This window comes from Symphalangus syndactylus, chromosome 3, assembly GCF_028878055.3.
Source record: "Symphalangus syndactylus isolate Jambi chromosome 3, NHGRI_mSymSyn1-v2.1_pri, whole genome shotgun sequence".
Taxonomy (NCBI): domain Eukaryota; kingdom Metazoa; phylum Chordata; class Mammalia; order Primates; family Hylobatidae; genus Symphalangus; species Symphalangus syndactylus.
The window spans coordinates 151,992,971-152,065,059 of NC_072425.2; the positions used below are offsets into that span (position 1 = coordinate 151,992,971).

General features: G+C 36.7%; 1 long non-coding RNA gene across 1 annotated transcript; it reads right to left on the minus strand.

Annotated features, from left to right (window-relative positions):
- Positions 1-21,312: 21,312 nt before the first annotated feature.
- LOC129479894 (uncharacterized) lies at positions 21,313-51,399 on the minus strand. The gene is made up of 3 exons (XR_008656825.2): positions 51,322-51,399; positions 42,164-42,292; positions 21,313-21,466 (listed from the first exon to the last, which is right to left on the minus strand). It is a non-coding gene; the product is annotated as an uncharacterized lncRNA (long non-coding RNA).
- Positions 51,400-72,089: the final 20,690 nt, after the last annotated feature.

Genomic DNA, 72,089 nt, shown 5'->3' on the forward strand with positions numbered 1-72,089 from the left:
CACAACTAAATAATAAAACACTACACAGGATCTAAGAAGATACTTTGACTTATGCATATTGTTACTTTTTTATTACTGCTAGTGGAAGATGTAATCTATAAGGAAGGCAAGGGCTGAATTTGTTTTATGTAAAAAGACAAATTTCTTTGGGTTGTAGCTTTCAAACATCAAGATAGTAGGTCAATGTCTAAATGAGTGTATCAAAGTTCTCACACTAGCACATGTAAATCCACCTCTTATCTACCCAAAATTCTAACCAAGCAAAGGCAAGGTGAAAGAACCAGACAAATGTAAGTGCCTAGGATACATAAATGCCACTGGATTTTATGTTTTTAATGTTCAACCTCCCAAGTTTCAATAAGAGACATGTTATTTGGAGAGGTTGCTAAATTGTAATTGCATGATGTCTCTGTGTACGGTTGGCCTGGACCTCTCTCTGTCCCGTGGTTGCCCTCAAATGGTTAGAGCCACTTCTCTAAAGATCATGCTTATGTCCCTGGAGCAGTCCACAGCACTATCAATGTCTGACCTCCACCTTGTTCCAATTAAGATTTCTGTACTTACTGAATTGGAAAACATACAGGTGTTTTCTGCCTGGTCACTTGTGGTTTTACAACACTCTCCCCCTCCCCACCACTGCCCCAGGTGATTTTGATGCCAGCCAAAGTGTGAGAACTACTGGCAGCTGCTGGCAGAGAGCAACAAAGGCCCAAACCCTCTGCGCGATTTCAAGACCCGTATCTGCTTTTCAGCTGTATGTCCTTCTCCTTCTCACAGCTGAGCCCACGCCTCCTCCCTCAGCACTTGCAGGCTATGCTGTCCAGCCTGTGTCCAGGATCAGTCCTGACGTAAGGCACATGGGGTTTAAGGAGTTCTCTCTTCAGTCTTGTTTCTGCACCATCTCTGACAGTTATATTCTAGTTGTAATCATGGGGCTTCCTCCTTTTGTTTCCAGTCCCATGCTCGTTTTCTCTATCACATTCTACCTTGTAATAACCTAAATCTTCTGGTGGGCAAGCTTCTTCCTCAATCCAATTCGTGTTTATGAGTTCCTGCTTTGGGGATTGGCTTCGTAATCCAGGTATTGCTACTGCCTTGAATGCGGAGACTGCGTCCTTCTGTCTGGATTTCTTGAGTTTCTGGATCGTAAACCTTATTAGGGCCCCTTTTTCCTAGAATTGGAGCCTCTACTTTGTTCTTGCTACTTTAGTTCACCCAGAAAGCGTGATCTCTGCCTAAATTTCAAAGTGTTGGCTAGTTTAAATATCCTTTTGTGAGACTTTTGTCTTCCTGAGGGGTGATTTTTTCATCTTACATACAATTGCTAAACCTTTTATCTTGAATGTAATTGAAATAGTTTAATCTGTGTTACCAGCAACAAGAACCCCTTTTATGAGATGGAGAAGGCAGGTCAGTCTCATAACATGTGTCCCCCTCTGTGTGTTGAATTTATGTCAGAGCCAGGCTCTTTCCTACCTGATGTCTCTCACCAAATTCCAGTGTTTATGTCCTAGGAGGTGCCCAATAAATTCTAGAGTTGATACAAGCTGTAATTTTAGAGAAATTCAATTAAGTTGCTTAAATTAAGCAACTTAATTGAATCTCTCTAAAATTAAGCCCAAAGGAAGTAGAATTAGATTATATACAACCTAATCAACTTTTTTTTTTTTTTTTTTTTTCTGAGGATGACCAAGATTTGGGCTTCAGTGACAACAGTTGTCCCCTAAATATTTATAATCAAAATCTGGAATCACCAGTACAATGTTGAATAGAGGTGACGAACACACACATCCTTTTCTTGTCCTATTCTATGTGGTTTAAACATTTACGCTTTCACCATTAAATATAATATTGTTTATAAGTTTTATTGTGGATGCTTTCCATCACTTCGAGAAAATTTCTTTTTCTAGCTTGCTGAGAGTTTTTTCTTTTTTAAATCAGCAATAGATATTTCTCCAAATGAAATATACAAATGACCAACAGGTACATGAGAAAAATGCTCAGCATCACTAATCATCAGGGAAATGCAAATCAAAACCACAGAGATATTGCCTCAAGCCTGTTAGAATGGTCTTATTAAAAGAAAAACATAATGAGTGTTAACAATGGGGAGAAATTGGAACACTTGTACAGTGTTTCTGGGAATGTAAAACTGTGCAGCCTCTATGAAAAGCAGTACGGTGGCTCCTCAAAAAAATTAAGAAAGTAGAACTACTATATGATCTGGCAATCTCACTTCAGTTTATTTATCTGAAAGGATTGAAATTGGGATGATTCTCTGATTCTCAGGCTCATTGCAGCATTATTTACACTAATCAAAATGTGGAAATAAGGTTAATATCTATTGGCAGATGAATAGATAAAGAAAATGTGGTATATTCATGCAACGGAGTATTATTCAGCTTTAAAAATAGAAAGCCCTGCAATATGCAACATGGATGAACCTAGAGGACATTAATGCTAAGTAAAAGAAATCAGTCACAGAAGGACAAACTGTGTGATTCCACTTGTATAAAGTATCTAAGATAGCCAAATTCATTAGAATCACAGATTGGAATGGTGATAGCTCTTTAAGCTGAAATCAGTTTTGCATTCCTGGGTTTTGTAGTTTTGGTATCATAATTCTGACTCATAAAACAATTTTGGAATTTCCCCCTTCTTTATTTCTGAAATAATTTAAACATTTTATTGTTTTTAAATGTTTGAAAGAATTCACCAGCAAAACTCTTTGGATCTGGAGTTTGCTTATTTTTTTATTTTCTTTAGTTTTTTCTTTTTATGTGCAAGTATTTGACAATTAATTACTTTAATAAACGTCAATTCTTATGTTCCATTTAATCTTGTGAATTTTTTTATAAGTTTTTTTCAAGGAATTCACCCTTTCATCCAAGTAATGAAAATTGGTATAAAATGTTTCACAATATTCCATTATCTTGTTAACGTCTCTTGTGTGTACAACTGTACAATCTCATTATTCCCTGATATTTATAATTTGCGTTTTCTTTCTTTCTCACAGAACTAACTTTTGGCCATGTTAATTTTCTCCTGTGTCTGTTTTCTGTCTCATTGATTTCTAATTTCTGTTCTATTTCCTTTCTTCTACTTGTTTTGGACTTAATTTGCTCTCTTGTTTTAGATTTTCTTTTTAAGGTAGAAAATTAGTTCACTTGTTTTGAACTTCTCTTTTTTAGAATAAGCATTTATACAAAAACTTTACTCTGGGTCTGCTTAACTTTATCCCACACATTTTGATATAGTATATTTTTATTTGTATTCAGTTCAATGTATTTTAAGGTGTGTCTCATGATTTCTTCCTTGAGCTAAAGGGCATTTTAAGGTGTATTTAAATCTTCCAGTAGTGTAGACTTTCCTGGGTAGCTTGTTTTAACCCATTTCAACTCATTTTCATTATGGTCAGAAAGCATACTTTCTATGATTACAGTGTTTTGAAACTTCTTGAGGGATATTTTGTGGTCTATAGTCTATTGAGAAATGTTTCACGTGTAGCATAATAGAACATATATTCTATCGTCTTGGTCAATATTGATTAGGTCAAGCTGTTGTCAAAATTATTTTATCTTAACTTTCTTTTGTTATTCTATCAGTTAGCAATATAGCACTATGTCTTCATAAGTACTTGATATTTTATCATTATGAAATAACTTTCTGTTGTAATATTGCTTGTTTGGAGGTCTACTTTTTCTTCTATTAATATAGCCACATAAGATTTCTTGTGCTTGTTGTTTCCATGGTATACTTGGAAATTATTTTACTCTCAGCTTATCTATATCGTAATATTTGGCATGCATCTCTTATAGGTACTTTTATTAATGTCTATTGGCAGATGAATAAAGATAATGTGGTATATTCATACAACAGAATATACTGGTGGACAATCTGTGTTTTATTTGGAGAATTTAAATTACATTTGAAATAATTATTGATAAGGTTGGATTTAAGCCTGCTATTTTGCTTTTTTTTTCTTTTTTCCTTTTTTGTTTTTTTTTAGACGGAGTCTCGCTCTGTCGCCCAGGCTGGAGTGCAGGGTCGCGATCTCAGCTAACTGCAAGCTCCGCCTCCCAGGTTCACGCCATTCTCCTGCCTCAGCCTCCCGAGTAGCTGCGACTACAGGTGCCGCCACCACGTCCGGCTAATTTTTTTATATTTTTAGTAGAGACAGCGTTTCACCATGTTAGCCAGGATGGTCTCGATCTCCTGACCTCGTGATCCGCCTGCCTCGGCCTCCCAAAGTGCTGGGATTACAGGCGTGAGCCACCGTGCCCGGCCTATTTTGCTCTTATGTTCTATTTGTTCCATCATTTTTTGCTCCTCTGTTCTTTCTTTCATGCCTTTTTATATTAACTGAACAATATTCGCCGTTCCATTTTAATTCCTTTATTGGCATTTTAGAAGAATGTCTTCATATGATGTGGTGCTTCTCTAGGGATTATAATCAGCATCCTGGGCTTATCGCAGTCCACTTACTGTTAACAGTCAACGTTTTCATGTAACATAAAGAAATGTTGCAGCAAAATTTTTGCGTTTAGTCTCCTGTCAGAGCTATTAATTTAGAATAGTTTACATACATTATCAACAGTACACTTAATTTTTTATTTAAACCATCAGTTGTTTGTTATAAAACTAAAAGAAAAAAGCCTTAGTTTTTCATGTTGATGCACTTGCCATTCCTAGAGCTTCTTCTTGCTTCCTGTAGTTCAGAATTTCCATCTATTGTTATCTTTCTTTAGCCTGAAAAATTTCCGTTTGCATTTCTTGTATTTAGGTCTGCTAATGACAGATGTTCGAAGCTTTCTTTTATCTGAATAAATCTTTATTTTCTCAAGAATTACTTTTTCTAGTTATAGAATTTGGAGTTGACAGGTTTTTTTTTTTATTTTGAAGATGTGGTTTCATTGCTTTTTAAACTGTCATTTCTGATGACAGGTCATCTGTCTATTTGTTTCCATGTATGTACATTATTTTTCTCCCTCCTTTTAGCTACTTTCAAGATTTACTCTTTTTTTGCCCAGTGGTTTGACTATGGTATGTCTGCATTTGATTCTTATTTTTATTCTGTTCTTTGAGTTTCTTAAACCTGTAAGTTGATATATGTTGACAATTAGGAAAACTTTTGGTCTTTACTTTTTCAAATAGCTTTTTCTGTCTCATTTTCTCCTTCTCTACTCTTTCTAGGACTCCAATTTTTTCTGCCATCTTTAATTTACTGGTATGTGCATACGATGTCATTTTTATATAAGATATTCTGTCCCTCAGTTCTAAAATTTGTCCCATGATTTCTTTATCGTTTTTACTTCTCTGTTGAGATTCTCCATATATTCACTCTTCTGACCATCTATTCCTTAAATCCTTGAATATGCTTACAATAGCTTATTTTAAATTTCTTATCTTCTAATCCCAGGGTGTGGGCCATTTCAATGTCTTAATCCATTGTTTACTTTTTTTCTTATGCGTCATATTTTCCTGGTTCTATGTCTAGACAGGTTAAGTTATATGTTAGATTATGTGGATGATATTTTGTAGAGATAGGTTCTTTTATTTTCCTTTGAAGAGCGACTCTTTTCTAATATTAGTCTTCTTTGTGTAGTCAAACACCAAACTTTTACTCCTGAGCTATATGCAATGGTTGAAATATCTGCTCTGTACTAGCAATTTAGCTGTTGTTTTCTGCTGGATTCTGTGGAGTCTCTTTTTATCAATGTGAAATGTAGCAGCCGTCATATATCTGAATGAAGTTTAAGTGCTGATTTTAGATTTTTACTCTGTGACATTCTCCTCTGTGACTTTCACTTGTGTGAGATTTCCTCCCATGTCACTCAAATTTCCCAGTTCTTCTTTTCTGTCAGCCTGGAACTCTGTGCTCTTATTCCTCAAGCTAGTAAAACTCACTGCTTTACTCGTAGACATGCAATTTTGCACAGACCAGGGAGTGTCATCAGGTGTGAAGCTGCATTGATGCAAATTTAAATCATTGCAATTTTTCTTTATTCAATGGTTAAAAACTTCATCAGTGGTCAAATATTCTACTATTTCTGCCTACTTTCTGTTTCTTATTACCATCAAATGTGTATTTTTTTTTTTAGATTTTATAGTTTTTTTCCCTGCATTTGAGTTAGACATGAGCTACTACCACATTTTGTAATTCAAACTTTTTGTCTAACAGTGTTTTAAAAAACTCTTTCTTTGGAGGGAATTCTCAAATTTATAAATCCTCTACAAACATTAGGATTGGGGCTCAAATTCCCAGTTTCCCTTGTAGCCAGATGTGCGTATGAAACATGGCCTCAGCTAATTAAGCATGCGCACATATTTGAAAGTAAGAAAAGTGTTAAGAGGAACTATAGATATCATTTTAGTTGATGCAAGGATGGAAAAAAAAAACAACCAACTTTCACTGGTGAACTTTGTCTTCAATTCTTGTTTTCCTGTGGGAAGTGGCTAATTTTCTGGCCTAGAGGTGGAATTGATGTGTTGGTAACAATTGATTTGATGATAACCTGCGTTCACCTTTTTTAAAATTGCTAATCCACCATTGTTTCTGGTCCTGTTTTATACTTATGCAGTGTATAATCTCTCATGCAAAATTTAGTTCTTTGTTTCTCAGCTTAAACTGGATTTTGATGAGCAGTTTTCACCTTCAAATGAAAGAAACGGCTTTGGTTGATATTAGACAAAAATAACAACAAGAGGGAATTAAAGAAATACGTTTGTCACCTTGTGACATTACATAGATGAAACTTTGAAAATTCAACAATTCTGGTTTATAAGAAAATAGAAAGTTTCTACTGTTTTTCTTTATTTTCAAAGCTATATCATTAAATGAAATTTCTGCCTCATGGAAGATTTTTAGAACTATGTAACAATAACATACAGACCATCAGGAGAGAAATGAATAAAGACGGAAAGAAGTGGGCACTGTGTGGTAACGTAGATGGCGCACAGTTGTGTGCCTGGAGCCCTAACACATTTTACCATGGAATTTATACAATACATGTTAGTTTCCTGTGAACCTGCTAATCAATATAACTTCTGCAGACATTTCATTAACCTGAGCAGTTGAGGTTTCCTGTAGACAGACTGCACGTATTCTCACCTTTAACCTTTCCATAATGTTCTGTAATTAGAGATGTCACTGGTTCTCAAGAGCAAAAGAACAGCAGTAGCTTATAAAGTTACATTGTTTGTTTTTTACTAATATGTGAAGTGATTTTGTCTTTCATTTCACATCTAGAGCTAATTATGTATTCTAGGTTAACAAAAATTCCAGATCATACCATCATGATTTTAAACTTTACAATGAACTCGTTATTTCCATTTATTACTAGCCTGCATTATAGCAATATTTAGCTAATGAATTCTCAAAATAGTTCTTGAAAGGTGAAAGAGTGCCTCAAGTAAATGGTGTAATTATTTATTTCTCAGAATTTTAAATTAAGTGTTCTGTTTAATCTCAAAGGGATACCAAAGAAGTTAGGGCGTAAGGACTCTGTGGTTAATAAAATGGCAAGAATTAAAAAGGATTATTACATTTTTTCCTCATACTATGATGGCTATAATTTTTTAAAACAGTAGAAATGTTTAATTTTTGAAGGCCGCTAGTGTCTATTTTATGCAAAGATGTGAGCTCCCCAGTTCAACTTGTTGTTTGAAATTTGACCAGCTTTTTCTTGCTCTTGTTCAGGACAGTTATTAAACAGTCCAGGCAGGCCTCCGGAGTTACATATATGTATGTGGCTCTGTGTATATATATACACAGAAGTACAAGTAGCATATAATCAATTTACATAAGACTTTTGCTTTTGATGAAAATTCTTCTAAAAGTGAATATAAATTAATAGCATATGGAGCCTACAAAAATTGTCTAACAGGCAAGTAGTCAAAGATAATCTGTGAACAAAGAGTTTGCTAAAACATACTTTTTTTTTTACATGTAATAACTTTGTATCGAAGGGTTTCCAGAAATACATAATGTTATAGGGCACTTATCCTGAGACACACAAAGGAGACAAGGGGTAGAGCTAGAATGGAAGGGAAAATAAAGGACAAATAGGGATAGATACTTAAGTGGAAATGTTTTTATAAGAAAATCATCAAACAGGTGGTAATTTTAAAACATGGCTTTTCCAGGCACCAAATTTTCTGAATTTATTGCAAAAGAAGATAAATCACGTGTCTACGTAGATCATGCCAATGAAATAAACAATAAAGGTTACTTATTAGAATATTGAAAGTGGTTGATAATAAATTATTTATATTTATGGTAAGAGCAATAAACTTGATTTTTAGGGGGTTCAATGACTTCCTGAAAATATCCTTTCACAGATTTTCTCAGAGTGTCTAGTTGGCAAAAGCACAGCTCCAAATAGCTATTTCTGTCAACGTCTACAGAACATTTACAGTTTGATTTCTGAAAGTTTCCATTTCTACTGATCTTACAAATTTGAAAAATGAATGCCCACCAGGACAAAATATTAAGTGATAAAATTAGTTGGATCCTACAAGTGAAAATCTAGGCAAGGAAAGTCTTCTTCCTTCTTAATGAATGATTTTTATGTCTCTTTATTCATGTCCTTCTAGGTAGAGCAACACTCTGCAGACCTTCTTTTGAGGCATTTCACCACCAGAGTAAGTGTGATGTATGACTAATTAGTCCACCCACAGGGGGCTGGTGAAATTAAATTGGAAGTCATTTCCTAACTGGCATATCTTGGAGTAAAATTAATCTAATAACAGCTCTCATAAGAGAGCATAAGCTTAAAAGACCATTTTTCATTCAACTTTACCAAACAAAGTGCAAATTTAGGACTCCAATTGTGAAGTTGGGTTGTGTGTGGATTGTACAGTGAAGGTACCAGTGGACAACAGTTGCTCATGAAGCAAGTTTATACAAAAGCTTTGGGACAAGTCCAACTCTAGATAAAATTCTAAAGGATTTCGTGCCTGTGTTCAGAGTTCCTTTTTCTCTCTCCAAGGTAACCCACATATCAAAAGACATATGGGTTGTGGGTAGAACTTCCTAAAATTGCTGGTGAGAAGTGTGCCATGCATGAACCTACTTCACTAGCTTGAATTTTCTATTAGTCTCACAGGCAACAATTACAATCCTGTATGTTGTTCTATCTCCACACACTCCTGTACATAGAAAGATCAAGTAACATCCCTGGTTAAGATGTGTACAGGTTACAAGACATGTCTCAATATATTCACCAAGAAGTTTATTATTTTCACAGTGGCATTCACTAAATCAGTTGTCAGTGCAGCAATACTCAAGGAATAAGCAGAGTCTTTACTTTATCAAAGTATGGAGTCAACCCCAAGTTAGATCACTGAAGCACATAACTATAGATAAGGTCACTCAAAAGCACAAATCTAGGTTATAAATATTCAGTTGTCATTTATATGCATTTAGCAATTTGAATGCTGGGAAGTGTAGCCCAGAAAATCAATTGACATGGAAGTATTGAAGAGGCATGCATGGCACCTGCACTTTGAATCTCTTCAGACTCAGGTTAAACAGGAGACACCGTAGCTCATGTATCCTGCAATAACCCTTCCTCATCGCCTTTTTATCTACGAACCTGCCCTTTTCAATGTTATCTATATGCCTGAAGGTATGAATACCCTTGATCTTGGTAAAAAATGGTACCACCCGTCAGCAAAATCTCACTGATCAGTGTCTATGTTACCTCACCGAGTTAGCCTTTTGTGTTGTTGTGGCCCAGGATGACAATGTTGACACAATCCAAACCAGTAATTGGAAAGTTAATGTTGGATGCGTCTTTGACAATTGATGGAATGACCTGAAATCAAATGTGAGGCAGTGGAGATTCAAGAATGCTATTCAGGCAGTTAGTGATCTGTGGAGATACTAAATGAAATATCTGGAAGGAATTGTAATCTTGCAACTATGCTGTTATGTGTTTTTTGACATAAACGGTTTCTATTTATGATGGAGCTGCAGAGTGCATTTCCCATGAAGTTCCCACAGTGTTAACTAACATAGTAATGTGTCACTTAATGACAGGGGTATGTCTGAGAAATGCATTGCTGGACAATTTTATTATTGTATGAACATCACAGAGTTTACTTACACAAACCTAGATGCTATAGCTGATTACATACCTAGGCTATATGGTATAGCCTATTCCTCCTAAGCTACAAACCTGTGCAGCATGTTACTGCACTGAATACTGTAGGCAATTGTAACACAACAGTTAAGTATATCTATATGCTTACTTATATCTATACAGTAAGTGTGTCTATACATGTCTAAACATAGAAGAGGTACAGTAAAAACACAGTGTTATGATTTTATTGCACCACTGTCATGTGTGTGCACCATCCGTGACCAAAATGTTGTTATGTGATGCATGATTGTAACAAAAGAATTAATTAAAGATAATATTGAAGGGCCTATTGAAATTTCAATGAAGGAAGGAATATTTGTAAATTCTGATTGCCTTAAATGGGAGTTGACTTTCTTCCTGTTTCCATGGCTGTTCTTGTGAAAGGGCATAGCTTTCCAAAGACCTGAAATCTCCGACAAATCTTGCAATTCTCTATTGCCTGCATTATGAAGGTCACCTGGTATCAAATGAGGCAAAATGGTAGATTATAAAGACCTGTACTTTCTTGTCAGTTCCTAAACATAGCAAGCATTGGTCTGTCTTGAACATTTCTGCGGTTATAAATTAGCCTTGGGTCATGATTTTCTACCTTTTTATCATAGGCAATATTTAATTTAGGAGATGTCCTTTTAATGTGTTATGTGAATAGTAAGTGCCACTTATGAAGCCCTATTTTCTTCCAGTCATTTTAATTTTCGAATCTATCCAGTCAAGATGCATTGTTAGAGGCTTCACTGACGACACCGTCTCTCTCTCTGTGTGTGTGTGTGTGTGTCTGTGTACATACATATGATTGAGCAGGATTTAATGTAAGTCAAAACAGCCTCAAATTTTTTCGGCCAATACAGCTTCCTTGGCCATTCCCTTGGAGCTTTGGATTGAGGAGCTGTTGATGTGTATTTCTTTTGTGTGTTCTACACGTTATCCCTATGCAGGCCTTCCTTGGGCTTGGTTTTGGAACCAGTGATGAGGAATATCATTAGAATTGTTGTGCTCAAAAAGATTCCTCCATTCTTCTGTATAAGCAATGGCAATTTCCCCAGACCAATATTTCTTCTTTTGAAATGGTAAATTTTGAATATTAACTGGTTAGTATAATCCCATAAAATAACAAAGTTTGAGTCCTATGAACTGTGTTTTATGCTAAATCATCATTTACTCCTTGTATGATCTTTTTTTTTTTTTTTGAGATGGAGTCTCACACTGTCGCCCAGGCTGGAGTGCAGTGGCATGATTTTGCTCACTGTAAGCTCCACCTCCTGGATTCACACCATTCTCCTGCCTCAGCCTCTTGAGTAGCTGGGACTACAGGTGCTGCCACCATGCCTGGCTAATTGTTTTTTAAGATTAAGGGCAAAATCAAAGCTGCTCCCCTATATTATATTCATAAACTGGAATGATTAAAACAAGCTATTTATTTATTAGAAGCACATACTCCAAATTTAGCATCTAAGACATGACAGCCCTTCAAGAGACATCAATTTACTTTTTAGTGTCTATAGCTATGTTTGTATTCATGTTATTGGTGTCCATAATATTTCATTAGATGTTCTGGGCAAATCGAGGCCTCCTGGAGGCCCCTTACAACTCAGCTGGTGAAGCAGGAATGCCTGGGTGTAATAGTGAGCAACAACCTTTCAAACGTGTTGGGCAGTTTCGAGGCAGCGGAATATGTATGCCAATCCAGGCAGCAAGATAAGTGGAGGCCAGTTAAAAGATCAGGTTGTGATTACATGTTTTTTTTTTTGTTTGTTTCTACTGAGGAAATATAACACTTAGTCATTGTTTTCTCCATCTATCCCGCTATTTTGTCAAAACCTTTCATGTAAGTTACTACCAAACACTGGGTTATCCAAGATCTGTGGGTCATATTCAATATTTGCTTTTCCCTCAACTACTAACACATTTGATTCCCTTTGTAACTTTCTCCCGTTTCTCCTTTCAGCCTGTTTTCTCCAACCACACTGAGGTTAGGAGCCTCTCTATGTACTCTCACACCCTGTTTCATCTCTAAGCTCCCTTGATCTAAAGAGATTTCCTTTTTCTACTATTGTACTCATCTCATTCCCTAATTTATTTCTTCTTATTTCTCTCTATATTTTTTATTCTTTTAGGCACAGCTCATGTCTCATGACTTTCAAAAAGTTTTTCTTCTGATATTCCCAGCTTGAATTAAGTACATCCTAATCAGTTTCCTTAGACTCACCACTCTGCATATTTGTTGCTTGCAGCCTGTCTTCGGCTGGGAATTAGCTGCTTGTAGGCAGGGGCTAGAATTTATTTACTCTTATGTCCATAATGCCTGACACAGGAACTGTTCCCACATACAAATTGTAGGGCCATAATTCCTGAGAACATATGTATATTGTAGTGACTCATAAAGGCTTGAAATAAATTTTTAAAATGATGAATTGGGAAGTCCATGAACTTGATATCTTGATGTAGAAGAAAAGCAAGGGCAGATGAAGAAGTTATACAGGACACTTGAAATACCAGAAGAATATAGTCAGAGAGCAATAATTCAATCCTAGATTTTTAGATGTGAAGAAGTTCTGAGAAATATTTGAAGACATGGCTCTAGGAATGAGTACATAACAGAGACCAGTAGCCAGAGTCAGAGCTTTTCAGAGTGAAGAAATTGCATTGCAGGGAGAAGGGCTGTTGTATACTAAACAGAAATTGTCATTAAATGGAAGACTAAGCAAGAGACTGATGATCTGTGGCTGAGAGATGCAAAAAGGTGTGGAGATAGAGGTAAATGCCATAATCTACAAAGAAGATATTTTTTGCCAGGAAGAAAGAATAGGTCTAGAATGTAATAAAAGATAAATAGGTAACTACATTGTAATGTGGTCTGAGAACTCACTGAAGGCATAGCCATTGATGTTAACTTCCACTTTGCTTCCAGACAAAAGATTTTAAATATCTTAAAAATTGCATTTGATATTGTATGATTCATCAAGACAGAAAGTAAAGCTGTAGTTGCCCTGGGAGAGTGGGGAATAGGGAGTCACTGTTTAATGGGTACAGGATTTCAATTTTACAAGACAAAAAGAATTATGGAGATGGGTGGTGGTGATGCTTGCACAACATTGTGAATACATTTAATAACACTGAATTGTATACTTAACAGTGGTTAAGACGCAAATTGTTGAGTGTATTTTGCCACAACTAAAAAATGGAAAACAATAGTATTTGAAGATATAGCCCATTTCATCTGGTAGCTAGCTGTATGTGTCTGCTCAGCTGTGGATAGATATTTATGCTGTCTCTGAACTGGAGGTTACTGGTATTCTCTAAGGTATAGGAAAATTGATCTTACGTGGCTAACTGAAGTGGGAATAGTTGTATCCGTCAGACAGTAGTGATATAATCATGATAGTTTACATTTAACACAATTTACATGTGTCATACTTTCGAAAGCACTTCATAGATATTATTACTTAATACCATTTTCCCGTTACCATATTTGTCTGTCCTTTCTCTGCTGACTTCAGAAAATGTCTCTTCCATACTACTCAATTCATCTCCTTATCTTTATCACAATTTTAAGCCTCAGAGTCTCCAGAAAATTCCAGACAAGTCTCATCAGCTTCCGGTCATTAATTAATCGATGCCCTTAGAGGCTTTCCCTTCCCCTTCTCAATTGAACATGGCTTCCAAATATACTTGCCAGGAAAACAAAGTTGTTTATAAGGTTTTGTATTTCTTCCTGTTGAATCATGAACATTTTTTCATATTGACATTGATTTCCATCTGGCCATGAAATACTCAAGGTGAAGAAAATGATACAAAATGGTTAAAATGTATCAAGAGCCAGGTAGTTTTAAGTGTCCTAGAAGCATAAACTAGTGTGATGCTCACCAGCTCATATGAGAGGCAAAAATGGATGAAACGATAAAACCAAGACACAGAGAGTTAAGGGAAATTTCCCAAGATCACACAGCCACTAAGGATATGAACTAGATTTTGACTTCAGGCTACTTACCCCAGAGCCTGTGCTTTCAACCATCATTTGTACTGCTTCCCTAAATTACACTCAACTAGACTGTGACATCAAATTTCACCTATGACACTGATTATCTGGGGAACTTTGCAACTTATTCTGAATATGACTCAGTTTTCTTTTCTGTGCAGAGATAAAGTCAGTATATACCTCTTAGATTCGTTATAAGGATTATATGAAATGACACATGAGAAGGCTTTAAAAGGAATAGGAAAGCAATAAGCTTTTTTGTTTTCAATCATTTTTCAATAGGTTATCAGTGTTGTGAATGGTTCATGAAAAATGACTTTGGGCTCAGTGAGAAACTGAAATGTTGATGCTTAATAGTGTGTTTATATTAGTATAATAGTAATAAATGTTGTTATTGTTGAGTAATAGTTATTTTGCTTTTCACTGCTTTTCTTTTCCAGTGCTTTGGTCAGAGACTTCTTAAGCCTCCTCGAGAGTGTACACATTTCTTAAATTTGTTGGAAAGTACCAAATTTGAGATATCTTGCATTTTTTTCTTCCTTAGTAAACACTAAATTCTATCACGCAGCAGAAAAAGGGCTCTGTGATTGTCGGTGCAATGGTTTCATATTCACTTTTATTCCCTGTATGGTAGTTCTGATTTAATTGCTATTTAGAATAAAACTTGTTCCTTATATGCTTCCATAATTATAAAATGTATGTTTTAATGCCTTCTACACATATACTGTGCTTTTCTTTATTTCTTTATATCTCTCACTGTTTCATAATCCTGGTATTTGAAATCTCATTAAGTGTTATTTGGGGATTTTCTGAGAATGTCATCTAAATAGTCATGTCTCAAGTTTGTGGCATCTTTAAAACGTAAGAGGAGATGGAATTCACAGCTGAGTAACGAGCCTCCCGCTTTAGGCAATGTATTTGTGATTGGTATGACTTCGTTCCCAGAGGGCAGTCAGCAACACAGTATTATGGCTATGTGTACAAGGAAAACAAACAAATTTTTAAAAATCTCCTTTAAAAAAAACAGTGCCCGAGCCTAACCAGTGTCATGCACAGAATCCGTTTCCACCTCTTCATATGGAAGTAGCTCTGGGTGGACGTCTAGAAAGTTGGATAACTATTTATCACATATGATCTGCAAAGGAAGAGATTTATAAGAAAGTGTTAAATTTAATCCATAGGAAAGCAAAACCAAAAATCAATGAATTTTCCATTTGTACTTTTCTCTGGGGCTCTACCCTCAAGATGGCTTAAATGCATTAGAATTCAATGTCTAGGCCCAAGTGTTTGTTAGTGACACCAAAGCAAGGTAAACATTCCTGCTGTGTGAGTCCAAGCACAGGGACACTTGGTTTCCTTTGGAAGGATATCATAAAGGCAATGGTTATGAGTAATCATTGTCTTTTCTTCTGTAGCATTCAATGGTATGTACTATAATTTAGAAACGAAAACTACTTAAAGACCACTTGCTAAGTTTCATGTATTTCAAACTCTCAGATCCTGAGTGTTTAAATATGCCTGTATTTCTTCATGAAAAAAACATAATCTTTGCCAAGTTAGAAAAAGTCATATTCCCATTTTTAACTAAATGTAGTCAGAAATTTGGACAGTTTTTAGCCTTCAATACATTATGTAATTTGGGTAATAGGCTGAAGAAAAGTAAGGAACTTCAGTTAAATTCAGAAAGAAGCTAGTAATTGTTTCTAAGACTCAAAGGTATAGAACAGATCTCTGATATTAAGGATAAGACCCTCAAACGCGACCCAAATTGGGTCATTGTGGGATTATTTTGGGAGGAATCATCATAGATTCTTACTGTTATAAATACAGTCAAATGTCAGATGAATATACTCCACTGAAATGTCCTCTAGGAATGATGTTGGAACCAATGTTGGTAATTTTGAAAGTCATGGAGAGGATTTCAGGTGATTGAAGTCGGGCAACTATCCTAGGTTTAATAAATAAGCAAATGGTGAATTCCAAAAATGCCGTATCAATGAGCCTCATATTGATCCAGAGCACAGTTTCAGGAAGGTCCATTAAATGGGTCTTTTGAGAACATTAGGATAAAAGGCTGGCAGCAGAGATTCACTAAGAGCAATGGTGCCAAGCTTGCCTCTTGGACATTGTTATCTGACTGATAAAGGTAGGCCATAGCGGCGCACAATACGGATATTTCCAGGGTAACGCTGTCGAGCTGCTATAACTTTCCTTGCCTCTTTGCTATCTTCTCCTATAGTCGACTCCCAAGAAAAAGATAGTTGACTTTTAATCCAGAAATGTATGTTAATTGGCAAAAACAAACAAATGAAGCCATAACCTATCCTTTAGGCTTCTCTCTGCTCAGTTATGAGATCATATGAATGTGCCCTTAGGAAACACAGAAGGTCCACATTATTATAGAGACAAATTTCTTACATTCTCTGCTGTTTAATGCTCTTCAAAAGACTTACCATACTTCACCAATTTGATTGCCAACTACTTGAACACAGGGACTTATTAAAAATTTTGCATATTATGAGGGCATTAACTTTTAAGTATTCGATTGTTAAGACAATGCATATTATTATAAACCATAGAAGGCACACTTATTACCTCCTTAAGAACCAGTCTTTATTTCTCTGGTTCATAGAACTCCCAGGTCATAGAGGGATTGGATATTTGTGTCTTCAATTGGCCCTCTTCAGCCCTAGGATAAATAGTGATTAATCTAAGCCAATGGTTTTCAGCTCTGTCTGACCCAATGCCTCTACTTCATAAGAAATTCTTCAAAGACCCCTTCACTATTCTAAACTATTACTGACAACATAATGTATGCATTCAAGTTGTTGAAAATATTAATGTTATACTGCAGCTAACAAAGGAGAAATAATTTACTGTCAATATATAATCCAAAATGTATATAATTGTGCCAGAACATTTACATATCAAATGCAATAGAACATAATGAAATTTTCATATCTTCACCCATACCTTGAAACATTGTAAATAAAAAGCTACAAATATAGTTTCATTGAATAACCAAATGCCAAAACTGCCGTTTCTATTGTTGACATGATTGATCTGCACTGGTAAATGTGATAGATACTTTCTGCTTGATCCTTATCCCCTGTTATACTCCCCTATTTACCAGCTTTTGTCCAAGTGGAATGGTCCATATTGAATATCTCAATAGGTTCCCTTGCTCATTGCCTTCTATGCATGTTCATGAGATTAAAGGGAAGGAGGAAATGGGATTGGGGATTATTGCCTAAACTCCCTCTCTGCTGGGTCTCTTTGACTTCTCTTTTTCATAAGAATATCAGTGTTTCCTTGTGTGATCAGGGCAGTTTACTCCCCGGAAATCTGCCGCTGCTACTAACCCAGAGTTATCGTGGGGTGTGATCTCTGTGATTCCTTCACCCTTCTCCCCTGACGTTTTCATAAGTAGTCTCTTTGGAAATAAACCCATGTTAAATTATCTTAGTTTGAGTGTGTTCTCTTTTTCCTATTGAGACTCTGAAATGAGTATCTAAACGAGAAATTCTACCATCTATTCTCATGTACATAGTAGTCTCATTCCTGCAAAATTCATGGCACATTAAAACCATGCAAAAGTACTTGGCGCTTAGGCAGTTACATTTCGGTTTGTATAATTAAACGAAGCAGGTTATTCACCTTCATTACGTTAGAAAGTCATTCAGGACATATAGCAATCCTTGATTAGGAGCGGTTATCCCATGTTACTGGACATTTGGCATCCCTGTTTTCCAATCCTTAAAGTTCCAAAATGCCCTCACTTATTCTTTCCTGCCATTGGATTTTGTCCCATTAAGCTGTAAGGCTGGGAATGTCATAGCCATCTTGAAAACAGGTAGAAAGATAAGAGAATCACAAAGACGTGGATCATGTTGAATTAACTAACCATTGATACCATCTACTTGTGCGATTTCATAAAAATTGCTCCTTGTTTTTTCTACAATTAGTTGACTATTCTGTTACTCGAAGCTAAAAACTTTTTTTTTTTTCTTTCTTTCTTTTTTTTTTTTTTGACAGAATCTTACTCTGTTGCCCAGGCTGGAGTGCAATGGCATGATCTTGGCTCACTGTAACCTCTGCTTGCCTGATTCAAGCAATTCTCCCACCTCAGCCTCCCAAGTAGCTGGGATTACAGATGCAAGCCACCACACTTGGATAATTTTTGTATTTTTAGTAGAGATGGAGTTCCACCATGTTTGCGAGGCTGGTCTCAAACTCTTGACCTCAAGTGATGCACCCGCCTTGGCATCCCAAAGTGCTGGATTACAGGCGTGAGCCACTGCCCCTGGCCAAAAGCATTTTAACCAATAGCAAAGCACATTACTTCATTTTTTCAAAAGTTGTTAGTAATTTCCATAAAAAATATTATATAACATGCTTAATGCAATACAAATGCTTTTCAATGTACAATGGGGTTGTCTTGATAAGATGATCATAAATTGAAATTACTGTAAGTTAAAATGTATTTAATATGCCTAACATACTGAACATCACAACTTAGCCTGGAATACCTTTAATGTGCTCAGAACACTTACATCAGCTGACAGTTGGGCAAAATCATTGAATACAAAACCCACTTTATAATAAAGTATTGGATATTTTATGTAATTTATTGAATATTGTACTGAAAGTGAAAAGCAGAATAGTTATATTCTATTCAAAGCTATCACTTTTGCTTCATCATAAAGTTAAAAACATCATAAATTGAACCATTATAAGTTGGTGACCATCTGTGTATATGTATGTGTGTGTGTATCTATGTAAATATGTATGTTTATATATATATTTGTGTGTGTATATATCCTCTGTGTGTGCGTGTGTGTGTGAGAGAGAGTGTCTGTGTATGTATGAAATTGTAGGAAAGTAAAATTTCGTATCTTATAGATACAGCATGTTAACATGTTGGTACCTATCCTCCTGAGATGTAAAACTTTACATGGATAGATGTGTGCATTTACAGTTGTACACAGAGAGAAACATATTCGCTAGGCTCTTTAGTTTTCTGTAGTTTCATTCAACACTATCTGGTTTATGTGGATGATTACAAATACAATGCTAGGGTGAAGGTTCTTCTCTATAACTTTGACACTTCCTTGATTATCAACCCTTGGCATATTCTTAGAATAGGATTTTATTTTAGAATTAAGATCCTTGTTTTAGGACTCTAGCCTGTTAACACACAGAGCCAATAATTATTCAGAATGGTTGGGTTAATTCACATTCCCACAGATGGGACATCAAATGTCCAGGCTGCACAGCCTCATTAACACTAGATTTTCTGGACATTTTATATAGTATTTCATCTGATATAAAAAGTAGAATTCTAATTTAATTATGGTTGTTAATTTATTTTTATAGTTTCAGTCATTATGAAAATGTTTAACTATATGAAAAGCCAGGAAAGTGTTGTTGTTTTTTTTTTAAGGTAGTACTTCAGAAATATTTGTGATACTTAATTTTTAAAAATTCACTCTAAAAGAATCTTGAAATGTCTCTTTAATGAAATGGGACATAAATACTCGTCACATTAGTGAAAAATATGTGTTTAAAATCTCTGCAGAAATCCTGTAAATATTAATAATTTTTTAAAAAATTGACATCTTCAAAATATAAATGTTCTAAACTTATAATCAGTTAAATATGCCTCTATTAATACATATAGATACATATATCTAAATAAATTTGAAGACTTCAAATTCCAGGTACAATATAATTTTTTTCTATCTTGTGATTCGTCATTCAGGATTTTGTAATTTGAACAGAAATATTTTGCCCTAACCACATGTCTTTTCTCTTACCTAAAAATGTTATTTTATGAAAAATTGTTTTTTTAAAGGTCAGTTTGCATGTTGGAAAGCATCTTGTACAATGTTACATAACATATTTCATATTTGGCTGTGTTGTTTTAACTGTGTAAATATGGTATAAATCTATGATGCTCTTTAGTGCCGATCATGAGGCAAAGCAAATTTATCTGTATGAAAGGCTCCTGTTAATTTTTAACTTTCAAAAGATTAGATACATTCACCCTCTTCTGAATTTTAATTCCTGATGCAAAGATTATGAAATCTCGAGAGGATAATGAATCAGCTTCTGATTATATTCTGGAATCACGATTTGGTCAGCCATCCAAGAATGCGTATTCACTTTCCTTTACATTACACACATGTGTAATACCATGCTGAGTGATGCTGGGAAAGGTGAGTCTTCAGTGATGCCTTCATGAAGTTACAGTCTCACCACACCGAGGTATTTTCTTTTTAACCCTTTCTTTTCTTCTGTGAAGAAGTGCCTAAGAGATGAACAAGTGGGAAAAACTGAAAAAGAACCTTCATCTAATTCAGTAACTAATGAATTAGATGTATCTTCTAAGAATTTTTGTCTCCAAAAAGCTCTAATTTCCATTCCTTCACAAGCTTTATTTCTCTCTCCTTTCCACACCAGACTTTGCTCTGTTTGTTTTCTCTACCTCTTTTAGAGACGTCTACGATAGAAAAAAACTATGACATATTCAATACATCTGAAAATTTTTCATTGCCATAAATAAGAATGAATTATCTGTTTATAAAGAAAAAAATAAAAATATGAACCAAGAAAGCACAGAAGGTAGTAACCACATTTCGACGTTTATCATGGAATCATATTTATAATCCATCTGTTACAACTCCACAGAGCAAATGACAAGTAATTGTGAAGTTTCCCCTCATTTTATAGATTTGGTCTTGTAAGGCATACAACACAAATTTTATTTACTTTTCTTTTTGGTATTTGGATCTTAATTTGGTCAGGTGACCACTGGGTGGATGATGGAGCCTCTTGGGACATACAGTCTTCTTCTAGTTTTGTTGATGTAAATATTACTGTGTGTTTTTCATTCACTTGTCATTTTACAAGGCATGCTTCATTAAAAATATGTCAGCATCACAGTGACAAATCACAAAATTTAAAAGGCACAATAAAAAAACAATTTATTTAAAACATTCCTGTGTAAAAGTAGTCACCACTCTTAGTATTCTTCAACTATTTTTATTCTATTTAAATGCAAGCCTAGTTTTATCTCGAGTGTCTGACCTTGATGATATGGTATTCTTTAAACTTAGAAAAAATTGAACTCTATTGGAAATTTCCTACAGATCAGCTTTTCTAGACGCCAAGTGCCTTGTTTTAGCCACGGTGATGACAGCAATTGGGTTCTCAGGGATTCTGGCCTCTGGCATCATCTCAGTTGTTTATAATTGAAGTTGGCTCTGATGAGAACTCAGCTTAGATGCATGGTTGGACTGCTGGGCTTAAGGCTGGCCTGCCAGGAGGTTGCCTTGAGGTGTAACTAGGCAAAGAAAGAAGGAGGTTGGGCAAAATTACCAACAATCTTCAACTATGAATTTTTATGAGTAGGGGCTTCCCACACAATCAGGCACTCTGAGCTGGAGAAACAAGGGATGTTGAATTGAATGTTTAGCTTTTTAGGCTTGATAGTCAGATTAGGGAAGTTTTGGGTGCACCTTTCCCACTCTAGAGTCCTCTCCCTAACTCAGGGCCAATTTGGGACGTGGGCCCAATGGAAAAGAGTGCCGAGATCAATTAGAAATATCCATCATGAACATAGGAGGCAGGCATTCTGGCCAAGGGGTGTGTCTTCCCACTTTGTATTCCAGAGTGCGATTTCTTCTTGCTATCTGTCCCTCCATAAATAAGCGTTGGGTGGAGAACAAGCTGGTTACAATTGAGGATGGAACGAGATTCTAGCGGAATTGCAAAATGAACTGAGAGCCACCAAAGTGTGCCTCTGTGAACCAGCAGAGAGAGCTGTGGAAGGCAAAGGAAGAGGAGCCAAGAGGCCAGATAATATTCCTGCTTCCCCTACGTTGTGAGAGTGAAATTGTCAGCAACCTATGTCAGTAATTAACCAGAGGCTTTTTAGAGAGTAAGAATTCTGATAGACACTTCAATAGCTGAAGTCGCTCTTCAGTACTGCACATAACCTGTGGACAGATTTTCATCATTATTAATTCATTTATTCAACAGATAGATATTAAATTCAAGGCATAGTTCTAAACTATGCAGTCAATTACAAAAAATAAATAATAATGAAGGGCATTAGCTCTGCTTCATAGGACGTTAAAGCTCTAGCTGCTAAATGAGACAAGTAGGGTTCCCACATCAAGTGCCTGGGCTCCTGTTATAACCTGGACTCTGCTTCCGATGGCTTCTCTTGTTTCCGTTTTGGTAAAGCCGTCATTTGGCTTAGTCCCTATCCTTGCCATGGTCACCCACCAGCAGGTGGACCTCCTTGACCGTAACTACACGCATAGATCTTTGATTGTTTCTTTTCAAATGTTTGCTTACTTTAGAGCTGCAGTCGAATGTTGTTTGGACCATAAGACTCTGAGGCTGTGTGTGGTAGAAGCTGTCTTGAGACTCAAAGAGCTATTGAGGAAGGGATTTGGTAGCTGAACTCTTTTGAAGTTTTTCTCTGTCTCTCACACATCTGGGGCTGAATAGCTGAATATATTGTTGAATTTCTACATCGATAATAGTTTAATAGGCATTCATGCAAATAAGTTCTGCTGGGAGTTTATTGTCCTACTCCAATAACCAGTAATGCATTCCTTGAATTCAGTGTAGGTATAAATTCTACATGGTAAGTGAAACTGTCTTTATGAATTGCTGCTATGGAGTATACTAGATTGTGTAGGTTTTAGTACAATCCAGGTAATTATCAAGCCTTGTAATATTTTCAGGAAAGTGATCCTTTCACTTCAGTTTATGGAAATTGCAAATTTTTCAGTTGCCACCCACTAGTTAATCATAAACTTAATTCTATGTATCTGAATTTATTTTTCTATTTATAAATGTATCTGGATGCTGTCTCAAAGGTTTCCCAGATTAAAAACTTATGACTTTGAAAAATTAAAAGAGAAGTAATTAGAATTGTGTTAAAAAACAGAATCAGGCTGAGCATGGTGGCTTATGCCTGTAATGCCAGCACTTTGGGAGGCTGAGGTGGGAGGATCATTTGAGGTCAGGAGTTCGAGACCAGCCTGGCCAACATGGCAAAACCCCACCTGTAATAAAAAAATACACAAATTAGCTGTGTGTGGTGGTGAATGCCTTTAGTCCTAGCTACTCAGGAGGCTAAGGCAGGAGAATTGCTTGAACCCAGGAGGCTGAGGTTGCAGTGAGCCAAGATAGTGCCACTGCACTCCAGCCTGGGTGACACAGTGAGATCCTGTCTTAAAAAAAAAAAAGAAAAAAGAAAAGAAAAAGAAAGAAAACCAGAATCATACAATGAGAGAGGTTGTATAGCCCTTTTAATTGTCCATAATGGATCCATTTCTTTTTCTGTGTAACAGTTTATCAGCATGAAAAAAAAAAGAGTCACTGAACACTGATAATTTTCTTCTCCCTCTCTTTTTTTTTCCTTTTTTTCGAGATGAAGTCTTGCTCTGTTGCCCAGGGCTAGAGTGCAATGGCAACATCTCTGTTCACTGCAACCTTCACATCCTGGGTTCAGGCGATTCTCCTGCCTCAGCCTCCCAAGTAGCTGAGATTACAGGTGCATCCCACCATGCCTGGATAAGTTTTTGTATTTTCAGTAGAGATGGGGTTTCATCGTGTTGGCCAGGCTGGTCTCAAACTCCTGACCTCCAATGATCTGCCCGTCGTAGCCTCCCAAAAGGCTGGTGATGGTTTTCATTTAACGGTGTTCTACAAAGTGAGTTTAGGCAGTGAAAGGGCACATGTCATCTATAGTTTACTGGTCACCAGCATTGAAGCATACTCCTAAACCTGGAAAATTTCTTCAGCTGCCAGAATTAATCTCAGATTTTAAGACTGGAGCAAAGACTAATTTGGTATGTGTTCATTTAGATTAGTAAATCTCCGTGGTGTTTGAACTGTATAATATCAAATCTAAAATAAGCCAAGAGAGTTGAACAATTTCTCATCTCTCAGAAAAAAAATGCATCATTTTCAAGAGATTTAAGATTGAATTTAATATCCAACTGCCTATTCCAGTGTATGTTTCTCCAGAATAAGGCCAAGCCCTAAAATTCTGGAGAGTGTCCTCCAAGTTGTGTTTAAGTAATAATTGATAAATCTATGGTTTAGATACGTATGGAATTCCATATAACTCTAGCTCCAGCCTTTGCGAGTAAAAATTGGCAGTGACCATGGCCTTAATGGAGGCATGTGGTTAATTGGAATTTTCGGTACCAAAAGTCTTCTTGTTACTAGGTTATCGGGGTACCCTATAATAGTATCCATAACTCATTGCCCACTTGTCTGTTTTGATTTCTTTTTTAAAAAGACAATTTTAGGGCAGGCGTGGTGGCTCACCCCTGTAATCCCAGCACTTTGGGAGGGCCAGGCGGGCGGATCACGAGGTCAGGAGATCGAGACCATCCTGGCTAACACGGTGAAACCCCGTCTCCACTAAAAATACAAAAAATTAGCCGGGCGTGGTGGCGGTGCCCTTAGTTCCAGCTACTTGGGAAGCTGAGGCAGGAGAATGGGGTGAACCCGGGAGGTGGAGCTTGCAGTGAGCAGAGATCGTGCCACTTCCAACCTGGGCTACAGTGACACTGCGTCTCAAAACAAACAAACAAACAAACAAACAAAGACAATTTTAAACTTGGAGGTTTTGTACCTCAATTCACATATGTGGCATATTTATAAAATAATCATGCCTTTGCATATTTTTCCTTTGATATCTTAGCTATATATCCAAGCCATTTATGTTTTTTAATTGCCACAAATATCACACCAAAATAGAGCACTAGGTACAAAAATGCCTGGTATAACATTTCTTCTTGTTCTTGAAAGTTATTTTAATCCCCATGTTTAAGATATTCCTAGACAGCTATATGTAACTATAATTACTTCTGCTAGGTAGAAACATCTCTGTGGTCAGCACTTGTGAAGTACCTTGTAAATAAAAATATGCTTGAGTAGAAATAGTATTTTGCAAATATAGCCCTAAATAGAGCTGCTGATTTTACCAAGAATTAAAGACTCCAAACTCTGTCTTCGTCTTTCAACTTTGGTTGATAGGAACATCTCATTACAATGAGCCAAAAGCCTATGTGATCATTAATGAGGTAATTTTAACACTTACAAATGACACAGCTAATTCTTACTGAAGTGCAAATTGCATGTTTCTGTTTAAATAATGAGAGTAAAATATGGACACTATTCACATTCTATATACACAACTAACCCCAACTTGTCTCTAGAAGAAAGGTTTAATTTTTCAGGTCTCATCCACAAAATGAAGAGTTAGTAAGCTGTATCTTTATTCTCACTTTAAGTGATTTTTTATCCACTGTATAACACTACTACAGTTTGTTTGGAGATAAAATAACTCATGGTGAGAAATCCAGTTCTTGAAAGAAATCATTTTACCTTCAATCACATTTAGGATATCTATGCTTTTAGGGTGAGGATGAAAATTTATAAACATTTGTTAAATTATGCAACTGTTTTTGAAGATGTTTCAAAATTACATTTTCCTTATTGTACAACTAGTTTTCATGTATTCACAAATGAGACACATGAGAATTATTAATGCAAAAGCATAACATATTGACAAAGTTTATAATGTAAATAGTTTAGTTAGGAAAGAATGTAATAAGTGAATTATCAAAGCTATTTTATTGGTCCCTAGATTTACCATAGAAGAAAATGAAGCACCCTTATAAAAATTTCTCAGCACTGAGTCCATTTAAGGTCTATTTTGTATGCCGTAAGCTCTAAAAAATATTATTGCCAATAAAAATAGAGTGCCTGATAATAAAACACAACCTAAAATTGTCTTTTTAAAGGTTCACTCTTATTCTTCTTCCCTTCCTATGTGTGCACAGAATACTGTCACTGTCTTGATTGGAACACTGTCTCTCTGTCTCAGAGGGTGTACAGTTGTAGAAGGGAGAAAATGTTTGTTCGTTTTGCTTCCTATAAGGTAAGGTCTCAGTGGTTGAAGGTCAATTAACAAACTTTTGTCTTCATACTACTATCTTGGAATTACCAACTGGCTTCTATTTAGATTTTCAAAAATGAAAGAAAAGAAGTAGCATTTGTTAGAACTTACTGTGTTCCAGAAACTTTATTGATACCATTTCTTCTCATTATCACATTCATTCTTTCAATTAGTATTATCTTTTCCATCTTAAGAAGGTGGGACCAGAGGTTTTGTAATGTCCACTAACCCACTGTGGATTTCATGGCTTGCAAGAAGAAGAAAGCGTGGTGGAACTCAGGTTTGTCTGATTCCAAATTCACATCCTTTCATGTCTTCATGAAAGATAGAAAAGATAAATTGGGCTCTATTCTAACAAGAGAAACACAATTTTCCATCAGATAAATGAATGATTCTTAAACCTCAAAAATAAAACACGTAGCAAAAGCTCAATTCAAGTGTAGACATAAAGGTTGTGACATGGGTAGTAGGGATATATGTCTAGTGACATAGGTTTGCTATGCATATCTGACCAAAAATCTCCCACATGATTTTCAAATCAGATGCACAACTGCATGTAATGAGTTTCACAAATCATTAATATCAGTCTCTGAAAACAAGGTTGTTAAAAAATATTAAGATTTTCAACAACAAAGATCTTATCTAAATAGTAAGGAGATTATATTAGATGGCTGGATTCCTGAGCAGTCTAGTTGACAATTCAACTTGTTCAAAGCTATAACATATGGCAACTTAAAAAATTATGAAAGTTTTTCTAACTTTGTGCTTAAGGTAGTTGGCCATTCTTCCTCTTGGGAATAAAAAGGGCAGATTTTCTGTCGAAGCATTTTGCTATTGTTTTTCAATTTCCATTTATGAGAAATAGATAAAATAGCAGTTTTTTAGTTACAAATTTAAAGTCAAAATGGAGATAATTAAGTATCTCCATTAATTAAGTAAAGATTAATTTTTTTAAAAATAGCATTTACTAAATTCTAATCAATCAATTGATTGACTATTTTTATCCCTGGCTCAATGTAACTCTCTTTGACATACTCTTGTCTCAATTCTAGTTTATGTCAACAATGTGTCATCACAGACGACTCTTTGTCATCTTGATCTCTCGGTTCTATGAACACCTTTGATCTAATGACAATGTTTTCCAATAGAATTGCTTCTACTCAAAATTCTGAGATCAAATTTGTGGATTTAGTCTGACCCCAATCAATTCTTCAACTCTCAGGACACCAACTGGTGTCCTACAATTCAATTCAATCCTGAGACTGTCTATCTGGAGACAGCATCAGATCCCACAAGTTCAGGGTTCAGGCCCACAAGACTGCTCCCCTCCACCGTTAGAGACGAGTTGTGGGCCTCCCATACTCCTGACCAACTGGCTATAAATTAGGACTTCCATGGATTCCTTCCCCAGGTTCTATAATTTGCTAAGACAGCTCACAGAACCCAAGAAAGCACTTTGCTTACAGTTACTGTCTGATACAAATCAGGAACAGTCAAATAGAAGAGACACATAGGGCCAGGTATGGTGAAAAGGGGCACAAAGAGGGCCGACAGTTTCAACCATCTAGTTAGGCCTTCATCTTTCTGGTGTCCAGCACCCACCCTGAAGCTCTAAGTGTCTCCAGCCACCCCTCATGTCATGTCAATAGCATAAACTCAGGTATGGCTAAAAGGGACTTATGACTAGTAAAGGATGGTCCTCTCATCTCTATCAGGAAATTTCAAGTTTTAGGGGCTCTGTACAGTGAACTGGGGAGGAAGACCAAATAGGACATACCCTAGACCAGTTGTGCTAACTACTGTGTGCCTCAAAATTGCCTACAGTTGTGTTAAAATAAGAGATTGCTGAGACCTGCTATTGGAATTTCAGATTTGGTAGATCTGGGGGTGTAACCTGAGAATTTGCAGTTCTAGTAAGTTCCCAGGTGATGCTCATGCTGTTAGCACAGGGACCACACTTCCAGAAGGACTGAGTGAAGCATCGTCATTACTTATAATAGCAACTTCTCTGTAGTCACAATTTCATTCATCCCATTCTCTGAGCTCCTCCTTTAATCATTCCCTTTCATATACTGACATAAAATTTTTCAATCTCTCTGAGACCTCCAAACTATTATTTTATCATATTCACAATGACCCTTACCTCCTTGATGTACTCTATTGCCTGTTCTCCTGCCTAAATTCCATGGCCAACCATTCCCAGGAAACTTCAACTTCCTTGTTTCTCTTTCACTTTGCTGAATCTAACCAGGAAAATAACCCTGCTTAGATCCAAATTTACACCAAATCCTCACATATATTTGAGCAACTAGCTATATGGAGCAATTTGAAAAATATCCCACTTGAAACTGAGAATCTCAGTGCCGCCTATCAATCAGTCATACTACATATGTTCCAATCTATTCACCCTCTAATTTACTTAGTTTTGTTTCTTATCCTGTCTCTAATCCCTAACACTTCCCCAGAAATCCTCATTCTCTTTTTGGTTGTGCTTCCCTGAGAACATTGCATCACCCAAAGACAACTTCCACAGACTCCTGAAACAATTTAAACTCACTTTCCCATGTCTATATCCACATACTCTTCCTTTTCACCTATTATTATCGTGAACTAAATGGCCCCTGTCTGTATATTGTCTGATGATGATTTCTATATTACAGGGTTAGAGCTACTTTCTCATCATAGCATAGCTTAGAATCAAATCCATGCAGTCCACCACTGAAACTGGGGTTCCAAGTCAGTGTATTTGGAGAGGGAGAGCTAGTAGAAAAACAAGGATGAAAAGATCCAGGATGAAGCTTCTGATGGAAGAAAAGGCCATTTTTACTATTATGAACCCCTTGAAGTAGACCATAAACATTCTCATCTGGACAAATATCCATTCATCCACACCAGTGAGCTGATTAAGTTTTAGGGTTTTAAGGGTCAATGAACAATTATTCCTCATTCAGCAATTAAAGAAGGAGTAATATGAATATTATCTTGAAGAAGTTTAAGTTAAAATGTATTTCGTTGATCTTTGGCAATTGTCTTCTATCAGATCATTACCAATCAATATGAGTTGGGAGGAAGGGAGAAAACCCAAAACTTAATCAGATGCCTGAAGTTAGGGAACATTTTATAACCAACCCAGGGAAAAAAAAAAGGCTCAAAAAGGGAAAGATGAGGACATAGAAAATACATTTCAAATATTTTAACTTTTTGACAAAATTTCAGTTCTGTGCAAGAAAAACTGATGATTGTGTGAATATAACTTTGTCATTTACATCTGCCAATGTGTTCAGAAATATATAACCTATAATTTTTTTAATAGTTTGACACAAAATTTATTCATCAAAGTATCTAAAACATTCTGAAAATACTAAAAATTTTCAATTTAAATATTAAGCTAAACAGCTCTGTATATATAAATAAGCTCAAACAAACATGCACGCTCCCCAACAATAACACTGCTACAGATATTGACTGGTGGTTTTGGTTTCACTTCATCTTATAATGGCAAATCTGGTTAAAACCTAGATTCTGGGCTGGGCGCAGTGGCTCACGCCTGTAATCCCAGCACTTTGGGAGGCCGAGGCAGGCAAATCACAAGGTCAACAGATCGGGACCATCCTGGCCAACATGGTGAAACCCCATCTCTACTAAAGAAACATTCAAAAATTAGCTGGGCGTGGTGGCACGTGCCCGTAGTCCCAGCTACTCAGGAGGCTGAGGCAGGAGAATTGCTTGGACCTGGGAGGCGGAGGTTGCAGTGAGCTGAGATTGTGCCACTGTACTCCAGCCTGGTGACAAAGAGAGACTCCATCTCAAAACAAAACAAAACAAAACCTCAGATTCTGAACTGAATCTCAGAATAAGGATCTCAAAGAGGTCAATATGTATGTAATCTATTCTTAAAGAAAAATTTTCTCCAATTGTTTATTGAACTGTCACACCGGCTCTGACTTTGTTTATACCCTTAAAAAGTATCTAGATTTATGTGTAGCTTTTGTAAAGTGAAAGCTCAGAATGTCTACTCTGTCCTGGTACCCCTTTAGTTTAGTTGCTGGAAAATATTTAATAAAAATGAATTGGTCAACAAATGGAAAATTTGAACTTTGCATACTAAATTTTTACTTCATATTATCAACTCTTGAAAACTAAGTGTGTATATTAGAAATGACACTCATTTGACTATACCATAATGCATTTCAGACTTTTTATCTTCAGCTACAGAATTTCTCCATCCTTTGAATCATGTTAGCTGGCTTTAGTTGCCCAGTGTTGGTGATCCGCCTCCACTAATTCACAGCTCTATTGTACTGCCCCCGGGGGTGCATTTCCATAGCTCTGCCTTGTTATGAGTGTCATTTTCTTCTTCTATTTTGTTGACTGCCATTCAAATACTTTTGGCTTTATCAGAGAGTTTCACTTTATTGTTTGTCATCTCCTCATTTTTTTAGCTTTTCATAATTTACTGTGTTATATCTGCCTGGGCTTTTGGTTCCTTTACAGATTTGTTTCATATTATTTTTAGCTTATGATACTTCTAAAGTCTGTACCCTTTTAATTTTCACTTGCTTCATCTTCACATTCTTGTGTTTTGTTTTCATTTCAAAATACCAGAAAGTAAAATGTGTCAGCAGCTTGGTGAGTGGAATAGTTTATTTATAATCCAAAGAAAACTCATACTTTTTGTGAGCTATCTGCTTATAAGTAAAAATTTTGTATAGAAATTCTTGAAAAAAAATCTTAAATTTCTGGGGGATTGAATGAGATTTTAAAAATCATTCTATACAACAACAGGTGCAAAATTTGTATTCCTCTACTCAAGAGAAATAATGCACATTTGTTATTAGTTTACTAACATCTAAATGTTAATGTATTCAATTATACATTATTAAAACACAATTAAGCTTAAGAGGTGGAAAAGTATAAAACAAACCAGTGCATAATTTACCTTTATTCATATGAAGCATCTTTTTCTCTCCTGAAAATAGAGATTAACCAGCGGTGTGCTGGGGCGGGAGGGGGTGTGTTGGAGGGAGAAAAGCCATGATTTGTACAATTTGCCCATTTCCATGTTTTAAATACTCCCACCCTGGCCAAATTCAAGCTACCAGCAATTTGATAGCCAGTTCACAACATTTTTGAAAATTTAATAATCAGCACTCAAAAGCTGGTACAGGCCAGGCTAAGCCAGCTTCAGCACAAAACTGAAAATGATTATTAATCTTTACTAGCTCCAGATATCTTTTAACATATATTGAAATCTATGACCCTTAAAAAGAAAACATATATACAGATTTTGACAAAACTTTGCGGTTCCACTCATGGATCCCTGTATAAGAATCCCCTTTCTATGTGTGTTTGCAATTTGAAGAGTTCAGACTTTATGATTCACAGGTGATAACTAATGATTTAATCTCAACACTTAGGCTTTTATAATTTGGGAGTCAGGTGTTTAACTGCTGTAGTAGTAACTGCTTCTTCTCAGAGAAACTTAGAAGCTAAGACCAGGGCAATATCCCTTGGTCTGCAACACACCTCTTCTTTCTGAACATATCGTATAAGAAGCTAACTTTGTCTCAAAGTTCGTATGACTTTTGCATTTTCAATTACTAGCTATTTTCTTTTGGAACTGTAGGACTGGCAGAACTTTCCCTCTACTCTCTGAAGGTATGAGAACTGAGTGTATGAAATAAATGGATAACAGGCATGTCAAAAGAAGAAAAGGTGTACACATTTATTACACACATAGGGAAATCACAGGTAAGAAAAGTGGATGCAAAACGCCACCAAGAAAAAACCCCAGTGAGATTTAGGAGCTTATAGGGAAGGCAGGAGGGAGAATGTAGGAAACGTAGGGGAGGGGAAATGACTTTTGGGAAAGATGACCAGACCCTTAGCAGAATAGATGACAGTTTGTGACAGTCTGTCTTGGTGTGGTTTGGACACTTAGTCTTCTCTCCTGTGATACGAGGAGTCAATTTTCCCCGGCTGATGACACTCCTAGGAAGGAGATGAATGTCTTTGTGCTGATAAGACAGTATCTTGAAGCTTTATTTTCCAATTCAGTTCCAAATCTGCAGTGTATCAAAATCTCCTCATTATGCTTTGGATGTTATGGTAGATAAATGGTATCTCCACAAAGATACATTCATTCTGGTATTGAAAGTTCCTTTTGGGGGGTTTCTCTTTAGGAAGGTAAAGAGAGTGCAGAGAAAGCATGTCCCGCATTTGTTGTTTTTCAAGTATTTTCAGTTCGATGTAATCAGTGCACCAAAGCAATCCACTCAGGGCTAGCATTTCCTGAACACCTTCAGAACTCTTTTCCATCCCCTGTTATTTCTATCAGATCATGTGATTTCAGAAAAACTTTTACTTGCCACTTACATATATATTGAAAAGGCAAACTTTCCTTTCATAGTTTGCTAATTTTGGCAAAGTACATTAACAAAAATTAAGTACGTGAAATTTTCTATTCTATTGTTTTGAAAACAATTCTAGAAACTGTCCTTGTAAGAACAGCAAAAAGAGATAAAAAAAAGATAATTCTCAACTGCTGCTTCAACCATTCTTTGCTTAACAAAGTATCCAATTAAAAGGCAAAACTCTCATTTCAGGTTTACATGTATCTATTGCTTAATTAGAAAGTAAATACTCCACCCCATATAATCTGGTGTCAAAAAACTTATAATAAAATTACTTTGATTTTGTTGCTGATAAGTTTGTGAATTTAAATCTCAACTTACAGTGTTGAATTTATTTGCTTTGTGCTGACAAGACAGTATCTTGAAGTTTTGTTTTCCAACTCAGTTCTAAATCTGCAGTGTATCAAAATCTCCTCATTATGCTTTGGATGTTATGCTACATAAATGGCATCTTCACAAAGATACACTCATTCTGGTATTGAAAGTGCCTACTTAAAATTCTGCACAAACAGTTTTATTGAAAAAATATGTAGACAAGCCATTAATTATACACAGTGACTTGGAACAAATTCTTATAAGCAGCATAGCATGTCTTCCATTAAATGTATACATTTTCTAAAAAGTTACTGAAAGTCTTCCTGAAGTTAAACAATAAATCTTTTAAATTTAATCACTGTGCTACCTCAAAGGTATTTTTTCTTTAGGACACTCACTTGGGGCATACAGTCAGATTTCAGCCTACTTTAAACAACTAGGCAGTATTTTTAGTGCATTTTTCTGTTTGTTAAAAAGTTAGTTTTTGAGAATAAGTTGCTCAATTATCTTCCTCCATTACTTTTTGTTTTGTTTTGTAATTATTATCCTATTTTGGTTTTCCTTTAGAAATGTGAAATATCTTGAATCAGAAATTGCAGAGAATATATAAATGAGTAAGCATGCACTCTGCAATCAAACTAGATCTCGAAAGTGTTTTGTTGTAGTTTATACCTTGAATTCAAAGTGCCATTTTATACAAGGCACTTGAAAATTTTTCAAGCTCATCTATTTCATAATAGTACAAAATTTATTGTTCTTTTATTTGCAAGGAGATAGAGCAGATAAAAGATCACTTTATTTCTTACAGTGTTGACTTTGATATTCTAACCTTCTCAGTTTATACAGGTTAATGAAGACTCCGTACATGTAAAATTCACTATAATTTTTTTTCTGGCATGAGAGTCCAAACAAATAGTCAAACAGGTAACTACATATTCAAACACGTAAAGTAAAAATATACAATAGCTTGACAAAAAATAAAAAAGAAAAAAGAAACCCCTATACATGCCTTAACATTCTTAAACTCTGAGGACCAAATCAGATTCAAAAGAAACATTTCTGGTGGGCAGGGAAAGGGCTAAAAAGCTAAAGTATATAATAAGTAAATTCCTCATTGCTATCAAATATATGAGCAGCATGACATTTCAACACATGTTAAAGTTTTCTGAAAAAAGTTCTAGGATAATAGGATTTCAACTTTGGATTCTACAGATACCATTCTTGGGATTGGTATGGGAGAATCATCCTCTTCATGTATTAGTGGATTCAAATGAAAAAAAATCAGGCAGCTAGTTCCTTTCCAAGAAGCCTTAGAGATTGTTGCACATAAAACTATGAACCATATTTCTGATTCAAACTTTAATTAGAGAATTCTCTTTATTCCCTCTTCTGCATAAAATTATGCACCGGCACTCTGCTCTCCAGACAAGTAAAACTTCCTACCTGCTATCATTTGAGATACCCAAGACTCAGAACATATTATTTCCTAGCTGAAATTCCCAACAAAGCTTCTCAGAACAAAAACAACAAAAAGTTAAATACACAGAGACAGGGTATAAAACAGTGGTTACCAGGGGCTGGGGGTGAGGAGAGAAAATGGAGATAGAGAATTCAGAGGATGCAAAGTTGCAGATATGTAGAATTAACAAGTTGAGGGATCTGATGCACAACATGAGGACTGTAGGTATTAATATTTACTGTATTTGGCATTTTACTAAAAGGGTAGTTTGTGGGTACTATTTCCTCACACACATATCCAGAAAAAAGGTAACTGAGATTTTCAAAGGGAATGCTTCCAGATTTTGCCCACTCAGTATGATATTGGCTGTGGGTTTGTGATAGATAGCTCTTATTATTTTGATATACGTCCCATCAATACCTAATTTATTAAGAGTTTTTAGCATGAAGGGCTGTTGAATTTTGTCAAAGGCCTTTTCTGCATCTACTGAGATAATCATATGGTTTTTGTCGTTGGTTCTGTTTATATGCTGGATTACATTTATTGATTTGTGTATGTTGAACCAGCCTTGCATCCCAGGGATGAAGCCCACTTGATCATGGTGTATAAGCTTTTTGATGTGCTGCTGGATTCAGTTTGCCAGTATTTTATTGACGATTTTTGCATCAATCTTCATCAGGGATATTGGTCTGAAATTCTCTTTTTTGGTTGTGTCTCTGTCAGGCTTTGGTATCAGGATGATGCTGGCCTCATAAAGTGAGTTAGGGAGGATTCCATCTTTTTCTACTGATTGGAATAGTTTCAGAAGGAATGGTACCACCTCCTCCATGTACCTCTGGTAGAATTCTGCTGTGAATCCATCAGGTCCTGGACTTTTTTTTTGTTGGTTATCTATTAATTATTGCTTCAATTTCAGAGCCTGTTATTGATCTATTCAGAGATTCAACTTCTTCCTGGTTTAGTCTTGGGAGGGTATATGTGTCCAGGAATTTATCCGTTTCTTCTAGATTTTCTAGTTTATTTGCGTGGAGGTGTTTATAGTATTCTCTGATGGTAGTTTGCATTTCTGTGGGATCAGTGGTGATATCCCCTTTATCATTTTTTATTGCATCTATTTGATTCTTCCCTCTTTTCTTCTTTATTAGTCTTGCTAGCGGTCTGTCAATTTTGTTGATCTTTTCAAAAATCCAGCTCCTGTATTCATTGATTTTTTGAAGACAGGGATGCTCTCTCTCACCACTCCTATTCGACACAGTGTTGGAAGTTCTGGCCAGGGCAATCAGGCAGGAGAAGGAAATAAAGGGTATTCACTTAGGAAAAGAAGAAGTCACATTGCCCGTTTGCAGATGACATGATGGTATATCTAGAAAACCCCATCGTCTCAGCCCAAAATCTCCTTAAGCTGATAAGCAACTTCAGCAAAGTCTCAGGATACAAAATCACTGTGCAAAAATCACAAGCATTCTTATACACCAGTAACAAACAGAGAGCCAAATCATGAGTGAACTCCCATTCACAATTGCTTCAAAGAGAATAAAATACCTAGGAATCCAACTTACAAGCGATGTGAAGGACCTCTTCAAGGAGAACTACAAACCACTGCTCAATGAAATAAGAGAATACAAACAAATGGAAGAACATTCCATGCCCATGGGTAGGAAGAATCAATATCGTGAAAATGGCCATACTGCCCAAGGTAATTTATAGATTCAGTGCCATCCCCATCAAGCTACCAATGACTTTCTTCACAGAATTGGAAAAATCTACTTTAAAGTTCATATGGAACCAAAAAAGAGCCCACATCACCAAGTCAATCCTAAGGCAAAAGAATGAAGCTGGACGCATCATGCTACCTGACTTCAAACTATACTACAAGGCTACAGTAACCAAAACAGCATGGTACTGGTACCACAACAGAGACATAGATCAATGGATCGGAACAGAGGCCTCAGAAATAATGCCGCATATCTACAACCATCTGATATTTGGCAAACCTGACAAAAACAAGCAATGGGGAAAGGATTCCTTATTTAATAAATGGTGCTGGGAAAACTGGCTAGCCATATGTAGAAAGTTGAAACTGGATCCCTTCCTTATACCTTATACAAAAATTAATTCAAGATGGATTAAAGACTTACATGTTAGACCTAAAACCATAAAAACCCTAGAAGAAAATCTAGGCAATACCATTCAGGACATAGGCATGGGCAAGGACTTCATGTCTAAAACACCAAAAGCAATGGCAACAAAAGCCAAAATTGACAAATGGGATCTAATTAAACTAAAGAACTTCTGCACAGCAAAAGAAACTACCATCAGAGTGAGCAGGCAACCTACAGAATGGGAGAAAATTTTTGCAGTCTACCCAGGGCTAATATCCAGAATCTACAATGAACTCAAACAAATTTACAAGAAAAAAACAACCCCATCAACAAGTGGGCGAAGGATATGAACAGGCACTTCTCGAAAGAAGACATTTATGCAGCCAACAGACACATGAAAAAATGCTCATCATCACCGGCCATCAGAGAAATGCAAATCAAATCCACAATGAAATAGCATCTCACACCAGTTAGAATGGCGATCATTAAAAAGTCAGGAAACAACTGGTGCTGGAGAAGATGTGGAGAAATAGGAACACTTTTACACTGTTGGTGGGACTGTAAAGTAGTTCAACTATTGTGGAAGTCGGTGTGGCAATTCCTCAGGGATCTAGAACTAGAAATACCATTTGACCCAGCCATCCCATTACTGGGTATATACCTAAAGGATTATAAATCATGCTGCTATAAAGACACATGCCCACGTATGTTTATGGTGGCACTATTCACAATAGCAAAGACTTGGAACCAACCGAAATATCCAACAATGATAGACTGGATTAAGAAAATGTGGCACATATACACCATGGAATACTATGCAGCCATAAAAAATGATGAGGTCATGTCCTTTGTAGGGACATAGATGAAGCTGGAAAACATCATTCTCAGCAAACTATTGCAAGGACAAAAAACCAAACACCGCATGTTCTCACTCATAGGTGAGAATTGAACAATGAGAACACATGGACACAGGAAGGGGAACATCACACACCAGGGTCTGTTGTGTGGTGGGGGGGTAGGGATAGCATTAGGAGATATACCTAATGTTAAATGATGAGTTAATGGGTGCAGCACACCAACAGGGCATATGTATACATACGTAACAAACCTGCATATTGTGCACATGTACCCTAAAACTTAAAGTATAAAAAAAAAAAAGGTAACTGAGATGATGGATATGTTAATTTGCTTGACTATTGAAACTATTTTACTATGTATATGTGTATCAAAACAACTTAAATATGCAATAAAAATGAATGAATATGACATTAACTTCTCATGTGCTGTCACTTTGGATCTAATCTTGCTACTGAATAACAAAAGGTATAGAGATATAATAATCACTCACCATCCTCTAGGTGTTATGGAATATGTTGGAGGAGGGGTGATAGAAAAATGGGTAATTCACAATTATTAACCTCAGGTTGCTTGAAGTTGATCCTATGTGCCCTGTAGCTAAATTTTCATTAATTCAAGGGATAATCCCAACTGATACAAACATTATCAAGTTGCCAATAGTGCCAGCCTTGAAGTGTTGGTCAAACTTTTGATTCTTGGCTGTATTCATTTGCAGGCTCCAGTTTCTGTTTTGTGTTTTATGTAAGTAAGTATATGGACGTTGGCCTCTCATTCTTTAAATTACCTTCTGTTATAAGCTTCTGTGACGCCATGTTTGCTTGGCTTACTTATGCCTCTAAGGTCTCCCATTGCTATTCTTTCTAGGCTTCTCTCATCAGCTCTTAAATTCTGGTGCTTCTCAGGAGCTGGCCCTCCATCCTCTGCTCTTATGCTCTATAATCTCTTAAGAGTTATTTAATTTGCAGCCATGCCTCCAGAAACACCTGTCATTTTATTCCTCTTGAATCTGTACCTATATTTTCAACATTCCTTTTCTGCTAGAGACACACATGGGCCTCCCATGGTACTCACGATCTCCACATGCTCATTATGGAACTCCTCCTCTTCTCTTCTCCCATGCTTCCTCTTCCAACTTACTCCTCTCCTGCTTCGCACAGGCAAGTTATGGGAATACGACACACCTGGTTATCAAAGCCAGACACTCCACCTTTTTTTTTTTACCTCCTGTCCATTCATCTCACCCCCTTCCTTCACTGTGTCTGTTACATCGCCAAACCCACTTAATTTTACCTCTGATATAATTCTACTCTATCTAGCCTCATATTCCCTACCATCATCTTCTCTCACGTGGACTATATTTTTTAAACTGGTCTTTTCCTCCTTTTCATTTTTATTCCTCTACAGTCCATCTTTTTGACATTGCTATGGCACTCAAATCTTCAGAATAAAACAAACTCTTTTTTGGAAGTTTAGGCTCTTCAGGATTTAGAGACAGCAGCTGTCATTCTTTGCTTGATATTCAGAATATCTGGGTAACATTTTAAAAACACAGGCTCACAGGCCACTCATCTGAAATTCTGATTTAATTGGTCTGGAATAGGGTCTAGGCATAAGTAAGTATTTCTTAAACAAAAAACCAAGGGATGGAAATATGCAGTAAGATTATATGTAACAAACCTGCATGTTCTGCACATGTATGCCAGAACTTAAAGCATTAAAAAAAGTTGTATTCATCGAAGAATAATGGTTCCCAGAGGCAGTGGGTAGGTGAGGAGTGAAGGAATGGGGAATTACTGGTCCAAAGTTACAAAGTTTCAGCTAGACAAGAGGAATAAATTTTGAGATCTACTGCAAAGCAGGATGACTGTAATCAATAATAATATGTTGTATATTTCAAAATAACTAAGAGTAGTTTCAAATGTATCACCACAAAAATATCAAGGAAGTGAAGTGATGGATATGTTAATTAGCTCGATTTAATCACTCTAAATTGTACACATAGCAAAACATCACATTGTACTATATAAATATAATTATGAAAAAAATCAGACCTGATGTTTGAAATGATAATTATTTTTATAACCTCATTTCAGATTTAACAATGTCATATTATATCTTAGTATGTATCCATATTACCCACATGGGAACTACATGTCTCTATAAAGTTACCTAGGTGTGGTATCCAAGATATTCAGTCAAGAGGGAGTGTATAACTGTTACTTTTAGTCTTCATTCAGGTTAGTACTGCCCAGCCACAGTTTGTACAATAGTTTTCCCACTTAACAATTTTAAAAACCTATCATTCTTGATTTTATTAACTTGCCATTCTATCAAATTTAAACATGTTTTCATTTTTTAAAAGACCATGTCCAAGTGGCAATTCTATCTGTATCTCCCTCAAAAAAGCATCAGTTGAAGAAATCTGAGAAATTTAACCAGCTCTGAACTCATCAATATTTCAATGTCTGTTATTTATTTATATTATTATTTTTTTGAGGTGGATTCTCACTTTGTTGTCCAGGCTGGAGTACAGTGGTGCGATATCAGCTCACTGCAACTTCTGCCTCCTGGGCTTAAGTGATTCTCCTGCCTTAGCTTCCTGAGTAGCTGGTATTACAGGTGCCCCCAATCATGCCCAGCTAATTTTTGTATTTTTAGTAGAGACGGGGTTTCACCATGTTGGCTAGGCTGGTCTCGTACTCCTGAGCTCAAGTGATCCACCCGCCTCAGCCTCCCAAAGTGCTGGGAGTAGAGGTGTGAGCCACTGGCCCAGCCCCAAGGCATTTTTTTAAACCAGGACTTCTGTATAATGAAACTTTTCTCGATATCTTTTTAACCACATCCTCTTACTTATTACATCCATTCCAACTACCTGTCTTCATCTCATCACACCGAAGTACTCAAACTGTCCACAGGCTGCAGAATGAATTCATTAGGACTTTATATCATTTTTCAAATCATGGAATTGCACAATCTTTTGAATATGGAATTGGAAGGCCTTTATAGTTCATTCAGTAGAAAACTGGAACATTTTTGAAAGGTGATCTGCTTGACACCTTTCAAAGAGTACAAAACCTTGTGAAGTAGCAGATGCAATGATTGCCAATATACTTTATGAAATGACTTTCAGAGTTTGAGATTAAATTGGCTTTTCTGAAATACGTAAGTATCTGGAAAAACACAACATTTCTAATCTTGCTTTGGAAAGCCTTTAAGTAAAAATCAATTTCTTATCTTCTTTGAAATAAACATGGAATATCCTAAGGTTTTATTCATGTTTCATGAATTTCGCAGCATTCATCATATTTTAAAGTTATTTTTGATGCTTTGCATTGTATTAAAATCTCTCTTGGAATGAGAGGCCTGAAAAACAATCGTAATATACTGTTGTTGTCTAACAATATATCAAGTTCTTAATGACTCTTACAATGCAATATTTTTATCATTCTTGTAGTTTATCCACATGTATTTAATATTACTAGCAGAAATTTGGATTTTAGTAAATTAATTCTGATCTTTGTAAAAGAAAACTATATCTATATCTATTAATTCTTTAGTCCATGAATCCATCTAACAATTATTATTGAACAAGTTCTAGGAGATAAGTACTATATAGTGGCTAAGAATTCTGAAAAATCATCTGATACCTATTATACAGAAGCAGAGCAAGACAAATGAACCAAAACTTACATAACACTGTGAATGTGTTTCAAGTTTAAAGATCTTAAAAAATACCTTTCATAAAACTAAAGATAAAACTTGATACTTGTTTCTACTACATTTGGTTTTATATACTTAGGCATATTATTTTTGAGTCTGGCATTAAATAAGCCAACGTATGTTTGCAGTCTATATCTTTATTCATGCCTTTGATTAAAATATTGAATAAGCAAGATCTAAAGAAAAGTAACATACTGAATATGCGACTAGAAACCTCTCTCCAAGTGACCAGGCTGGGCAAAATGCTGAAATCCCATCTCTACCAAAAAATAAGAGGTGGTGGTGCACCCCTGTAGCCCGAGACAGGAGGCTCACTCGAGCTCAGAAGGTAGAGGCTACAGTGAGCTATGACTGCCACTGCACTCAGCCTGACTGACAAAGTGAGACACTGTCTCACAAAAAAGGAAAGAAAACCTCTCTCTCAGATGAAAAAGGAGTAAGAGGGTATTTAACGCACACGTCCCCAATGAGGCAGTCTAAATCAATATGAGCTTAAAATCCTTCCTAAACAATATTTAGTTCACTTATATTGTTCTGTTCTACAAAATCAAAGTATTCCTCTTAGAAACAATATTTACCAAATTTTCCTTTAGCATACCAATTGTGGTACAATTATGCCACTTCTCTTTAATCCTGCCTAGTAGTCCATGCTATCTGGTATAGTGTTCAAGTGTGCAGGCTTTGAGCCACACCATATGGGCACAAAAATTTCTTCTGCCACTTAAAATTGGGTGACTTACTTCACCTTTGTATGCCTCAGTATGACACTAGTTGCTACCTCCTATAGTTGTGAGGATAAAATGTGTGTATACAGGCAAAGCACTTAGTATTTAAATATAACTTAATTATAGTCATAATTATTACTATTACTATGATTATGGTTATTATTTGATTAACTCCCTCGATGAAAACAAAGCATAGGGAGTTGAATTGGAAAAGATTAGAATGGTGTTAAAGTTGGGTCCTGTGAAGTAAACAGAAGAGTCATGATAATTCCTTTGGCAAGAGAAGCCTCAAAATAGAATCTGGGTTTCAAAATCTACCTCCAAAGTAGAGAGATATGAAAGCTGGAAATGACATAAAGCTGTTTAGGTAGTCAAGTGGGTTTTCTTCTAAATCCATAGCTTTCTTCTAAATCTATAACAACCAGATGAATTAACCCTTTTCTTTGCTCAGGTACCTATTCTCAAAGTTAAGCCATTCTGGATGCAAATTCCTTTGAGTTTTGAGATGATCATGATGGTCTTCACGCAGTCTTTCCCCCAGGTTGACACGTGGTTATTTCATTTAATCAGATTAAAATCAATACCTGGAAATACAAAGAAGTGTATTTTTTAATTTCTCAAAAACTAATATTCACCAGTATGGAATGAATAATTGCATGCCTAGTTCTCCGTGTACTTGATCTTTTAAGTAATATAGCTTGGTTTGCTTTCTTTTTCTTTTCTATCTACAATCAAATTCAAACTGCTATCACTGGGTCATACATAATCAATCAAATAAACTAAAAAGCTACTGAAAGAATTTTCCATCACTAAGCTGCCTTTTGGCGCCTGTATAATTGGTCTGCTTTACTAGACAGTCAAGTGCATGCAAATGCGTTAGTGCTCATGACTTGCTTCCAGGCCAACCCCAGGCTCACACTGCCAATTTTTTTGTCATTGTAGGTAGGTGACTTTATGTATTTTTGGACTTTTATTGTATAATAATAGGGACAAGAAAAATAAATGTTCACCTAGGCGTCAAAGATAATCGTTAAGCCACTATTTTAAGTGATAGTTAACTATGGGACTCTATTGTTTTGTGAGGAATATAGAAAAATGTTTTGAATAATTACTCTTCCTGGGACACTTTGAGGGGTCAAATGTATTCTGTTCTTAAGTATCTGTTAAAACGTCTTTTGCATTCTCTCTGATCTGAGTGTTTTGATGTTGTGTGCAATGAACCAAAACATTGCATTACAAAAAGAAATCTTTATACAGTTGACAGCTTGTAGGTCTCTGAGGAATCTATTCAATTAGTGTCATGTCCTGGTTCCCTATAGTATCAAAATTCACAGAGAATTGAAATGTCTTAGAAGTTGTGTCCAATAAACCAAGAAAAGCATCATGAAATTTTTTCCTTAAAATGAAAGATAGAAAAAAATGTGTTTCTGCATAACTCATGTAAAAACAGTAGCCTAGAATCTGGCACTTAGTTGTTCACCACTGAAATGTGTTATCTGGGTCTGCTAACTTGACGTTATATAGCTATAATTTAAATCAAACCTACCTTGACTTTGACTCATGCTGCCTATTTTTTTTCTGAAGGAAATCTGAGAAAATCCTATTTCTTGGGGAGGAAAGGACATCAATTTGATATTATAGATTGCAGTCCAGCATTGGGATCAGGTGGAATAGGATAGATGCTCAGTGTGGATGGGAATGAGTAGAATCTTCTGGGTGAATGTCAACTGCTATCCATGGAAGGCAAAGAAAATGAAGACTAGACCAGAAGCCATATTGAACTTTATAAAGGCCTTTTCTGCATATATTGAGATAATCATGTGGTTTTTGGGTTTAGTCCAGTTTATGTGATGAATCACTTTTATTGATTTGTGTATGTTGAACTAGACTTGCACCCTGGGGATGAAGCCTACTTGATCATGGTGGATAAGCTATTTGATGTGTGTCTGGATTTGGTTTGCCAGTATTTTGTTGAGGATTTTTGCATTGATGTTCATCAAGGATATTGGCCTGAAGTTTACTTTTTCTGTTGTGCCATTGCCAGGATTTGGTGTCAGGATAATGGTGGCCTCATAGAATTAGTTAGGGAGGAGTCCCTCCTTCTCAGTTTCTTGGAATACTTTAAGTAGGAATTGTTCCAGCTCTTCTTTATACCTCTGGTAGAACTCAGCTGTGAATCCTTCTGGTCCTGAACTTTTTTTGGTTGGTAGGACTCTCAATAAAGTAGGTATTAAAGGAATATACCTCAAAACAATAAGAGCCATACATGCAAACCCAGAGCCAATATCGTACTGAATGGGCAATAACTGGAAGCATTCCCCTTGAAAAACAGCACAAGACAAGGTTGTCCTCTCTCACTATCCCTATTCAGCATAGCATTGGAAGTCCTGGCCAGGGCAATCAGGCAAGAGAAAGAAATAAAGCATATTCAAATAGAAAGAGAAATCAAACTATCTTTGTTTTCAGACATGATCCTATATCTAGAAAACCCCATCATTTCTACCCAAAAGCCTCTTAAGTTGATAAGCAAATTCATCAAAGTCTCAGGATACAAAATCAATGTGCAAAAATTACCAGCATTTCTGTATGCTAACAACAGGCAAGCCGAGAGCCAAATCAGCAATGAACTCCCCCTTCACAATTGCTACAAAATGAATAAAATAGCTAGAAATACAGCTAACAAGGGAAGTGAAGGACATCTCCAAAGAGAACTACAAACCACTGCTCAAAGTAGAGAAGACACAAACAAATGGAAAACATTCCACGCTCATGAATAGGAAGAATCAATATCATTAAAAAGGCCATACTGCCCAAAGCAATTTACAGATTCAATGCATCCTATTAAACTACCATAGGCATTCTGCACATAATTAGAAAAAAAAACTATTTTAAAATTTATATGGACCCAAAAAAGAGCCTGAATAGCCAAGGCAACCCTCACCAAAAAGGACAAGGCTGAAAGTTATCACACTGCCCGACTTCAAACTATACAAAGGGCTACAGTAACCAAAACAGCATGGTACTGGTACAAGAACAGACAGACCAATGGAACAGGATAGAGAACCCAGAAATAATGCTGCACACCTACAACCATCTGATCTTTGACAAACCTGACAAAAACAAGCAATGGGGAAATGATTCCCTATTTAATAAATGATGCTGTGATAACTGGCTGGCATTAGTTGAAAAAACTGGAACTGGACCTCTTCTTTACACCATATACAAAATCAATCCAAGATGGAATAAAGACTTAAATGTGAAATGCCAAACTGTAAAAACTCTAGAAGAAAACCTAGGCAATATTATTCAGGACACAGACACTGACAAAGATTTCATGACCAAGATGCCAAAAGCAATTACAAAAAAAGCAAAAGTTGACAAATAGAACCCAATTAAACTAAAGCGTTTCTTCACAGCACGTGCGCATGCACACACACACACACACACACACAAAAAACAACTATCAACAGAGTAAACAGACAACCTACAGAAAGGGAGAAAATTTTTGCCATCAATCCGTCTAGCAAATGTCTAATATCTAGCATCTATAAAGAACTCAAACAAATTTACAAGAAAAGACAAATAACCTCATTAAAAAGTGGGCAAAGGACATGAATAGACACTTCTCAAAAGAAGACATACATGTGGCCAAAAACATATGCAAAAAAACTCATCAGTCATCATTAGAGAAATGCAAATCAAAACCACAATGAGATACCATTTAACACCAGTCAGAATGGCAATTATTAAAAAGTCAAAAATAACAGATGCTAGTGAGGTTGTGGAGAAAAAGGAACTCTTTCACACTGTTGTTGGAAGCGTAAATTAATTCAACCATTGTGGATGACGGTGTGGCGATTATTCAAAGACATAAAGCCAAAAATACCGTTCAACCTAGCAATCCGATTACTGGGTAATTCCCAAAGGAATATAAATTATTCTATTATAAAGATAGATGCACAAGTATATAATTGCAGCACTATTCACAACAAAGACACAGAATTAACTTAAATGCCCATCAGTGATAGACTGGATGAAGAAAATGTCACACATATACACCAAGAAATATTATGCAGCTGTAAAAACAAACCAGATCATGTCCTTTGTAAGGACGTGGATGAAGTTGGAGGCCATTATCCTTATAAAACTAATGCAGGAACAGAAAACCAAACACTGTATGTTCTCACTTATAAGTGGGAGCTAAATGATGAGAACACATGGACACATGGGGTGAGGAACAGCACACACTAGGATCTGCTGGTGGGGGGCAGGAGGAGGGAGAGAATCAGGAAAAATAGCTAATGCAAGCTGAGCTTAATACCTAGGTGATGGGATGATCTGTGCAGCAAATCCCCATGACACACATGTACCTATGTAATAAACCTGCACATCTGCACATGTACCCTTAAAATAAAAGTTGGAAATAAGAAAATCCATATAAAAAAAGAAAATGAAGAGTAGAGAAGTTGGCTTTACTACCAACATCAAATAATGAACAAAGTTCTATGAATGACATTAAAATCTTACCAAAAAGGTAGTTAGGGAGTTAAATATAGGCAGAAAACAAAGAGCAAGTAGCAGGAGGAAGCAATCCAGGAATATTTTGTTTTTAGCTCCTCAAGCTCACTTTAATTGGTTATTGTCACTATATTGTATAGCTTTTTGGTTATTGATTGTGTAATATTTGGTTGAAAGGTTTGGCATAAAGGTACAGTTTTTACGTAGACAGCTTCCTTCCCAGGCTGCAATGACTGCACATCTGCTCTCACCTGCTTGATACTGGCCTCTGCTCTTGGAGAATATAGAGCGACGGATGGCTGCTTATGGCGCCATCGATGCCCCGATGGCTTGAATGATTTCTGACTCTACCTAGACCCACAGTCTGACTCCTTCAAATCTTTTGATTTTTTTTTCCTTTCTATGCCTATGTTCTTCTAGTTTTTCTTATTTACTGCCTATTAGATAGTCTTCTTTGTCTCAACTTTCATTTCTGGCATGATGTCAATTCCTGGTTGCCTACTTGCCTTGTGTGCAGGTGTATCTTGATCTCTACTCTGTTATTGGTCCTGACTCTGCCCTATTCAAGTGGTCACAATTTATCAACAGCCTCACACTTCACTCTTCATTCAGTTAATGGGCCCACTATTTGCCAAATTTTCTTTTTATCTTATAATCCTAGAAAGTAAATAATTAAACAGCAAGCATAAAATACATTTTCTCCTTTAATCAGAATTTGGTACCTGGAGACTATAATAATGACTGTCATCCTGGCAAACAAATTGATGATTTTTGCTGGTGGGAGAGTTCTTATTTTGGAAATACTTTTGGCCAGAGATGCCTGATTTTCTAGCCTTGTCAATAGCAAACAGCCATGCATTTCAAAGATTTATGAGGCATGATTATCGGAAGACAAATGACTATATTTTATACCAAAAGTTACTCCTCCTGTGTATGTGATGTGACTCCATATGTGTTCTGGAGAACTTCATATTTTAATCTGTGCCAGGTGTATCCTCACAGCGTAAGAAAAGGCCTAGAGAGTTAAGTTCGTCGTGTTGGACCCATTTTTGTTTGTTCTTTGTATCATGATTAATTGTTTCCTTTGAATAATTAGTAATTTACATTGGATAAGCTTTCTGATTCTCATGATACTGAATGCACAATCTAATCCTTTTTGCATTACTATTTACTCAATATCGTTTTGCTGTTATTAATCAATGTCCACAGTTCTAAGGCTGAAATCTACTAAAATCTCCAAGAGTAAGATCGTTTCATTATAAAGTCCTGTCATGAGAAAATAAATCATTGTGAATATATGAAAGAACTTATTTGAGCACTGCAAGGCAGATCATGGCTTTTACTTGAAGTTACTTATTTTTAATATATAACTTCTGTAATCTCTCTCAGAAATATTCATCAAGAAAAACTACCAAGTATGTTAGTGCCATTTCTAAAAAGCTACCTTTTCTTTTTCTAGAAATATGGGAAAGTTGTATAAAATTATATTTCCTCAAAATTTTGGGTAAATATAATTGCATAATACAACCTATGGCAAATATTTAAATCTTTATTAATCCAAAGGAAAATAAATTTGCTTTGTCTAATAATTACTAAAGATCTACTAAATACTAGGACATGTGCTATGATTAACATGTGTTAATTAAATCTCATATGCCCCACAATTTCTTTCAGGTAGCAATTATTATTTATAGGTGAGAAAACAGATTTGAGAAGTTAAGGAGTAGGTAGTCCCTGGATTATATTCACAAAATGACAGAGGACAAGTTAAATCAGAGCTAGTTTAATGAATGCCCATCCTGTCTTTCCTACAGCATGCTATGTAATGTAACACTGATCTAAGCACACATTAGTATACGGTAAACTGGGAAAAGAGTTGCTCTGGATTCTGTACAATTATTAGAACATTTAATAATAATTTTATAGGAACTATTGATTTTTAGTTTAAAATTCAAAACAATTGATAGCAATTCATCTTTTAATATTTTAAATACATTTAGTTATATCTCTGTTTGTAACTGAATCAAACATTGTCAAATTAATTCCAACAAAACTATATTATTTATCATTTGATATAAATTATTAATTGTAATTTATTGATTGTGTGGTTATACATGTATTGGATTTGTTTTATTATTGCATAAGAACTGTAAACATGAAAAGTTTGATAGAGATTTATAAAAGAATTTAAATCAACAGTAGGAGCTGAGACTTTTTTTCTTTTTTGAAAAGGTGAATACCTTGGACATTTTCAGAAACAGAGACTAAAATTCCTTGTGCTTTGACAATTATGGTGGCCAAAGCTAAGAGATTACAATTTGGCAGGGAACAGAATGCTCAGGCATTTTGGATCTTATGGTGGTTGTTTCTCAATGCAAATCAACAATCTTTTAATTAAGTTATCTTTCCCAAATTTGTATATATTTTCAGTAGTGCCAGTTTCTTAGAGCCTGATTAGTTCTGGGCCTTTGTTTAAAAAGTGAAAGATGAGATAATAGAAAATAATCCCCAAATATTGTTGTTACTAGCCCACCTTCAACTCCATATTAAATTTTATACAAAAAGCTAAAACTTTCTAGGTTTTTAAAATGAGAAATTGAGGCACAAAATGTTTACTTCATCAAAATGGGGACATATGTCATACATGAATGGGGAAAGATGGAAGGGAGACAGGAAGCACAGGTAGAAAGAGAAATGCATCCTACAATTTGACTTGAATTTAGGCATTGGGATAAGGATGTTTAGGCCTTCGAGTTAAACAATCAGCTACCTGCTTTCAATATTTCTTCCAAGTCTGGTTTTGCTTTACGTGGATATTTGTTTTTCTAATAGAATGAATTAGTTTGAGAGAAACTACCACTGCTCAAAATTGAGCTATCATTTTAGCTATCATTAACAGCTAATAAAGTAGTGGTATTCTAAAATTCCTGCATTTTTAACTCAATGTAATATCATGATGTTTCAGAGAGGTGGGTACTGGGATTATGCCCATTTTACTGATAGAGAAGTAGAGAAATAGAAAGATGATGTAATTTAAACAGACTGTAGGCTGTGTAATTTCATAAATTCAAACCAGTGTGCAGCTCCTCAGTCACTATATTGTATAGACTTTTCCTGACCTGGCAAATCACTTTTGGCAGTCAATGGTTTGGCTTTTGTTTTGTTTTGTTTTTGAGACAGTCTCGCTCTGTCGCCCAGACTGGAGTGCAGGGGCGCAATCTGGGCTCACTGCAGGCTCCGCCTCCCGGGTTCCCGCCATTCTCCTGCCTCAGCCTCCTGAGTAGCTGGAGCTACAGGCGCCGCCACCGCGTCTGGCTAGTTTTTTGTATTTTTTTTAGTAGAGACGGGGTTTCACCCTGTTGGCCAGGATGGTCTCGATCTCCTGAGCCTCACTAGTGAACATATTTATGAACGATTTAGTTTAAGACGTGGAATCTACAATGGTTGCTATTAAAGAGTATTGATTGTCTGTTGGGCGTGTCACAGCTAACTGCTATTCAGTAACTAAAGCTGGTACGTGATGCCAAGGATTGAGCACAGAATGCGTGCCTGCTGGTCACTGTGATCTCTTTATAATACTATTCTAAGGACTGTGCATCAATATTTCATAATCTATAGGCTCAATATTTGATGAGATATTGTATCTCTATTAAACTTATTTTGCAATTAAAATTTTTTAAATAAATGGGTTATTATTTTGAGATTTATGCCATATAGGTTGAAAATGTTACAGTAATCCTCATGATTTTATGAGTAAAAGTGAGGACTGTTTAAAGTGGAATGACTGGGAATATGTACACACTGAGGCAGCTTTACGCCCAATATCTCACAAATCAGTTGGTAGAATTAACTTTTAACATGGTTAAAGTTTTGACTAAACCTACATCCTTATTATGATTAAAAATGGGCTATGTATGAAGTGCAGTTTATGTAAAGAAATCTAATCATACTTTATTTTCCTCATAGGAATATTTTATTTTACTTTGATTTGATTTCTATTTATAATTCATTTGTATCAAATAATGCTGCTTAAAATAATTATGATATTAATTAATGTAAATAAAGTATCCCAATCATAAATTAATTCTATTTTCCTTTGGTAGATATTTCAAACCATTTTGTCATTATTTACGACAGATACACAGATGTACATACACCTTCTTAATCTGTTAATTTTCCTTGTGGAGCCATCAGATTAAGCTTCTTTCTACTGAATTTCTAATTTGTGGTAGGTAGCCAGATGTAACTCTTTCAGCTGATTTAGTAGCAGGAGATAGATTCACCCACACTCCTTCTGCTAACATTATGGTGGTATAGTGAGAAGAGAGCTTACAAAAAGAAGCATGCATAGTATTATGATCAGATACTTGAAACAAATTATAATGCCAGTGAAAAACTCAATGACGCTTCAGTATCCTTATATTCATTTGCAAATGCAAGTACCTTTTATTCCTTCACACAAGTGTCATATCACAGCTATGCTTTCACCAAACCAATAGCTGGCAAACATCTACCTCTGGGAGTAAACTCAGTAGTTCCATCTATAAACAGTTATTTCTATATCAGCTGCTTGGTTGTTAAAATTATTTAGCTGTTGTTGAAAGATTATGATCCTTGTTCCATTAAATAAGTTGATATATATGTAAAACATTTTGACCAGTGCCAGGATATAGTAAGCAATATAGAATGTGATGTGTTATATTTCTTTCTCAAATTAAAGCTTGGCTCTTTTGGCAGATTTTAAGATGAGACAATACATCTAGCTTTCTAGATTTAAAATATCATACACACACTAACACATATTATTTAAAATATATCTTTTAATTTCATCCAGCAACCCTAATAGTGGGTATATCCCCTAAGGAAAAGAAATCATTATACCAAAAATACACCTGTATTTGTATGTTTATTGTAGCACTTTGCACAATAGCAAAGATGTAAAATCAACCTGTATCCATTAATGGATGACTGGATAAAGAAAATGTGGTATATTTACACAATGAAATATTACTTATATTAGTCCATTTTCACACCGCTGATAAAGACATACCTGAGACTGGGCAATTTACAAGAGAAAGAGGTTTATTGGACTTACAGTTCCACGTGGCTGAAGAGGCCTCACAATTATAGTGGAAGGTGAAAGGCACATCTTACATGGTTACAGATAAGAGAGATTTTATATGGAAACTCCCCTTTTTAAAACCATCAGATCTCATGAGATTTATTAGTGATCATGAGAAGAGCATGGGAAAGACCTGCCCCCATTATTCAATTACCTCCTACCGGGTCCCTCCGAAGACACATGGGAACTCAAGATGAGATTTGTGTGGGGGCACAGCCAAACCATTTAATTCTTCCCAACCCCTCCCAAATCTCATGTCCTCACGTTTCAAAATGAATCATGCGCTCTCAAAATCCCCCAAAGTCTCAACTCATTTCAGCACCAACTCAAAAGCCCACAGTCCAAAGTCTCATCCAAGACAAGGCAAGTCCCTTCTGCCTATGAGCCTGTAAAGTCAAAAGCAAGTTTATTGCTTCCTAAATATAATGTGGATACGGGTATTGGGTAAATATAGCTATACCAAATGGGAAAAATTGGCCAAAACAAAGGGGCTACAGGCCCTGTGCAAGTCCAAAATCCAGCAGGGCAGTCAAGTCTTAAAAGCTCCAAAATGATCTCTTTTGACTCCATGTCTCAATTCGAGGTCATGCCAATGCAAGGGATGGGTTTCCATGGTCTTGGGCAGCTCTGCCCCTGTGGCTTTGCCGGGCATAGCCCCCCTCCTGGCTGCTTTCATGGGCTGGCATTGAGCATCTGTGGCTTTTCCAGGTGCATGGTGTAAGCTCTCAGAGGATCTACCATTCTGGGGTCTGGAAGATGCGGGCCCTCTTCTCACAGCTCCACTAGGTGGTGCCCAGTAGGGACTCTCTGTGGGGGATTAGACCCCACATTTCCCTTCTGCACTGCCCTAGCAGACATTCTCCATGAGGGCCCCACCCCTGCAGAAAACTTCTACCTGGGCATCCAGGCATTTCTACATGTCCTCTGAAACCTAGCAGAGGTTCCCAAACCTCAATTCTTGCCTTCTGTGCACCTGTAGGCTCAACACCACGTGGAAACTGCCAAGGCTTGGGGCTTCCACCCTCTGAAGCCACAGCCCAAGCTGTATCTTGGCCTTTTTAGTCACAGCTGGAGTGGCTGGGACACAGGGCACCAAGTCCCTAGACTGCACACAGCAGAGGGTCCCTGGGCCCAGCCCACGAAACCATATTTTCCTCCTAAGTCTCAGGGCCTGTGATGGGAGGTGCTGCTGCAAAAGTCTCTGACATGCCCTGGAGACATTTTACCCACTGTCTTGGTGATTAACATTCAGCTCCTCTTTACTTATGCAAATTTCTGCAACTGGCTTGAATTTCTCCTCAGAAAATGAGATTTTCTTTTGTATTGCATTGTCAAGCTGCAAATTTTCCAAACTTTTATGCTCTGTTTCCCTTTTAAAACTGAATGCTTTTAACAGCACCCAAGTCACCAAGCAGCACCTCTTTGCTGCTTAGAAGTTTTTTCAGCCAGATACCCTAAATCATCACTCTCTACTTCAAAATTCCACAAATCTCTAGGGCAGGGGCAAAATGACTCCAGTCTCTTTATTAAAACATAACAGGGGCCACCTTTGCTCCAGTTCCCAAGAAGTTTCTCATCTCCATCTGAGACCACCTCAACCTGGATTTCATTGTCCATATCATTAATAGCATTTTGGTCAAAGCCATTCAACAAATCTCTAGGGAGTTCTGAACTTTCCCACATTTTCCTGTCTTTTCCTCAGCCTTCCAAACTGTTCCAACCTCTGACTGTTACCCAGTTCCAAAGCTGCTTCCACATTTTTGGCTATCTTTTCAGGAGTGCCCCATTCTACTAGTACCAATTTACTGTATTAGTCTGTTTTCATGCTGCTGAAAGACATACCTGAGACTGGGCAATTTACTAAAGAAAGAGATTTATTGGACTTACAGTTCTACTTGGCTGGAGAGGCCTCACAATTATAGGTGAAGGTGAAAGGCATGTCTCACATGGTGGCAGAAAAGAGAAGAGAGCTTGTGCAGGGAAACTCCCCTTTTTAAAACCATCAGATCTCATGAGGCTTATTAGTGATCATGAGAACAGTATGGGAAAGACCTGTCCCCATGATTCAATTACCTCCTACAGGGTGTCTCCCACAACATATGGGAATTCAAGATGAGATTTGGGTTAGGACACAGCCAAACCATGTTATTACTCAATGATAAAACATGGAATCATGTCTTTTGTAGCAACATGGATTGAATTGGAGGCCATTATCTTAAGTGAAAGAAGTCAGAAACAGAGACAAATCCCACATGTTCTGAGTTATAAATGGGAGCCAAATAATGTGTCCACATGAACATAGAGTGTGGAATAATAGACATTGGAGACTCAGGTGGGTGAAGTGGTGCTAGAAGCCAATGATGAGAAATTACTTACACAACCTACATTACTCAAGTGCTGAATACCCTAATAGCCCTGATGTCACACTGTGCAATATATCCCCGTAACAAAATTATACAGGTATTTCATACATTTATAGAAATGAAAAAGTAACAAAAGTAATATACATGAATTTATTTTGGATTTCAATGATTGTTTTCATTCATTTTTAAAACACTGCTTCTTAGGAAAATATGATTATGAATTTATTCCTTATGCCAGAAATAACTAACTCATGGGTATCATCTTACATAAATTTCATAAAACACAATTGTCTACTTTAAGTATAGCTACTTTTCTTACACATACAGTACACTTTGTGAGGGTGTTTGCCTTGTGAACCTATGAAGTAATTCTGAAAACTTTGTATAATTAAAACTTTCTAGATGCCTACTTTAAAAAGCATACTATAAATATTTTATATAACATTTCCCCTTTTCTAGCAATGAATTTCACATACAGAGATATGATTGGAAGAATGCATGGGTAAGCATGAGCATTGGGACTGTACACACTGTAATGGATATGTAGGGATTTATAAATAACCATGTGGGAGCTCTGAATAGAGATGAATTGAAAAAAAATCCTGCTTTGTGCTAGCCAACATGAACAACGGCCCAAACAACTAAAAGAAAGACTATATTTATAGGTTTGCTGACCCCAAACTGATATATAACAGAAAATTACTGCTAAACATGATGTCAGCAGAAGCTACCTCTAATTTTTTTAATTGCTTTTTGCTGAAAAAAGTCTGTTTTCTCAGTTTAAAAACTTAACCCTCAAAATAGTTTTAAAAATCCAGTCCCAATAAATTTTGATTATTACCTGCTAAAGTTTATTTAACTGTTAAGATAAACAAAAAGAGAACTCTAACATGGCATTTCATCGCTCATCTTTATTTTTAAAATGGTTATCTTGCAGTCATCCGATTTTTTTTATCATTATTATACTTTAAGTTTTAGGGTACATGTGCACAATGTGCAGGTTTGTTACATATGCATCCATGTGCCATGTTGGTGTGCTGCACCCATTAACTCGTCATTTAGCATTAGGTATATCTCCTAATGCTGTCCCTCCCCCCTCCCCCCACCCCACAACAGTCCCCGGAGTGTGATGTTGCCCTTCCTGTGTCCATGTGTTCTCATTGTTCAATTCCCACCTAGGAGTGAGAACATGCGGTGTTTGGTTTTTTGTCCTTGCGATAGTTTACTGAGAATGATGTTTTCCAGTTTCATCCATGTCCCTACAAAGGACATGAACTCATCATTTTTTATGGCTGCATAGTATTCCATGGTGTATATGTGCCACATTTTCTTAATCCAGTCTATCGTTGTTGGACATTTGGGTTGGTTCCAACTCTTTGCTATTGTGAATAGTGCCGCAATAAACATATGTGTGCATATGTCTTTATAGCAGCGTGATTTATAGACCTTTGGGTATATACCCAGTAATGGGATGGCTGGGTCAAATGGTATTTCTAGTTCTAGATCCCTGAGGAATCGCCACACTGACTTCCACAATGGTTGAACTAGTTTACAGTCCCACCAACAGTGTAAAAGTGTTCCTATTTCTCCACATCCTCCCCAGCACCTGTTGTTTCCTGACTTTTTAATGATGGCCATTCTAACTGGTGTGAGATGGTATCTCATTGTGGTTTTGATTTGCATTTCTCTGATGGCCAGTGATGATGAACATTTTTTCATGTGTTTTTTGGCTGCATAAATGTCTTCTTTTGAGAAGTGTCTGTTCATGTCCTTTGTCCACTTTTTGATGGGGTTGTTTTTCTTTTTCTTGTAAATTTGTTTGAGTTCATTGTAGATTCTGGATATTAGCCTTTTGTCAGATGAGTAGGTTGTGAAAATTTTCTCCCATTCTGTAGGTTGCCTGTTCACTCTGATGGTAGTTTCTTTTGCTGTGCAAAAGCTCTTTAGTTTAATTAGATCTCATTTGTCATCTTTGGCTTTCGTTGCCATTGCTTTTGGTGTTTTAGACATGAATTCCTTGCCTGTGCCTATGTACTGAATGGTATTGCCTAGATTTTCTTCTAGGGTTTTTATGGTTTTAGGTCTAACATGTAAGTCTTTAATCCATCTTGAATTAATTTTTGTATAAGGTGTAAGGAAGGGGTCCAGTTTCAGCTTTCTACATATGGCTAGCCAGTTTTCCCAGCACCATTTATTAAATAGGGAATCCTTTCCCCATTGCTTGTTTTTGTCAGGTTTGTCAAAGATCAGATAGTTGTAGATATGTGGCATTATTTCTGAGGGCTCTGTTCTGATCCATTGATCTATGTCTCTGTTGTGGTACCAGTACCATGTTGTTTTGGTTACTGTAGCCTTGTAGTATAGTTTGAAGTCAGGTAGCATGATGCCTCCAGCTTTGTTCTTTTGGCTTAGGATTGACTTGGCGATGCGGGCTCTTTTTTGGTTCCATATGAACTTTAAAGTAGTTTTTTCCAATTCTGTGAAGAAAGTCATTGGTAGCTTGATGGGGATGGCACTGAATCTATAAATTACCTTGGGCAGTATGGCCATTTTAACGTTATTGACTCTTCCAACCCATGAACATGGAGTGTTCTTCCATTTGTTTGTATCCTCTTTTATTTCATTGAGCAGTGGTTTGTAGTTCTCCTTGAAGAGGTCCTTCACATCCCTTGTAAGTTGGATTCCTAGGTATTGGATTCTCTTTGAAGCAGTTGTGAATGGGAGTTCACTCATGATTTGGCTCTCTGTCTGTGATTGGTGTACAAGAATGCTTGTGATTTTTGTACATTGATTTTGTATCCTGAGACTTTGCTGAAGTTGCTTATTAGCCTAAGGAGATTTTGGGCCGAGACAATGGGGTTTTCTAGATATACAATCATGTCATCTGCAAACAGGGCCAATTTGACTTCCTCTTTTCCTAATTGAATGCTCTTTGTTTCCTTCTCCTGCCTGATTGCCCTGGCCAGAACTTCCAGCACTATGTTGAACAGGAGTGGGGAGAGAGGTCATCCCTGTCTTGTGCCAGTTTTCAAAGGGAATGCTTCCAGTTTTTGCCCATTCAGTATGATATTGGCTGTGGGTTTGTCATAGATAGCTCTTATGATTTTGAGATACATCCCATCAATACCTAATTTATTGAGAGTTTTTAGCATGAAGGGTTGTTGAATTTTGTCAAAGGCCTTTTCTGCATCTATTGAGATAATCGAGTGGTTTTTGTCATTGGTTCTGTTTATGCTGGATTACATTTATTGATTTGCATATGTTGAACCAGGCTTGCATCTCAGGAATGAAGCCCACTTGATCATAGTGGATAAGCTTTTTGATATGCTGCTGGATTTGGTTTGCCAGTATTTTATTGAGGATTTTTGCATCAATGTTCATCAATGATATTGGTCTGAAATTCTCTTTTTTGGTTGTGTCTCTGCCAGGCTTTGGTATCAGGATGATGCTGGCCTCATAAAATGAGTTAGGGAGGATTCCCTCTTCTTCTATCGATTGGAATATTTTCAGAAGGAATGGTACCAGTTCCTCCTTGTACCTCTGGTAGAATTCGGCTGTGAATCCATCAGGTCCTGGACTCTTTTTGGTTGGTAAGCTGTTGATTATTGCTGCAATTTCAGAGCCTGTCATTGGTCTATTCAGAGATTCAACTTCTTCCTGTTTTAGTCTTGGGAGGGTGTATTTGTCGAGGAATTTATCCACTTCTTCTGGATTTTCTAATTTATTTGCATAGAGGCGTTTGTAGTATTCTCTGATGGTAGATTGTATTTCTGTGGGATCGGTGGTGATATCCCCTTTTTCATTTTTATTGTGTCTATTTGATTCTTCTCTCTTTTCTTCTTTATTATTCTTGCTAGCAGTTTGTCAATTTTGTTGATCTTTTCAAAAAACCAGCTCCTGGATTCATTAATTTTTTGAAGGGTTTTTTGTGTCTCTATTTCCTTCAGTTCTGCTCTGATTTTAGTTGGCCTTCTGCTAGCTTTTAAATGTGTTTGCTCTTGCTTTTCTACTTCTTCTAATTGTGATGTTAGGGTGTCGATTTTGGATATTTTCCTGCTTTCTCTTGTGGGCATTTAGTGCTAAAAATTTCCCTCTACATGCTGCTTTGAATGTGTCCCAGAGATTCTGGTATGTTGTGTCTTTGTTCTCATTGGTTTCAAAGAACATCTTTAATTCTGACTTCATTTCATTATGTACCCAGTAGTCATTCAGGAGCAGGTTGCTCAGTTTCCATGTAGTTGAGCAGTTTTGAGTGAGTTTCTTAATCCTGAGTTCTAGTTTGATTGCACTGTGGTCTGAGAGACAGTTTGTTATAATTTCTGTTCTTCTACATTTGCTGAGGAGTGCTTTACTTCCAACTACGTGGTCAATTTTGGAATAGGTGTGTTGTGGTGCTGAAAAAATTTGTATTCTGCTGATTTGGGGTGGAGAGTTCTGTAGATGTCCATTAGGTCTACTTGGTGCAGAGCTGAGTTCAATTCCTGGGTATCTTTGTTAACTTTCTGTCTCATTGATCTGTCTAATGTTGACAGGGGAGTTTTAAAATCTCCCATTATTATTGTGTGAGAGTCTAAATCTATTTGTAGGTCACTCAAGACTTGTTTATCAATCTGGGTGCACCTGTATTGGGTGCATATATATTTAGGATAGTTAGCTCTTCTTGTTGAATTGATCCCTTTACCATTATGGAATGGCCTTCTTTGTCTCTTTTGATCTTTGTTGGTTAAAAGTCTATTTTATCAGAGACTAGGATTGCAACCCCTGCCTTTTTTTGTTTTCCATTTGCTTGATAGATCTCCATCCATCCCTTTATTTTGAGATTATGTGTGTCTCTGCACGTCAGATGGGTTTCCTGAATAGAGCACACTGATGGGTCTTGAATCCTTATCCAGTCTGCCAGTCTGTGTCTTTTAATTGGAGCATCTAGCCCATTTACATTTAAAGTTAATATTGTTATGTGTGAACTTGATCCTGTCATTATGATATTAGCTGCGTATTTTGCTCGTTAGTTGATGCAGTTTCTTCCTAGCCTCAATGGTCTTTACAATTTGGCATGTTTTTGCAGTGGCTGGTACCGGTTGAATATCTTCAAATAAAAACTACACAGAAGCATTCTGTGAAACTACTTTCTGTTCTGTGCATTCAACTAACAGACTTGAACCTTACTTTTGATTGAGCAGTTCTGAAACACTCTTTCTGTAGAAACTGCAAGTGGACATTCGGAACGCTAAGAGGCCTATAATGGAAAAAGGAATATCTTCAAATAAAAACTACACGGAAGCATTCTGTGAAACTTCTTTCTGTTCTGTGCATTCAACTAACAGAGTTGAACCTTACTTCAGATTGAGCAGTTCTGAAACACTCTTTCTGTAGAAACTGCAAGTGGACATACGGAGTTCTAAGAGGCCTATAGTGGAAAAAGGAATACCTTCAAATAAAAACTACACAAAAGCATTCTGTGAAATTTCTGTCTGTTCTGTGCATTCAACTAAAACAGTTGAACGTTACTTTTGACTGAGCAGTTCTGAAACACTCTTTCTGAAGAAACTGCAAGTGGACATTTGGAGCGCTAAGAGGCCTATAGGGGAAAAACGAATATCTTCAAATAAAAACTACACAGAAGCATTCTGTGAAACTACATTCTCTTCTGTGCATTCAGTTAACAGAGTTGAACCTAACTTTTGATTGAGCAGTTCTGAAGCACTCTTTCTGTAGAAACTGCAAGTGGACAATCGGAGCTCTAAGAGGCCTATAGTGGGAAAAGGAATATCTTCAAATAAAAACTACACAGAAGCGTTCTGTGAAACTGCTTTCAGATCTGTGCATTCAACTAACAGAGTTGAACCTTACTTTTGATTGAGCAGTTCTGAAACACCCTTTCTGTAGAAACTTCAAGTGGACATTCGGAGCACTAAGAGGCCTATAGTGGAAAAAGGAATAACTTCAAATGAAAACTACACAGAAGCATTCTATGAAACTTCTTTCTGTTCTGTTTATTCAACTAACAAGGATGAAACTTACTTTTGATTGAGGAGTTCTGAAACACTCTTTCTGTAGAAACTTCAAGTGGACATTTGGAGCGCTAAGAGGCCTATAGTAGAAAAAGGAATATCTTCAAATAAAAACTACACAGAAGCATTCTGTGAAACTTCTTTCTGATCTGTGAATTCAACCAACAGAGTTAAACCATACTTTTGATTGAACAGTTGTGAAACACTCTTTCAGTAGAAAATGAAGTGGACATTTGGAGCGCTAAGAGGCTAATAGTGGCAAAAGGAATATCTTCAAATATAAACTAGACAGAAGCATTTTGTGAAACTTCTATCTCTTCTGTGCATTCAAATAAGAGAGTTGAACCTTGCTTTTGATTGAGCACTTAAGAGACACTCTTTCTGTAGAAACTGCAAGTGGACATTCGGAACGCTAACTGGCCTATAGTGGAAAAACGAATATCTTCAAATAAAAGCTACACAGAAGCATTCTCTGAAAATTCTTTCTGTTCTGTGTATTCAACTAACAGAGTTGAACCTTACTTTTAATTGAGCAGTTCTGAAACACTCTTTCTGTAGAAAATGAAAGTGGACATTCGGAGCGCTAAGAGGGTAATAGTGGAAAAAAAGAATATCTTCAAATATAAACTACACAGAAGCATTCTCTGAAACTTCTTTCTGTTACGAGCATTCAAATAACAGAGTTGAACCTTACTTTTGATTGAGGTGTTCTGAAACACTTTTTCTGTAGAAACTGCAAGTGAACATTCGGAGCGCTAGGAGGCCTATAGTGGAAAAAGGAATATCTCCAAATAAAAACTACACAGAAGCATTCTCTGAAAATACTTTCTGTTCTCTGCATTCAGCTAACAGAGTTGAGACTTACTTTTGATTGAGCAGTTCTGAAACACTCTTTCTGTAGAAACTGCAAGAGGATATTCGGAGCGCTAAGAGGCCTATAGTGGAAAAAGGAATATATTCAATTAAAAACTACACAGAAGCATTCTGTGAAACTGCTTTCTGATCTGTGAATTCAACTAACAGAGTTAACCCATACTTTTGATTGAGCAGTTCTGAAACACACTTTCTGTAGAAAATGCAAGGGGACATTCGGAGTGCTAAGAGGGTAATAGTGGAAAAAGGAATATCTTCAAATATAACCTAGACAGAAGTATTCGGTGAAACTTCTTTCTGTTCTGTGCATTCAACTAACAGAGTTGAACCTTGCTTTTGATGGAGCAGTTAAGAGACACTCTTTCTGTAGAAACTGCAAGTGAACATTCGGAACGCTAACGGTCCTATAGTGGAAAAAAGAATATCTTCAAATAAAAACTACACAGAAGCATTCTGTGAAACTACTTTCTGTTCTGTGTATTCAACTAACAGAGTTAAACCATACTTTTGATTGAGCAGTTCTGAAACACTCTTTCTGTAGAAAATGCAAGTCGACATTCGGAGCGCTAAGAGGGTGATAGTGGAAAAAGGAATATCTTCAAATATAAACTACAAAGAAGCATTCTCGGAAACTCCTTTCTGTTCCGTGCATTCAGCTAACAGAGTTGAACCTTACTTTTGATTAAGCAGTTCTGAAACACACTTTCTGTAGAAACTGGAAGTGGACATTCGGAGCGATAAAATGCCTATAGTGGAAAAAGAGATATCTCCAAATAAAAACTACACAGAAGCATTCTCTGAAACTTCTTTCCATTCTCTGCATTCAACTAACAGTGTTGAGCCTTACTTTTGATTGAGCAGTTCTGAAACACTCTTTCTGTAGAAACTGCAAGTGGACATTCGGAACGCTAAGAGGCCTATAGTGGAAAAAGAAATATCTTCAATTAAAAACTACACAGAAGCATTCTGTGAAACTGCTTTCCGATCTGTGAATTCAACTAACAGAGTTAAACCATAGTTTCGATTGAGCAGTTCTGAAACACTCTTTCTGTAGAAAATGCAAGTGGACATTCGGAGCACTAAGAGGGTAATAGTGGAAAAAGGAATATCTTCAAATATAAACTACACAGAAGCATTCTGTGAAACTTCATTTTGTTCTGTGCATTCAACTAACAGAGTTGAAACTTACCTTTGATTGAGCAGTTCTGAAACACTCTTTCTGTAGAAACTGCAGTGGACATTCGGATCGCTAAGAGGCCTATACTTGAAAAACGAATATCTGCAAATAAATACTACACAGAAGCATTCTGTGAAACTTCTTTCTCTTCTGTGCATTAAACTAAGACAGTTGAACCTTCCTTTTGATTGAGCCGTTCTGAAACACTCTTTCTGTAGAAACTGCAATTGGACATTCGGAGCGCTAAGAGGCCTATATTGGAAAAAGGAATATCTCCGAATAAAATCTACACTGAAGCATTCTCTGAAACTTCTTTCTGTTATCTGTATTCAACTAACAGATTTGAGCCTTACTTTTGATTGAACAGTTCTGAAACACTCTTTCTGTAGAAACTGCAAGTGGAAATTCGGAGCGCTAAGAGGCTATAGTGGAAAAAGGAATATCTTCAATTAAAAAGTCCACAGAAGCATTCTGTGAAACTGCTTTCTGATCTGTGAATTCAACTAACAGAGTTAAACCATACTTTTGACTGAGCAGTTGTGAAACACTCTTTCAGTAGAAAATGAAGTGGACATTTGGAGCGCTAAGAGGCTAATAGTGGCAAAAGGAATATCTTCAAATATAAACTAGACAGAAGAATTTTGTGAAACTTCTTTCTCTTCTGTGCATTCAAATAAGAGAGTTGAACCTTGCTTTTGATTGAGCACTTAAGAGACACTCTTTCTGTAGAAACTGCAAGTGGACATTTGGAACGCTAACTGGCCTATAGTGGAAAAACGAATATCTTCAAATAAAAGCTACACAGAAGCATTCTGTGAAGTTTCTTTCTGTTCTGTGTATTCAACTAACAGAGTTGAACCTTACTTTTAATTGAGCAGTTCTGAAACACTCTTTCTGTAGAAAATGCAAGTGGACATTCGGAGCGCTAAGAGGGTAATAGTGGAAAAAAAGAATATCTTCAAATATAAACTACACAGAAGCATTCTCTGAAACTTCTTTCTGTTACGAGCATTCAACTAACAGAGTTGAACCTTATTTTGATTGAGGTGTTCTGAAACACTTTTTCTGTAGAAACTGCAAGTGAACATTCGGAGCACTAAGAGGCCTATAGTGGAAAAAGGAATATCTCCAAATAAAAACTACACAGAAGCATTCTCTGAAAATTCTTTCTGTTCTCTTCATTCAGCTAACAGAGTTGAGACTTACTTTTGATTGAGCAGTTCTGAAACACTCCTTCTGTAGAAACTGCAAGTGGACATTCGGAGCGCTAAGAGGCCTATAGTGGAAAAGGGAATATATTCAATTAAAAATTACACAGAAGCATTCTGTGAAACTGCTTTCTGATCTGTGAATTCAACTAACAGAGTTAAACCATACTTTTGATTGAGCAGTGCTGAAAAACACTTTCTGTAGAAAATGCAAGGGGACATTCGGAGTGCTAAGAGGGTAATAGTGGAAAAGGGAATATCTTCAAATATAAACCAGACAGAAGCATTCTGTGAAACTTCTTTCTGTTCTGTGCATTCAACTAACAGAGTTGAACCTTGCTTTTGATGGAGCAGTTAAGAGACACTCTTTCTGTAGAAACTGCAAGTGAACATTCGGAACGCCAACGGTCCTATAGTGGAAAAAATAATATCTTCAAATAAAAACTACACAGAAGCATTCTGTGAAACTACTTTCTGTTCTGTGTATTCAACTAACAGAGTTAAACCATACTTTTGATTGAGCAGTTCTGAAACACTCTTTCTGTAGAAATTGCAAGTCAACATTCGGAGCGCTAAGAGGGTGATAGTGGAAAAAGGAATATCTTCAAATATAAACTACACAGAAGCATTCTCTGAAACTCCTTTCTGTTCCGTGCATTCAGCTAACAGAGTTGAACCTTACTTTTGATTGAGCAGTTCTGAAACACACTTTCTGTAGAAACTGCAAGTGGACATGCGGAGCGCTATGATGCCTATAGTGGAAAAAGAGATATCTCCAAATAAAAACTACACAGAAGCATTCTCTGAAACTTCTTTCCGTTCTCTGCATTCAACTAACAGTGTTGAGCCTTACTTTTGATTGAGCAGTTCTGAAACACTCTTTCTGTAGAAACTGCAAGTGGACATTCGGAACGCCAAGAGGCCTATAGTGGAAAAAGGAATATCTTCAATTAAAAACTACACAGAAGCATTCTGTGAAACTGCTTTCCGATCTGTGAATTCAACTAACAGAGTTAAACCATAGTTTCGATTGAGCAGTTCTGAAACACTCTTTCTGTAGAAAATGCAAGTGGACATTCAGAGCGCTAAGAGGGTAATAGTGGAAAAAGGAATATCTTCAAATATAAACTACACGGAAGCATTCTGTGAAACTTCATTTTGTTCTGTGCATTCAACTAACAGAGTTGAACCTTACCTTTGATTGACCAGTTCTGAAACACTCTTTCTGTAGAAACTGCAAGTGGACATTCAGAGCGCTAAGAGGCCTATAGTGGAAAAAGGAATATCTACAAATAGAAACTACACAGAAGCATTCTCTGAAACTTCTCTCTGTTCTCTGCATTCAATTAACAGAGTTGAGCCTTACTTTAGATTGAGCAGTTCTGAAACACCCTTTCTGTAGAAACTGCAAGTGGACATTTGGAGCGCTAAGAGGGTAATAGTGGAAAAAGGAATATCTTCAAATATAAACTACACAGAAGCATTCTGTGAAACTTCATTTTGTTCTGTGCATTCAACTAACAGAGTTGAAACTTACCTTTGATTGAGCAGTTCTGAAACACTCTTTCTGTAGAAACTGCAGTGGACATTCGGATCGCTAAGAGGCCTATACTTGAAAAACGAATATCTGCAAATAAATACTACACAGAAGCATTCTGTGAAACTTCTTTCTCTTCTGTGCATTAAACTAAGACAGTTGAACCTTCCTTTTGATTGAGCCGTTCTGAAACACTCTTTCTGTAGAAACTGCAATTGGACATTCGGAGCGCTAAGAGGCCTATATTGGAAAAAGGAATATCTCCGAATAAAATCTACACTGAAGCATTCTCTGAAACTTCTTTCTGTTATCTGTATTCAACTAACAGATTTGAGCCTTACTTTTGATTGACCAGTTCTGAAACACTCTTTCTGTAGAAACTGCAAGTGGACATTCAGAGCGCTAAGAGGCCTATAGTGGAAAAAGGAATATCTACAAATAGAAACTACACAGAAGCATTCTCTGAAACTTCTCTCTGTTCTCTGCATTCAATTAACAGAGTTGAGCCTTACTTTAGATTGAGCAGTTCTGAAACACCCTTTCTGTAGAAACTGCAAGTGGACATTTGGAGCGCTAAGAGGCGTATAGTGGAAAAAGGAATATCTTCAATTAAAAACTACACAGAAGCATTCTGTGAAACTGCTTTCTGACGTGTGCATTCAACTAACAGAGTTGAAACGTACTTTAGATTGAGCAGTTCTGAAACACTCTTTCTGTACAAAATGCAAGTGGACATTCGGAGCCCTAAGAGGCCTATAGTGGAAAAACGATTATCTTCAAATAAATATTACACAGAAACATTCTGTGAAACTTCTTTCCGTTCTGTGCATTCAAGTAACAGAGTTGAACCTTACTTTTGATTGAGCCGTTCTGAAACACTCTTTCTGTAGAAACTGCAATTGGACATTCTGAGCGCTTAGAGGCCTATATTGGGAAAAGGAATATCTTCAAATAAAAATTAAACAGAAGCATTCTGTGAAACTATTTTCTGATCTGTGCATTCAACTAACAGAGTTAAACCGTACTTTTGCTTGAGCAGTTCTGAAACACTCTTTCTGTAGAAACTGCAAGTGGACATTCGGAGCGCTAAGAGGGTAACAGGGGAAAAAAGAATATCTTCAATACATACAACACAGAAGCATTCTGTGAAACTACTTTCTCTTCTGTGCATTCAACCAACAGAGTTGAACCTTACTTTTGATTGAGCCGTTCTGAAACACTTTTTCTGTGGAAACTGCAAGTGGACATTCGGAGGGCTATGTGGTATATAGTGGAAAAAGGAATAACTTCAAATAAAAACTACACAGAAGAATTCTGTGAAACTTCATTTTGTTCTGTGCATTCAACTAAGAGAGTTGAACCTTAGCTTTGATTGAGCAGTTCTGAAACACTCTTTCTGTAGAAAATGCAAGTAGACATTCAGAGCGCTAAGGGGCCTATAGTGGAAAAAGGAATATGTATAAATAAAAACTACACAGAAGCATTCTGTGAAACTTATTTCTGTTCTGTGCATTCAACTAACAGTGTTGAACCTTACTTCTCGTTGAGTCGTTGTGAAACACTCTTTCTGTAGAAACTGCAATTGGACATTCGGAGCGCTAAGAGGCCTATATTGGAAAAAGGAATATCTTCAAATAAAAACTACACAGAAGCATTCTGTGAAACTTCTTTCTGATCTGTGCATTCAAATAACAGAGTTAAACCATACTTTTGATTGAGCAGTTCTGAACACTCTTTCTGTAGAAAATGCAAGTGGACATTCGGAGCGCTAAGAGTGTAATAGTGGAAAAAGGAATATATTCAAATATGAAATACACAGAAGCATTCTGTGAAACTTCTATCTGATCTGTGCATTCAACTAACAGAGTTAAACCATACTTTTGATTGAGCAATTCTGAAACACTCTTTCTGTAGAAAATGCAAGTGAACATTCGGAGCGCTCAGAGGGTAATAGTGGAAACAGGAATATCGCCAAATAAAAACTACACAGAAGCATTCTCTGAAAGTTCTTTCTGTTCTCTGTATTCAACTAACAGAGTTTAGCCTTACTTTTGATGGAGCAGCTCTGAAACCCTCTTTCTGTAGAAACTGCAAGTGGACATTCGGAGCGCTAAGAGGCGTATAGTGGAAAAAAGAATATCTTCAAATAAAATTACACAGAAGAATACTGTGAAACTTCTTTTTGTTCTGTGCATTCAACTAACAGAGTTGAACCTTACTTTTGATTGAGCAGTTCTGAAACACTCTTTCTGTAGAAACTGCAGTGGACATTCAGAACGCTAAGAGGCCTATAGTGGAAAACGAATTTCTTCAAATAAATACTACACAGAAGCATTCTGTGAAACTTCTTTCTGTTGTGTGTATTCAACTAACAGAGTTGAACCTTACGTTTGATTGAGCCGTTCTGAAACACTCTTTCTGCAGAAACTGCTATTGGACATTCGGAGCACTAAGAGGCCTAAATTGGAAAAAGGACTATCTTCCAACAAAAACTACACAGAAACATTCTGTGAAACTTCTTTCTTTTTTTTTTTTTTTTTGAGACAGAGTCTCGCTCTGTCACCCAGGCTGGAGTGCAGTGGCGCAATCTCGGCTCACTGCAAGCTCCGCCTCCTGGGTTCACGCCATTCTCCTGCTTCAGCCTCTCCAAGTAGCTGGGACTACACGCACCCGCCACCACGCCCGGCTAACTTTTTGTATTTTTAGTAGAGACGGGGTTTCACTGTGGTCTCGATCTCCTGACCTCGTGATCCGCCCGCCTCGGCCTCCCAAAGTGCTGGGATTACAAGCGTGAGCCACCGCGCCTGGCCGAAACTTCTTTCTTATCTGTGCATTCAGCTAACAGATTTAAACCATACTTTTGTTTGAGCAGTTCTGAAACAGTCATTCTGTAGAAATTGCAAGTGGATATTCGAGCGCTAAGACGGTAATAGTGGAAAAAGGAATATCTTCAAAAATAAACTACAAAGAAGCATTCTGTGAAACTTCTTTCTGTTCTGTGCATTCAACTAACAGAGTTGAACCTTACTTTTGATTGAGCAGCTCTGAAACACTCTTTCTGTAGAAACTACAGCCGACATTCGGAGGGCTAAGAGGCCTATAGAGGAAATAGAAATATCTTCAAATAAAAACTACACAGAAGCATTCTGTGAAGCTTCATTTTGTTCTGTGCATTCAACTAACAGATTTGAACCTTGCATGTGATTGAGCAGTTCTGAAACACTCTTTCTGTAGAAACTGCAATTGGACATTCGGAGCTCTAAGAGGCCTATATTGGAAAAAGGACTATCTTCAAATAAAAACTACAGAGAAGCATTCTATGAAACTTCTTTATGACCTGTGCATTCAGCTAACAGAGTTAAACCATACTTTTGATTGAGCAGTTCTGAGACACTCTTTCTGTAGAAAATGCAAGTGGACATCCCGAGCGCTAAGAGGGTAATAGTGGAAAAAGGAATGTCTTCAAATATAAACTACACAGAAGCATTCTCTGAAACTTCTTTCTGTTCCATGCATTCAACTAACAGAGTTGAACCTTACTTTTGATTGAACAGTTCTGAAACACTCTTTCTGTAGAAACTGCAAGGGGACATTCAGAACGCTAATAGGCGTATAGTGGAAAAAGGAATATCTTCAATTAAAAACTAGACAGAAGCATTCTCTGAAACTTCTTTCTGTTCCATGCATTCAACTAACAGAGTTGAACCTTACTTTTGATTGAACAGTTCTGAAACACTCTTTCTGTAGAAACTGCAAGGGGACATTCAGAACGCTAATAGGCGTATAGTGGAAAAAGGAATATCTTCAATTAAAAACTAGACAGAAGCATTCTGTGAAACTTCTTTCTGATCTGTGCATTCAAGTAACAGAGTTAAACCACACTTTTGATTGAGCAGTTCTGAAACACTCTTTCTGTAGAAAATGCAAGTGGACATTCGGAGCGCTAAGAGTGTAGTATTGGAAAAAGGAATATCTTCAAATATAAACTACACAGAAGCATTCTGAGAAACTTCTTTCTGTTCCGTGAATTCCACTAACAGAGTTGAACCTTACTTTTGATTGAGCAGTTCTGAAACACTCTTTCTGTAAAACTGCAAGTGGACATTCGGAGCTCTAAGAGGCTTAGAGTGGAAAAAGGAATCTCTCCAAATAAATACTGCATAGAAGACTTCTCTGAAACTTCCTTCTGTTCTTTGCCTTCAACTAACAGGGTTGAGCCTTACTTTTGATTGTGCAGTTCTGAAAGACTCTTTCTGAAGAAACTGCAAGTGGACATTCGGAGCGTTAAGAGGCCTATAGTGGAAAAGGAATGTCTTCAATTAAAAACAACACAGAAGCATTCTCTGAAACTGCTATCTAATCTGTGCATGCAACGAACAGAGTTGAACCCTACTTTTGATTGAACAGTTCTGAAACACTCTTTCTGTAGAAACTGCAAGTGGACATTCGGAGCGCTAAGAGGCCTATAGTGGAAAAAGGAATATCTTCAAATAAATACTACACGGAAGCATTCTGTGAAACTTCTTTCTGTTCTGTGCATTCAACTAACAGAGTTGAACCTTACTTTCGATTGAGCCGTTATGAAACACTCATTTTGTAGAAACAGCTATTGGACATTCTGAGCTCTAAGAGTCCTCCATTGGAAAAAGGAATAACTTCAAATAAAAAGTACACAGAAGCATTCTGTGAAACTGCTTTCTGATCTGTGCATTCAACTAACAGAGTTAAACCATACTTTTGATTGAGCAGTTCTGAAACACTCTTTCTGTAGAAACTGCAGTTGAATATTCGGAGCGCTAAGAGGCCTATATTGGAAAAAGTACTATCTTCAAATAAAAACCACACAGAAGCATTCTGTGAAACTTCTTTCTGATCTGTGCATTCAAATAACAGAGTTAAACCATACTTTTGATTGAGCAGTTCTGAACACTCTTTCTGTAGAAAATGCAAGTGGACATTCGGAGCGCTAAGAGTGTAACAGTGGAAAAAGGAATATATTCAAATATGAACTACACAGAAGAATTCTGTGAAACTTCTTTCTGTACTGTGGATTCAACTAACAGTGTTGAACCTTACTTTTGATTGAGCAGTTCTGAAACACACTTTCTGTAGAAACTGCAAGCGGACATTCGGAGCTCTAAGAGGCCTATAGTGGAAAAAGGAATAGCTTCAAATAAATACTATGCAGAAGCATTCTGTGAAACTTCTTTATGTTCTCTGCATTCAACCAACAGAGTTGAACCTCACTTTTGATTGAGCCGTTCAGAAACACTCTTTCTGCAGAAACTGCAATTGGACATTCGGAGCGCTAAGAGTCCTATATTGGAAAAAGAAATATCTTCAAATAGAAACTACACAGAAGCATTCTGTGAAACTTCTATCTGATCTGTGCATTCAACTAACAGAGTTAAACCATACTTTTGATTGAGCAATTCTGAAACACTCTTTCTGTAGAAAATGCAAGTGAACATTCGGAGCGCTCAGTGGGTAATAGTGGAAACAGGAATATCGCCAAATAAAAACTACACAGAAGCATTCTCTGAAACTTCTTTCTGTTCTCTGTATTCAACTAACAGAGTTTAGCCTTACTTTTGATGGAGCAGTTCTGAAACCCTCTTTCTGTAGAAACTGCAAGTGGACATTCGGAGCGCTAAGAGGCGTATAGTGGAAAAAAGAATATCTTCAAATAAAATTACACAGAAGAATACTGTGAAACTTCTTTTTGTTCTGTGCATTCAACTAACAGAGTTGAAACTTACTTTGATTGAGCAGTTCTGAAACACTCTTTCTGTAGAAACTGCAGTGGACATTCAGAAGGCTAAGAGGCCTATAGTGGAAAACGAATTTCTTCAAATAAATACTACACAGAAGCATTCTGTGAAACTTCTTTCTGTTGTGTGTATTCAACTAACAGAGTTGAACCTTACGTTTGATTGAGCCGTTCTGAAACACTCTTTCTGCAGAAACTGCTATTGGACATTCGGAGCACTAAGAGGCCTATATTGGAAAAAGGACTATCTTCCAACCAAAACTACACAGAAACATTCTGTGAAACTTCTTTCTTTTTTTTTTTTTTTTTTGAGACAGAGTCTCGCTCTGTCGCCCAGGCTGGAGTGCAGTGGCGCAATCTCGGCTCACTGCAAGCTCCGCCTCCTGGGTTCACGCCATTCTCCTGCCTCAGCCTCTCCAAGTAGCTGGGACTACAGGCGCCCGCCACCACGCCCGGCTAACTTTTTGTATTTTTAGTAGAGACGGGGTTTCACCGTGGTCTCGATCTCCTGACCTCGTGATCCGCCCGCCTCGGCCTCCCAAAGTGCTGGGATTACAAGCGTGAGCCACCGCGCCCGGCCGAAACTTCTTTCTTATCTGTGCATTCAGCTAACAGATTTAAACCATACTTTTGTTTGAGCAGTTCTGAAACAGTCATTCTGTAGAAATTGCAAGTGGACATTCGAGCGCTAAGAAGGTAATAGTGGAAAATGGAATATCTTCAAATATAAACTACACAGAAGCATTCTGTGAAACTTCTTTCTGTTCTGTGCATTCAACTAACAGAGTTGAACCTTACTTTTGATTGAGCAGCTCTGAAACACTCTTTCTGTAGAAACTACAGCCGACATTCGGAGGGCTAAGAGGCCTATAGAGGAAAAAGAAATATCTTCAAATAAAAACTACACAGAAGCATTCTGTGAAGCTTCATTTTGTTCTGTGCATTCAACTAACAGATTTGAACCTTGCATGTGATTGAGCAGTTCTGAAACACTCTTTCTATAGAAAATGCAAGTGGATATTCACAGCGCTAAGAGGCCTATAGTGGAAAAAGGACTATCTCCAAATAAAAACTAGAGAGAAGCATTCTGTGAAACTTCTTTCTGATCTGTGCATTCAAGTAACAGAGTTAAACCACACTTTTGATTGAGCAGTTCTGAAACACTCTTTCTGTAGAAACTGCATTGGACATTCTGAGCGCTAAGAGGCCTATATTGGGAAAAAGTATATCTTCAAATATAAACTACAGAGAAGCATTCTGTGAAACTTCTTTCTGATTTGTGCATTCAGCTAAGAGAGTTAAACCAAGTTTTGATTGAGGAGTTCTGACCACTCCTTCTGTAGAAAATGCAAGTGGACATTCGGAGCGCTAAGAGGGTAATAGTAGAAAAAGGCATATATTGAAATATAAACTACACAGAAACATTCTGTGAAACTTCTTTCTGTTCTGTGCATTCAACTAACAGAGTTGAACCTTACTTTTGATTGAGCCGTTCTGAAACCCTGTTCCTGTAGAAAATGCAAGTGGACATTCGGAGCGCTAAGATGGTAATAGTGGAAAAAGGAATATCTTCAAATATAAACTACACAGAAGCATTCTCTGAAACTTCTTGCGGTTCCATGCATTCAACTAATGGTGTTGAACCTTACTTTTGATTGAGCAGTTCTGAATCACTCTTTCTGTAGATACTGCAATTGGACATTCTGAGTGCTAAGAGTCCTATATTGGAGAAAGGAATATCTTCAAATAAAAACTACACAGAAGAATTCTGTGAAACTTCTTTCTGATCTGTGCATTCAAGA